Raw genomic sequence first — 69907 nt, forward strand, 5'->3', positions numbered from 1 at the left:
TGAGTTTAAAATTGTCTTAAAAATATGTAATCCCACGTGGATATATTAACACAAATATATACATACAAAAATGTGTTGCGTTATCTATAACATATCTATTTATACTATGTATAAAGGAAGAACATAGAGTTTGGTGTAAACTTTTTTTTTTCTTTGTCACTTCTTAGATTTCCAACTCTATTCTCACAATCACGTAATTATCTATATTATATACCATATACAAAGGGAAAGCATTTGGTTTAGCGTAAATTTTTCTTATCACGTTTTAGATTTTCAACTGTATCCTCGCAATCACTTAATTATACCTTTAGCACCTAATTACATGTTGCGCATCTTGCTAACCAATGTAACTCTAACTAATTTTCACCCATAACAACCCTTTTTCACCTATAACCACCCACAAACATCGTACCAACCAAGTTAATGATTAACATCAATTATTAGTTGAGTAGCTATTCATGCTTTGGTTATAATGGCTAATTTGATATATTAGGGTAGTCTACTTGCTAGAATGGGATGATTTTAATAATATGAAACTACACTTTTACCTTTGAGTAGTAATTTTTCTCTAAGAAAAAGAAATGTAAAAAATAGGGTTTAATTTTATATGTTGAGCCATCTGAAGTAGCGAAAAATTTGCATTAGACTTGTCAAATAAAAGTAATTGTTTTAAGTGTTAGTAAAGGAATGCTCGAAATTATAGCCATTTTTGCTAAAGCATTAAAAGAAAATACAACGAAGTATTCAGCTCGTATTTGCAACTAATTATCTTGATGAATTAGTTACGATGGTAGGAATTGTTGAATTATAAGTTGTTTATGCTGAGCCTATTATTGCGGATTGGTTATAATCTTATATAAAATGTTAACACTGTTATGATGGTTGATATCGTATGCAACAAAACACTTTTCTTATGACACTATCGTTCTACACATGCTATGAAAATGAAAAATCCATTACTTACTCCACATTATTTTCTGTGCTCACTTAAATGACAATTTTTTAGGTTGGTGCAATATTAGTGCAATAACTGTGCAAAATTTTGGTGAAATGCAAGAAAACTTTGAAATATTTATACACGGAAATGCAAAATTTTGATAAAATAATTTATAAGGATGGGTTAAATCCACACTCCTCCATACTAAATCCATATCTTATACATTTATTAGACATTAGTGCCCTTAGTTTTTATAAATTAAACCAAAAATTTTTCTAGAATTTAAATTATCTTTCTACATAATGAAGATAGGAACAATAATATCTTTTTTAAAGCAAAAAATTATATATCCTAGTTTTTATGTTAAATATTTATGTTTCTTTGAAATTGCTTTAAAATTATTTTTTCTTTCCTTTTATGAGCCCAACACCTTTATTTTGTTGAACCATTTTTTATAGTAATTTACACATAATCAAATGAGAGATATATGTATGAAAAAGTTATTAAGATTGCATGTTCCATCTTGAAAACTTTTGAGATTTTAATTTGAAAAACTTGAAATATGTAGACATTGTTATTTGAATGCTTATTTGTAATTGAAAAATCTTGACTATCAAATTAAACTTTAAGATTAAAAATTAATGTTCTTAAGCACTTGTAAAAATGTTTGACAATGTTCTCTTCTAAATAATAACATTTTTTTACCCTTTTATTTGCTTCGTTAACATTTGTAACTTGGAAGTATAAGAAGAATCAAATAAACTTAATAGATGAGGGTATTGTTGTCCAATGAGTACATGAGGTGTGGATTTAGCATGCATGAACGTGAATTAAATTAGCTTTACATCTAAAAGTTCTGTGTTCTGAACATAACATTTTGTATCTACTTCGTGAATCTCCATGTCAACATAGAAAACCTAGAAATTTGGAGAAGAAACCCCAACCCAAAAGCAAATGTGGAAATACAAATTCCATCATCAAACTATTCTACGTTTGAAGCCATGTCCTCCAAGGCCTCATGCAACTGGCTTCCATTCTACAAGCTCTACCATCTTAAAAAAAAAAAAAAAAAAAAAAAGCTCTACCATCTCTGCAATATTCTTAATTTGTGTCCAAACTCTTCCCACGTACTCTGAAAGGAACACCACCATCTTCAGCAGCAAACTTGGTAGGAGGACCTCAAGCAAATTGTATCACTATTCAGGTACTTAATTAGCAGAGCATGAAATATATAACTGGGAATAGTGTGCTATAAAAACCATTAACCTGCAGTTAGTTTTTCCCAGTTTCAACTTTCTTTTACATCAGAGTTGCAAGCATCAATTACTGTGGAATTATCCTCCAAAACCGAACACATGAATCCTTCCAGAGCTGAATACTGTATGCATCAGTGAAAGCCAATCCGTGTACATTATTAAAATAAGCCCTTTATGGTTTATTCTGCCCGTTGCTAGCTTCTTTATTTTTCATATATAATAACACAGGTGTCAAGAGATCCACTAGTAACTATGCCATGCAAATTATACAGGCAGTATGATATATAACACCTTAAGCTTCACCTATAAATGAACAAAAAGCAACAGCCTATACTTTAGATACTATTTGATACAATGAGGGTCTGTTTGTTTCAATGGAAAATATTTTCCCTAATTTCGGTTGTTTGGTTGCCTTAAGATGATGGAAGAGGTTTTTCCACCGAAAATGTTTTAGGGTAGCGGGTTGAAAACAACTTACCGGAGGGGTTATAGAAGTTAATTTCCTTTCAACACGCGTCTATCGCTCTTCCTTTAACATGGCTCAAGAATTCTGACTAGTTCTTCACTATCTTCATGGCAAAGGAAGAGAGCATAAACTACTTGTCAATGCTGATGATCATTAGAAAACAAAATACTATAGGAGAAATCGCTGCAACATGATGCCGACCGTCTTGCTGGTCTGCGGCAAACTTTTCAGATACACACTCCGGCCAACTCATTTTCACTTTCAATTACAGAGTAATGAGTTGGAATTCGGTTCCTTTTTCAAGTTTTTTCTTGCATGAACTGAATTTTATATCAAATGAGAGTCGGGCTTCAAGTGGCAAGATTCCGTTCCATCTCATTCTGAACTCATGTTATTGACCAAACTGGTGTGATATTGTTGTTTTAGATCATTATGATATTGGTTCCATTTAGTAAGATGCCATGAAAACACCAGAAAAATAGGACCAGAGCAAATAATTTCCCAGAAAACAAGACCTTTATGCATGTTTAGGGTTTGGGTAACAGGTGCATGTTGGCACTTGTTAAAAGAAATCTCATGTGTTAATTTTTTTTTTTTTTTTTTTATAAAAGTGAAGTTAATTTGAAAAATTAAATATCTAAGTAGAGATGCAACAAATGTAGAAGTGTTACGTGCAAATCCGGTGCTCTAATGTATGCACAAATTTAAAAAATTCTTACATTTAAAACCAATGAAAGTGGGACTGAAGGTATTGAAAATGGAATCTTTTGGTTTGCAAATAACATTTTCTTATGAAAATAATTGAAAGGAATAGAACTCTAGATTAGAAGACTAATTAATTGTTACTTGTATTAGGCATTTGGTTTTCATTTTTCTTTTCTTTCTTTGGTTTTTTTTTTTTTTTTTAAAAAAAATCTATTATTTTTTGGGTACAAATGGTGTGCTTGTGGGCCATTGCTCTCAATAAGAAATTGTGGAGATCTCAACGTCAATGCAAAACAAACAACTACTTAATCCGTCGTACACTTTGACCAAGGTGCCCTGTGAATGCTATTATAAGTAAACTCCGAAACATACTACTGAAGACCCAATAAACAATCACTTCTCAAGGGGACAATTAACTGCGAGCCCATACTGTGAGGCAACAGAACCAAATTGATTTTCTACTTGGGCTAGTCCAGTACTAGATTGGCTCCAGTCCACATAAAAAAAAAAAATCAACACACTTGTGTGGCTCAACCACTATTCACGGCTGACACAACCAATTGTCAGTCGTATTCTAGAATTATGTACGCGCACAAGCGATGCGCGTGCACGCACACACGAGTCTTGGGGTTTAATTATGATATTTCATACATATTAGGGGAAGAATTGTAATTAATCCGACGTAGATTTTCTTGGTCAAACAAACCAGTTAATCACCGCCACACAACAGAAGCAATTAAACTGCAAAAAGATGGATAATCTTATGGGCCCTAATAATCCAAGTTGCTGGTGAATAACGTCATAACATATGACAACAATCTAGCCGAAATTTGATTTTGGAAGTAGGAAGCTTTAACATGGCATTGCAACAATGGTTTGCGTTCACATTTTTGGCAAGAAGTCCTGCCCAGATGAACGAGGTGAATTTGTTTTTCTTGCGGATAAACTAGAAGAAGAAAAAGAAAAGCATCACTCTATCATCACTGCAGGATGTGGCGGACAATTTGGTGATTTGATCGTGTGATGTGAACTGTAAAGAAAGAGGCAGGCAGGTTCCCCAAGGTTTCTTTTTCCAATGTTACGTCAATCTCCATTCCTAGCCATTTCCACAATATAAAGAGAAGGTTCCGCGTCCATATTGTGCCTCTCGCAATTTTGTTCATATTTCTCATATGGTTCAACGGTCAAAGTTGTTTATGAGCAAACGAAATTCAAGCCGATAATTATTACTAATGAACATGTGTTAAGGGTGTTAAGGATGTTAGTTCTTTTAAGGACTAGAAATAAGTCATGTAACAATAATGTTAAGGTTGTTAGATTTTTTTTTTTTTTTTTTTTGAAAGACTAGTAACAAGCTTGTCACATGTTTTGCACGTGATTATAGGATCATAAAATATAATATCATTTATATGTATGAATATTTTTGTGAAACTCTATTGGTAACATCATAATTTGATATTATCATATTTTTCATCTTCCGAATCAATTGTCCTAAAAAATGTTATTTTTAACTGAAACACCGAAAGTATCCTTTATTTATTAACATTTCTTTGAAAAATTTATTTGAATTTATGGATTTAACATAAGTGCGGCGACCCAACAAAATTTTTTATTTCTTTTCTAATGTGTCAAATGCAATATATATATATACACACACACATACATACATGTTCCAACTATTGCATGCCACAACACACAAAAAAATGCGTCATGCAGTGATTGACATTTTTTTTTAATGAATCTGCTATCCTAACCGTTAGTCACTCAACTAGGAGCTTTTTGATCTCACAAGTATGCCATTTGAGAGAGAGAGAGAGAGAGAGAGAGCTGTTGATCAACGACACCTTGTGAGTATCGAAAAGGCCCTAAACATTGATCATCGGGTAATTAATGGTTGGGATAGATGGTTCGAAAAAATAAAGTGTCATTGTCATTCATCACATGAATGTGTCCTGCAGCAATTGACACTTTTTTTTTTCAAACAAATCTACTATCCTAACTGTTGATTACTCGGCTATGAGTTTTTCGATACTCATAAGGTATCGCTTGAAAAAAAGGGGAGAGAGAGAGCCATTGATCAATGTTCAAAAAAAAAAAAACAGAGAAAAAGCCTTTGATTAGCAACACCTCGTAAGTATCGAAAAGATCCCAACCATTGATCACCCAGCGTGTAATAGTGTCAAGGATGTTAGTTCTTTTAAGGACTAGAAATAAGTCATGTAACAATAATGTTAAGGTTGTTAGATTTTTTTTTTTTTTTTTTTGAAAAGACTAGTAACAAGCTTGTCACATGTTTTGCACGTGATTATAGGATCATAAAATATAATATCTTTTATATATAAAAATATTTTTATGATACTCTATTGGTAACATCATAATTTAATATTATCATATGTTTCATCTTTTGAATCAATTGTCCTAAAAAATGTTATTTTTAAATGGAACACCGAAGGTATCCTTTATTTATTAAGATTTCTTTGAAATTTTTATTTGAATTTATGAATTTAACATTTTGGGAGTTTTTCTCCACTTAAATGTGGTGACCCAACAAAAATTTTTTATTTCTTTTCTAATGTGTCAGATGCAATACATATACATGCATGTTTTAATGATTGCATGCCACAACACAAATAAAAATTTTCTTTTTTGAAGTAGTCAATCGTTGTATTAAATGTGTCATGCCGCGATTGACATATTTTTTTGGTTTTTTTAATGAATATGCTAGCTTAGCAGTCAATCACTCGGCTAGGAATTTTTCGATACTCACAAGCGTGTCATTTGAAAAACAAAAAGAGAGAGAGAACCGTTGATTGACAGGTTGTCGATGCCTGTGTAATAATAAAAATAAATTTAATTACCAATTAAAGTAACAAAAATCCGATTTCAAATACTGGAGCAGGAACTCTAGATGTGTAATAAGTTACTTTTTTTTGGTCAAATACTGGGCCACTTGATTCACCCTATTCCTGAAGAATTTGCTTGATCCGATATACCCGAATAGAATAGTTTTTTCACAAATAATTATTAATTTGTAAACGGGGCAAGTAGGGTCGTATCCTCACGGACTGGAGATATTTGTCTCCTTCGAAATCCAAAATAACACGAGGGGTGTTTTGTATAAACGATGACAATCAAAGAATTTCAAATAAAAATAAATAACTAACTAGAAATTAAATGATAATTCACTAAAATTAGAATAACAATAATTAAAGATCTAGCCAAGAAATAACTTCAGCAATGGTTCACCTACTTGTTCATCGATGCAAAGGCAATTCCAATTATTTACTAATAAATAGGTTATAACTGTCAAACAAGCGATAGCAGTCAATCTCTCCTTACTGTGTCGATGACTAAGATATGCCCGTTAATCACTGCTCTAATTGAGAAATAATTTTAAGTACGTCCGTAAGATTTAATTCCCCAATTGCTTTACGTATTAGAGAGGATCTATTCTAACCAAATAACGCACTACCAGGGTTATTTTTGATTAGCATGCGTTTTCCCCTGACACAAAACTAATCATGCCAGTTGTCATTATTTTGAGACAATTAAACAATTACGGATTTAATACCCTAATTGATAATAGATTATTAAATCAACTTATTATCCGGATCCAAAACAATCAATCAATTAAATAACCATAAGCATTGCAATCAGGGAATATGTAAATACCAATAAATAAGAAAAAAAGATAGAATTAAATCGATCTCACAATTTTTAGGTGAACCAAAGCCTCCGTTATTTTTTTGACTAGAAAAGGGAAATTAGTTCATCCCTGATGCAAAAAACCCACACAAAGCTGATGCAACAAACACGGCCATTGTCTGCGTTTGGGAAAGCCCAATTCGTCCGAACAAATGAAAGGAAAATGAAAGTTACAGGGCATGATCGAATCCCCTAATTGCTCCTGACATCCGAGGAGAAAAGCTACTAAGAACCAAAAGAAGAGTCAAAGCTAAAAACTAAAGGTAATGCTTGTTCTCTGCCCAATTTCTCCTATCTAAATAATGCTTCCCTCTTCTATGCGGCGGCTCCCCTCAAGGAAAAGAAAATCGAGCCGTCCTCTCCTCTAGGTTCTCGGTTTAGCAGTTGCCAAAAAAGGGGAAAAGTTTTCCTTTTCCAAAAATGCTCCTGAAATAAAGGCTGCTACTCGAACTGTCGAATTGGCACTTGTTTTGGATATTGTTGCTCTACTCCTGTAACAAATGCAAATTTTAAAAGTGAGTAGAATCTAATAATTAATCCACATTGGGTCAGGTAATAGGGAAATTAATTATAAAATAAATGATAAACTTGCAATCTATCAATTCTTCCCATACCTAAACCATGCTTGTCTTCAAGTATGAGAACAACAAACAAACACCAATATTTGACAATAGCTATTACTCTATCTACCATATTGTCAAGATACCAAGAAAAGCATAAATCAAGCATCAATGATCAAAATTCAAGAAACATCCCCCTGGTTAGCTTCTTTGATAGATCAACCTATCAGTGAACGACACCTTGTGAGTATCGAAAAGGTCCTAAACATTGATTAATGGTTGGGATAGAAGATTCGGAAAAATAAAGTGTCAATCATCGCATTTGGTAGATATAGTGAGTTGGCGACTAATAATTTACACTTTTTTTTGGTTTATGTCTGTGACATTTAAAAAAAAGATTTCCTATATGCAGTAACTGATTACTTACATTTTTTTTATTATAGTTTAAAAAATTACATCTGACACATTAAAAAAATAAAAAAATTTGTTGGTTCTTTGCATTTGGTAAATACGTATATATATGTGTGTATGTATATATGTATGTGTGTATTTATATTTATATTTTAACTATTGCATGTCACAGCACAAATTTTTTTTAAAGTAGTCAGTCATTGTATTAAATATGTTGTGCAGTGATTGACACTTTGAAAAAAAAAAAAAACAGATATACTATCCTAGCTATCGATCACTCGGCTATGAGCTTTTGGATACTCACGAGGTATCGTTTTCAAAAGAAAAAAAAAAGGAGAGAGAGTCATTGATCAATGGTAAAATAAAAAGAAAAGAAAGAAAGCCTTTGATCATCCACACCTTGTAAGTATCGAAAAGGTTCTAGCCATTGATCGCCCAGTGTGTAACAATGTGAAGGATGTTAGTTTTTTTTAAGGACTAAAAATATGTCATGTAACAATGTTAACATTGTTAGTTTTTTTTTAAGAACCGGTAATAAGTCGTGTGCTTTGCACGTGATTTTTTTATATAAAAGTATTTTTGTGAAATTCTATTGCCAACATCATAATTTAATATTATCATATTTTTCATCTTTTGATTCAATTGTCCCAAAAATAAAAAAATGCAACACTGAAGGTATCCTTTATTTATTAAGATTTCTTTGAAAATTTTATTTGAATTTATGGATTTAATATTTTGGGAGTTTTTTGCCACTTAAATGTGGCAACCCAACAAAATTTTTTAATTTCTTTTCTAATGTGTCAGATGCAATACACACACATGTTCTAACTATTGCATGCCACAACACAAAATTTTTTTTTTTGAAGTTGTCAGACATCTTATTAAATGTGTCATACAGCGATTGAAACCTTTTTTTTTTTTTTTTTTTTTTAAAGAATTTGTTATCTAAACCACCGATCACTCAGCTAGGAGCTTTTGATATTCACAAGGTGCCATTTAATAAACCAAAAGGGAAAGAGAGAGAGAGCCGTTGATCAATGATACATTGTGAGTATAAAAAAGGTCCTAACCATTGACCACCGGGTGATTAATGGTTGGGGTAGAAGATTGGAGAAAAAAAAAGTGTCAGTTATTGCATTTGGTAGATGCGTGATAGACAATTTAAATATTTTTTTAGATTGTGCTAGCGACATTTTAAAAAAATTTTCTACATGCAGCAACTGATTACTTAAATTTTGTTGGTTATAGTTAAAAAAATATTACATTTGACACATTAAAAAAATAAAAAAATTTGTTGGATCGCCACATTTGTAAAATATGCATACATACATATATATAAACATATACATACATAATTTTTTTAAAGTATTCAATCATCGTATTAAATGTGTCATGCGGTGATTGACATTTTTTTTTTTATTTTATAAATCTACTATCCAAGCCGTTGATCATTCGGCTAGGAACTTTTCAATAATCACGAGATGCTGTTTCAAAAAAGAAGAAGAAGAAGAAGAGAGAGAAAGATGTTGATGAATGGTAGAAAAAAATAAAAAAAAAAAGAGAGAGAAAATCCTTGATCACCAACACCTCGTGAGTATTGAAAACCGTTGATCAGCAACACTTCGTGAGTACCGAAGAGGTCCTAACCATGGATCACCCGGTGAGCCATTGGTGATCAATGGCCAGGATAGCATATTCAAAAAAAAGTGTTAATCACTGCATTTGGTAAATACGGCGAGCCGGTGATAGACTACTTAAAATTTTTTTGTTATAGGTAAATAGGTAAAAAAAATATTTTGCATCTGACACATTAGAAAAATAAAAAATTTTTTGTAGGACTGCGGCATTTGATAAATACATCGACCTTAAGTGGAGAAAAACTCCATAAGCACCCAACTTTTACAATTTTTTTCCCACCTAGTGCTATTTTATAGCAGAAATCTGAACGCAAACTCTCAATTAGCTTTAGCCCAGCAAAATTCAGCATACGTCACCGCTCATGTAACGAAATGCCTAACCAAATCTCCATCAATCAAACAGAAAATGGTAGTAAAAACAAACAAAGATTCTTTTTCTGTTAATTCTCTAATTCAGGCGATGCTCTGATACGTGCAACAACAGCCCATGTACAACCCGAAACAAACAAGTCAACAGCTAGAGTACAGACCGGACATGGCAATTCCGGCATTTACTTTATTGGTTAGCAATTGGCAGCGCCCAAAAGAAAACATTAATTCAAAACGAAACATCCTTGACAAAAGCAGTGGAACACGCGCCCTTAATAGACGCGGCTCCAATTTTCGTATTTATTTTCCTGCATCGTAGAATCTCTACATAAGAACCCATCTGCCCAATCGTCCCTCTGAGCAGTCCACACCAATTTCACAGCGTGAAGAAACATCCCATTGACAGAAACAACACATATTATTTTTATCAAGTGTATTAGGCGGATATAATTACTGCTTTGTTGGTTGTATTGTAGGAGAGAGAGCATGAAATGCTGAGATCGATTGGTAAGAATCAAGAATAGCATCGAGAGTTTAGGGGGACAGAGAAACGAAAAAAAGGGGTGTAAGTTGAGTTATATGGGGGGAGGAACGTTTGTGGATGGGGTTAGAAGGTTGTTTCAACGAAGAGGACCTTCTCTATCAGTAACCTCCACTAGTAGTAATACCCATGAGAATCATTTGACCCCTTTTGAACAAAATAAAAAAGAAAGAGAACAGAAGCTTAGGATTGAAGAAGATTTTGATTTATCTGGGCTTAAGCTTATTAAGGTCCCTAAGCGGATTAATTTTGCTGTCTCCTCTTCCTCTTCCTCAATGGATCACCAAAAAAAGGTCCCTCCTTTTTTCTCTTTTCCTAATCTCTTATTCGTTTTGGGTTTTTGTAGATCTGTTTGTTGATTCTGGATTTAAAGAATACGTGGGGTCTGATTAAAAGTTGAATACTTGTTGCTTTTTGGGTATATTGTCTATAATCGGATATGGATGGTTAATATATTCTTTTTGGAAGTGAGCTTTATCTGTCTGCATTTATGCTTTGTTATTGTTTGGTTTTTTTAAGCATGCAAGCTGGATTTTAATAAGCCGAAATCATGTTTGTGGTTTTAGAACGCGTAGCAGCATTTTCGTATGATCTAGCTTGTTAGAGGCCTTAAATGCACCAGCATTCGCTGGAAGCTTTATTTCAAGATTAATGCTTGTTTCTACACTATCTGGGGTATGCATGCCTTTTTTTTTTTTTCCCTTCGAGAGTTTACCTCTCTTTTGAAGGTTCAAGATTGGATTTTTGTGGAATATCTGCACTCCAAGTTTCAAGCTTGATGCTGCCCGGAGATTCCTTCCGTTCTTTGACAGAACTATTTGACTCCACGCATTGTTGGAACATGCCAAAGCTTGATTACATTTTGAAATGCATGTTTTTCCTGCAATAAAGTTTGTTTAAAGTTATCCATTCTGCTATTTGTTACATGCCTTGCAGTATTGCAAATAAGAAGTTTAGAACTTTGAGCTAGGTTGGTGTTTAGTTGGCGATAATCGAACAGGGGCTTGCTGTTATCATTGCTGCATAGCCAAAATACAATTTTTAAAATTTTGAATAAGGTAGGATGTGGAAATGGGTGGCAATCCTTAGTTGGGAAGCAGTATCTGCAGGAAAAGATAAATCTTTTGCTTTCAGGATGGAACTTATATTATTAATCAGGAACTATCAGTTTTATGGGTCTGTTCCTTTTCATTTCTGAAATGGTGACACCTACCTACAATAAGTAGGAATTTGCATGTGCCATGTCCATTGCATAGATTTTATGTCCCATATTTGATTGCTTTGTCAAATTATGTCTTGCAACAGTAGTCTCTTCTGTGACGACATATTCACTGGCTTCTGACGTGACTTTTGTCTTTCAGAATAATCTGGAAACGGAATTCTTCACAGAATATGGAGAAGCAAGCAGATACGAAGTTCAAGAAGTAATAGGAAAAGGTAGTTATGGTGTTGTGGGCTCTGCAATTGATACCCACACTGGTGAAAGAGTTGCAATCAAGAAGATTAATGATGTCTTTGAGCATGTCTCTGATGCCACTAGGATTCTAAGAGAAATAAAGCTCCTTCGCTTGTTGCGCCACCCAGACATTGTAGAAATAAAGCACATTATGCTGCCTCCATCTCGTAGAGAGTTTAAAGATATCTATGTGGTTTTTGAATTGATGGAATCTGACCTTCATCAAGTAATCAAGGCAAATGATGATCTTACTCCTGAGCATTATCAATTTTTCTTGTACCAGCTTCTTCGTGGCCTAAAATACATCCACACTGGTTAGTTGCATGCAATGACTTTTCCCCTTTGTATTTAGTTCAAGTGTTCTTCAGCTTTATACAAACAGTTTCATATTTCTTGCAGCTAATGTCTTTCACCGAGATTTAAAGCCAAAGAATATTCTTGCTAATGCTGACTGTAAGTTGAAGATTTGTGATTTTGGTCTTGCCCGCGTATCATTCAATGATGCTCCATCTGCTATTTTCTGGACTGTATGTCTGATACAACCTTTGAATTTGTTTCTGCTCCTGTCTGAGGCTGTTCTTTGACATCTATATCAATTATTTCTAATAATCTTTTCTTAATTTTATCTTGTGAAGGATTACGTTGCAACTCGATGGTATCGAGCTCCTGAATTATGTGGTTCCTTCTTTTCAAAAGTAAGCCTGTAGTAGTTGATGTCTCGTTCCTTAGCCGATAATCGTTATTGTAACTAGTTTGACATGCTCATGTTGATACATTTATTCACGCTGGTCATAGGGTTTCTTCCTCTCTATCTTTCCCCTCCCTTTGCTGGTTCATCTTCTGCACACAATTCTGCAGATTATGTTCTTCTACTTGGAAAGGAAAGTACTTGCTTTTGGATCTTTCACATGTTACATAATTATTCAATGAGATGATAAGAATGGCATTCAGATACTCATTGAATCGAGCTTTCCTATTTATATGGTGGGCAGTCAATGATAAATTTTCATGATGGGTTGATTTATTTGTCAACCTGTAATATGTCTGAAGAATTTGATGAATGTTTATTGTTTTAGTTGAGACATTCAAGGATGTGAGTTGACTTACCTTTTGCTCATTCGGTATGATAATTGAAGACCTTAATCAGTTGGTTTTAAGGCAAGATATTTAAAGTTGGGTTAGATTGATCCATGAGATGCATAGGAGTTGAGATATTCTGGAAGCTTGTTTGAACATGAAACTGTAAAGAATGTTAAGGTGTCTTAGCCTTAGGTGCTTGGAAAAGTTGGCTTTAGTTTTCATCACATAAGTTTCCAACCTGCTATGTTCTATGGCTAACAGTTTACCGTTTGCAGTATACTCCTGCAATTGATATTTGGAGCATCGGATGCATATTTGCTGAGATGCTTAGTGGGAAGCCACTATTTCCTGGGAAAAATGTGGTACATCAATTAGACCTAATGACGGATCTGCTTGGCACTCCCCCACCTGAATCAATAGCCAGGGTAAGTTTTTATCTTGCAAGATGTCACACTGTTTTTCTTCCCACAGTGAATGCCCTTATTGTTGCCTTGACGTGATGTAATTTTCACACTTTTCTTTTTTATTTTGCAATCATTCTTTACTTGCTAAACTTATGTCATGTTTTATAAATGTGTGGAGTTTTTTCCCCATCTGATATTGTGCTCTCATGGAATGACAGATTAGAAATGAAAAGGCAAGAAGGTATCTCAGTAGCATGCGCAGAAAACAGCCAGTTCCGTTTACACACAAATTTCCCCATGCAGATCCGTTGGCTCTTCACCTATTAGAACGGTTGCTTGCATTTGACCCTAAAGATAGACCAACAGCTGAAGAGGTGATGCTTATAACAAAAAATCCTTTGTAATTAAAGTATCATTTTTAAGGTGTTATGAGAAGAACATTAAGTACAAACTATTAAGCTTTTGATGCTTTACTAGTACAGGCATTGGCTGATCCATACTTCCATGGTTTAGCAAATGTGGACCGTGAACCATCCACTCAACCCATATCTAAGCTTGAATTTGAGTTTGAGAGGAGAAAGCTGGCAAAAGATGATGTTAGGGAGCTAATCTACAGAGAGGTGGGTCTTTTCAGCACAATACCATTTGCATTTGTGATGTATTTTACAACATATGCCAACTATAACCATCTTTCTCATTGTTGTCTTGAGCGAACAGATATTAGAGTACCACCCACAAATGCTTCAAGAGTATCTTCGAGGTGGAGAGCAAACTAGCGGCTTCATGTATCCAAGGTTAGAGCCTTTTCTAATTATATTCGGTATTTTGCCCTCTTTTTGCTGTCTATGCATGGTTACATTTGAGACTTTATTTCCTTCTAATTTCCCTGGAAATGGAACCAGGAAAACCAAAAACATCCTTTCACTCCCATTGAAGTCATTGAACCTTTTTCCCTTGCTTTTGAAGTATTATTTCTGCAGTAAAAAACAAAGCATAGTCACAATTTCTGTCACGTTTAGCCTATAAATTAGCATACGTGTCATTTTTTTTCAACTTTCTTAATGTGGTAAGCCTGTGACATGGTGAATTGTCATAGGAATATATGTAATTTTGATCAATCTGTAATTTGTTGATGCACTTTTGAAGTAAATTGAAGTTCTTGATATGTAATTTCAGTTAATTAAATCCTCATGCGAAGTTTTGTTACTATCGTGTCTGTTTGAATAGTTGCTTAGTTTGTTGAGATCTTATTAGTGCTGACCCTCTGCATATACAGTGTTCAAATGCACTCTACAAAACTATTGCAAAGACCTTTTTCTCTCAATTATGTTGAAATATAAATTGTTACTATGTACTCAGCTCGATATACTTTCTTTTGATGTTCATGAGCTCTCATATATCCTCTCATTCACTGTTAATTTAGCGGTGTTGATCGATTCAAGAGACAATTTGCCCATCTAGAAGAACATTATGGTAAAGGTGAAAGAAGTACTCCACTGCAAAGGCAACATGCTTCTTTACCCAGGTATGCAGTAGATAGATTTGTTGGCTAGTAGCTGCACAATAGGCTGTGCTGATAAATTATGTTTAGAGCAGTCTGGACATTATTTTTTCCATTTATCCTTTAGTCACTTTTGCTGTTGTTTCTATATGTTGAATATCTTGGGCAAATAAGTTTGCACATGCTGTAATGTCTGAGTGTTAACGCCATTATTAATCTTGATATGGTGATTAAAACCAACATGTGTTCGCTTTGCTGATTTTATATATTTCCTGCTTCATGTGTCTTCCTGCTTAGCAGAAATTTTAGATGAAAATAGTAACCATCCTTGGTTCTTAAATATCTTTGTCAAATGCTAGAGGTATCATTTCTTATCATTTTTTCTCAAATGCTTCTGCTTTAGACCACTTGGACTGGTGGAATAAATAAATAATTGTTTGATGACTACATACTTGATAATTGCTATTAAACTGAAATAGTTTTTCAATCAAATTTAAATCAACAATGTTCTAATGCATTACTGCTACTGCAAAAAGTTTTTTGTCTGAATGTGTACATATGAACCTTGCTCATGTTGGATTCAAAAGTTTGTATAACAGCAGTAGTTCATTAAAGTTGATGATCTAAAGATATCTTCAGTTAGTGGGTGCATGCTCTTTTAAATATTTGGTGAAGGTAAAACTGAAAAGCAAAATAGCAATGAGTTTTTCAAGACCGATATTGTTTAAGGCACACGACTAATATAGAAAGTCCTACAAGATTAAGGGGGTGGAGGAATTCTTAATCATGAATACCTGTATTGGATGGGCATTTGAAAGTATTTTGTCTCAATCATGAATACCTGAATTCTTAATTATGAATACCTGTATTTTGTCTTACATTATGCTATTTCTTCGTGTCAGAGAGCGGGTCCCCGTGGCCAAAGATGACACAAATAAGGAGAATGATGATTTGGAAAAGAGATCAGCAGCTTCTGTTGCTACGACACTTCAGAGTCCTCCAAGGCAGTCTGAAGGCTCGGTAAATCCAAACGGAAATGTGCAAAATGGGTCAAATACTGTTGGTCGAAGCTTGTTAAAGAGTGCTAGCATCAGTGCGTCTAAATGTATAGGAGTTAAAGGGAAAAAAGATATAGAGGTAAATTTGAATTCTTGTTTCATGCCTTGTTTCTAATCTCTTTTCTGATAAACAGTAGTTTTCTAATTCACTCTCTTATCATCTTCGGAGGATTTTATTGGTAATGGAGATTTATAACAAGCTTCTCTTTCCAAAACATCAATGTTTCAAGTTAATTGAAATGCATTTTAAGTCATTGCAATTTTAACAGTACTGGGGATAGAAAAGTGGCCAAAAATGTGAGAATCTTTAGCATACCAAATAGTTTCTCACTTGTATACTGCAGATCTTGAGGATAGATGGTGCTTTCTAGAGCAATTATGCTGTTTTCAAGTATTATATTTGATGCATTAATGCTTCTTGATTTATGAAAGTACCCCAAATATAAAACATGCATGTGCTGAATTGCTGTATTTACCACCTGCTGATGTCAACATATCTTGTCGTGTACATGATTTTATTCAGGGAGAGGCAATTGCGGAGCAAAATGAAGAGGTTGAAGAATTATCTGAAAAAGTTGCTGCTCTTCGTTCCTGATGTACATGTCCCACAATTATGTGAAATTAGATGATTCTAGATATATTCTGCCATTTTACACACACTCCCCCTCCCCCACAAACTGCGTGGATCAACAGAGTTTCACATTAACCGTTGTTGAAGAGCTACTGTTTTATTGAGGTAGAGGCTAACAGATGTTATTGTCAGTATTAGGAAGAGAAAATGTTTGTCAACATTCCTACTTCTACCTACTGGAGATGCAGATGCATCTCGGTCTTGTTCATATATTGTTGAATGCAAACTTTCTCAATGAAAGGAAAATGTAGCGTTCTGCTTTTACTTGATGTCCCTAGTTTATTCTGCCAAATTGGTGGTCTTGATGTGCAACAGTAATCCTTTGATTAATTCTCTTATGGTCTCTCTGCCTAATGTGTAACCAACGTCCAGTCAAGCCAGCTCATTCTTGTGAAAAGATTCCATACAAGAAGTTTTGCAATTTGCAGTAGTCTATCTTAGATTGCAATACAAAAACCATTGCTCATTTCAGGATGGTGCTTATTTTCTTGTAGTTTGTAGGTCTGTTTTTGCAAATAACTGGGATTGTATTGTTGGTGTCAAAAATATAGTAGAATGTTTGCAAAAATAAGTCTTAAGGAGTTGTGCAAGGGATGAGATTTTAGGAGTTTCTTCGTACAAAACAAAAATATGGAGTTTCTATAATTTTACGGTTTCACTCGTTTTAATGGTTCGACAAACATGTTAGAAACTCAAATATGACTGTGTCTAATTAAAATAGTTCTGTTGTAACTATTCGACAAGTATTGTCTTTATGTTTTTCCCGAATAAACACCAATAAAGATTTGTTCTGGAAAAGATAGTTAGCAGTTGATTAGTTAAAATAAAAGAAGTAGACGCCTTTTCTATTGGTTTTTCCATTTTCTTTTTTCCTTCCCTTAAATTAAACTTCAAAAGGAACGTAGCATGAGTTTGAAGTGCAAGCAAGAGCGAAACAAGAATAACTGACACAACTTTTAACTATAAAGAATTAGAATAAACGTACTGTTTCTTAGATGTACTTGGTTTATGCCATTGAAAAATTCTTGGTCATTATTTGAGGATATGTGATGCCGACACCTTTTGAAATTGGAAGGTCATTGGTAAATATGATGTCCTGTCTTGCTTTTATTTTTTAGAAACAATTAAGATGCCTCATCCAATGTGATACTTTAATGAAGGAATTGAGCATTGTGCATCAATGCTACAGGAAATGATCATCAAGTGGCGTAATTTTACAAGAACTTCCTATTCCATTCCACCCAAATCAGTCTGCGATACCTCTTTGTGAATGTCCTAGAAACATAACAGAACTCACAAAATTCTCCTAGAAAGAAACCTAGATGTATTGAACAATGTACTTTGAAAGAATAAGAAAAGAAGCAAAGGAAAGGAGAAAAATAAAGGAAATTAAAAACATCAAAGAACAAAAAAACATCTTAGTATGATAAGCAAGGAATAAAAGAGCCAAAGCACTTGACACACACATTAGCATAAGCACCATTTCTGCCTCTCATCCCCAACCATCTCTCCTTTCCTTGGAGCAAAATGGCAAACAAATTCCCCAGCTATTCTGTCTTCACTTCTAGGGTGCAGGAGCCAAAACCTGAGGATCATCTTGGATTGCCATTGGAACCATCCAAACCTGAACATGGTACGCATTCTCAAGTTCCCACTATTAATCTCCTCCGTCATGCATGTGCTTGCCTCATTACTCCTTCATTTATTTAATCTCTACTATCATTTCCTTCTCCTTTCCGTTGTCTTCTCAAGATTTTAGAAAAAGTTTCCACGAACATATTTTTGTAACCATGATTGTTGCATACAGGGCTTACAAAAATACAGCTAGCCATGGAAAATGGCATTTGTATTGCTTGCGCATTTAGCTCATATTCATTTCTGTATGATCTTTGTAGAAGGATGTAAATCAACCTAACATCATGAACTGTGAGCTTCAACGTCATAGCAAGACTTTATAGTTTGACAGAGTTTTTACTGCTGGCAGATTATGGCGTGTACAAGAACCTGTTGCAAGAGTATGCCCAAAAATCTGGATTACCACTTCCGGTATATAACATTGAGAATGAAGGGTTCCCACATGCGCCTAAGTTCAGATCATCTGTCATCATAGATGAAACCAAGTTCACATCTAAGTTTACCTTTCCAGATCGAAGAGCAGCTGAGCAAGATGTTGCAAAGCTTGCATATGAAGCCATAGTTAAAGACAATAAAACCCTAACAGGAGGCCCTCATATTTATCAGGTACATCAAATATTTACATGGCTGCATTTCATTCACCTTTTGTAGAACGTTCACTTTTCGAAATACCAATTTATGTTCATGTCATGTCTATGGAAATTGTGCAATATATCATTTCAGATGACACCTTGTGCTTTCCTTCTCTCACCTGTTTTTTCTTAAGAACCTGAGGTTTTGCAAGTTAATAGTGTATGAATATGCAACCAAGACTGGCCTTGGAGTTCCCGAATACAACACCACCTTAGCAGAAGGGCCACCACGCCCAGTATTCGTCTCTTCTTTCGTTCTTGGTGGCAAAAGTTATACTGGTCAAGTAGGTCGAAGCAAGAAAGAGGCGGAACAGCTGGTGGCACGACTGGCGATCCAATCGCTCCTTGGTACAGTCATAAACTTCTATTCTGTTTTGTCGAATTAAGTTTATACCAGTAATGCTCCTTCAATTTATCCTACTTAGAAACTGCCTCTCAAGGATCGGATTCAGGGAAGCTCACTGAAATTATCAAGAGCAAGGAGAGACTTTTCGCTACTCTAAGTGCTAAAAAGAACTCTGAAAATCAAGGAACTAAAACTCTCTCTGTTCATCAGTCGAGTAATGCAGGTCCGTTATCCATTAATCATACATATGACATAAAACTTAATTCTGGAAACTAATAATTATGGTACTAAAGTTTGTATTATATTCTCATTGTCAGGAAATTTGTCACAACAGCAAGCTAGCATTCAGGTAACAATTCACCCTGTATCTCTAATAAAAATCATACCCTTCAAGGATAAAGGAATAAGTGAACATATATCAAGTTAATATGCTCACATAAGCACAGGGAAGAGGTTGTATAAAAAAAAGCAGCTCATATTTTAAGCCATTATATTTCATATGTTCTCCAGTCCTTTCTTACACCTATTTGAGTGTACCACTCACTTTATTCTTTGTTGCAGACTGGGATTATCAGTTATAACCCTGGTAGTTGCACAGTTACTTGTGCGAAAGGTTGGACAAAGCGCAAGGTTGAGAACAACTGGGAGCAGAAAAAGAAAAAAGGCCGTGTGGGAGCAGCTATCAAACGACCTGGATATAACTTCAGGCCTTGAATACTGCTCTTCAGCCAACAATTGTGCCTAAAACAGAATACAATTTTCTCTTGGTAGTGGTGAGGCTTCTCCTTCAGAGACATTGGCTTATGTGAAGGAGCGGTCTGTTGAAAATAGTTTATGCAGAATACTGCTCCTGCATGCTCTTTTTGGTTGGTATTTGCCGGCGTTTGCAACTGTAAAATGCCTAACATTAACAAGACGTTATTTGGATGGATAGTGTTTTAAAGCAAAAGTTCTTTGGCATGTGTTTTGATGATTGTTGATTACGTCTTAATTCTTAAATTTCACTTTTTGTAAGAAATCATAGGCTTTATCCTGTCTGAAATTAATAGATCTTCCGCTGCTAGAAGACATTCCTCGTATGAATATATGATTCACATTATGAAAATGTCTGAACAATTAACTGTGGTCTATGGGCAAAATGGGCGTCTAAAAGTTTCTTGATTGATCTTCAGATTGAATTGATGTCCACCCCAGACCCCACTTCATCTTTACAAGGCCGTGGACCCGGGATAAATTCTAAAGTTATTATGAAAAAAAAAATTTATTCTACAAAAGGGGTTATCTGTTGGTGCAATTCTAAGATTATGCTGTTCGCATTTGAGGAATGCGAGCTCTTGGAGCTCGCACTCATAGAATGCGAGCTGCGGAAAGAATTGTTTAACAAAGAAAAGCAAAAAATGAGCCGGAAGACCTCGCATAAATAAACCACCTCTGTCGTTCTTTCGCAGACCCAACAACCAACACATTCAACACCCTTCACTGCCGCCGGTAAAAATTGGGAACAGGCAGATGAACCAAAAACTGATGACACTTCGCCAGCGAAATCCTCGCAAAAGCCAATCCCATTGTACTACAGCTGAACTAGAGGGATTTTGGATTGATTTGGCTGTGCCCAAGAGGTCCGAGTTGAAGCTCGCATTTGCGCTACACATCTTGCTGGAAATCTGCAAGACGAGGTCCAAAAGCCAGGGAGGGTGGCATTGCTACAGCTTTATCTTGGACCCATTTGCCACTGTCCAATTTTAAACAGATTTTCTATTTTAATTCGTATATTCACTGATGCAATGCTTCATTTAAATGGTGAAGAAGTTGTTGGACATATTTTCTTCCTTTTGATTTCCGATACTTTTTGAATGTAGATGAATTCATTTGATGCGCGAAGCTGGCAAGTGTGAAATACTTTGTATTTTCTGCATTGTCAATATCAATTGTGAGGTACCAGACCTCGCATTTGTCAAATGCGAAGTTTGGTTTTCCTTTCTTTTTTTTTTTTTGGATTTTGTGGGTTGGACATTTAAAGTGACTTCGCATTCAGCAAATGCGAACTCTTGACCCCATGACAGAATTCTACACTCAAAACGCCTCATTTGCAGAAATTTTTTAAAATTCATCATCATTTTGGAAATTTCTCCAGAAACAAGCCCTTGTCTTTTAATCTGTCGTCAATTTTCTATTTCTAAATTTGTCCAACTTGATCAAAACATTTTGATCTCCTGTCGAAGGAGCTATGAATGATGCCTTCTGGGATATCAAGGACCGATGACTGTTAGATGTACACGCTGCTAAATATGTCACCTGATTTCAAGCATGAATGATGCCTTCTTAAGATATCTTTGTCAAATGCTAGAGGCATCATTTCTTATCATTTTTTCTCAAATGCTCCTGTTTTAGACCACTTGGACTGGTGGAATAAATAAATAATTGTTTGATGACTACATATATACTTGATAATTGCTATTAAACTGAAATAGTTTTCCCAATCAAATTCAAATCGACAATGTTCTAATGCATTATTGCCACTGCGAAGAGTTTTTTTGTCTGAATGTGTATATATGAACCTTGCTCATGTTGGATTCAAAAGTTTGTATAACAGCAGTAGTTCATTAAAGTTGATGATCTAAAGATATCTTCAGTTAGTGGGGGTCGTTTCAAGTTAATGGAGATGTATTTTAAGTCATTGCAATTTTAACAGTACTGGGGATAGAAAAGTGGCCAAAAATGTAAGAATCTTTAGCATACCAAATAGTTTCTCACTTGTATACTGCAGATCTTGTGGATAGATGGTGCTTTCTAGAGCAATTATGCTGTTTTCAAGTATTATATTTGATGCATTAATGCTTCTTGATTTATGAAAGTACCCCAAATATAAAACAAGCATGTGCTGAATTGCTGTGTTTACCACCTACTCATGTCAACATATCTTATCGTGTACATGATTTTTATTCAGGGAGAGGCAATTGCTGAGCAAAATGAAGAGGTTGAAGAATTATCTGAAAAAGTTGCTGCACTTCGTGCCTGATGTACAAGCCCCACAATTATGTGAAATTAGATGATTCTAGCTATATTCTGCCACTTTACACACACCCCTCCTCCCCCACAAACTGCGTGGATCAACAGAGTTTCACATTAACCGTTGTTGAAGATCTACTGTTTTATTGAGGTAGAGGCTAACAGATGTTATTCTGTATTAGGAAGAGAAAATGTTTGTCAACATTCCTACTTCTACTACTTACTGGAGATGCAGATGCATCCCGGTCTTGTTCATATATTGTTGAATGCAAACTTTCCCAAGGAAAGGAAAACATAGCGTTCTGCTCTTACTTGATGTCCCTAGTTTATTCTGCCAAATTGGTGGTCTTGATGTGCAACAGTAATCCTTTGATTAATTCTCTTATGGTCTCTCTGCCTAATGTGTAACCAACGTCCAGTCAAGCCAGCTCATTCTTGTGAAAAGATTCCATACAAGTAGTTTTGCAAGAGTCTATCTTAGATTGCAATACAAAAACCTTTGCTCATTCCAAGATGGTGCTTATTTTCTTGTAGCTTGTAGGTTTTGTTTTTGCAAATAACTCGGATTGTTTTGTTGGTCTCAAAAATATAGTAGAATGTTTGGCAAAAAATAAGTAGATTCCTCTGAAAATAGCAAATCAATGGAGAGCTTTGCACGGCAAGGGATGAGACTCTAGGAGTTTCTTCGAACAAAAAAAAAAAAAATTGTTTCTGTAATTCCACGGGTTCACTCATTTTAATAACTCGACAAAGTATCTTCTTTTTATATGTTAAAAACTCAAATATGACTGTATTTAATTAAAATAGTTCTGTTGTAACTATTCAATAAGTATTGTTTTTATATTTTTCCCCAATCAACACCAATGAAGATTTGTTCTTGAAAAAGATAGTTAGCAGTTGATTAGTAAAAAAAAAAAAAAAATTACATGTTTTTTCTATTGATTTTTGTTTTTTCCTTCCCTTAAATTAAACTTCAAAAGGCACTTAGCATGAATTTGAAGTGCAAGCAAGAGCAAAACAAGAATATTTGACACAACTTTTAACTATAAAGAATAAGAATAAACGGACTCTTTCTTAGAATGCTCGGTTCATGCCATTGAAAAATTCTTAGTCATTATTTGAGGATATGAGATGCCGACACCTTTTGAAATTGGACGGTCGTTGCTAAATATGATGTCCTGTCTTACTTTTATTTTTTAGAATCAATTAAGATGCTTCGTCCAATTTGATGCTTTAATGAAGGAATTGAACTTTGTGCAAAAAGTCACCCTACCGATGCTACAGGAAATGATCACCAGGTGGCGTAATTTTACAAGAACTTCCTATTCCACCCAAATCAGTCTGTGATACGTCCTTGTGAATGTCCTAGAAACATAACAGAACGCACAAAATTCTCCTAGAAAGAAACCAAGATATATTGAACAATGTACTTTGAAAGAATAGGAAAAGAAGCAAAGAAAAGGAGAAAAATAAAAGAAATAAAAAACATGAAAGAACAAAAAAGCATCTTAGCCTGATAAGCAAGGAATAAAAGAACCAAAGCACTTGACACACATTAGCATAAAGCGCCGTTTCTGTTCTCATCCCCAACCATGTTCTTTCCTTGGAGCAAAATGGCTAACAAATTCCCCATCTGTTCTGTCTGCACTTCTTGGGTGCAGGAGCCAAAACCTGAGGATCATCTTGGGTTGCCATTGGAACCATCCAAACCTGAACATGGTTCGCATTCTCACGTTCCCACTATTAATCTCCTCCACTACGCATGTGCTTTCCTCATTACTCCTTCATTTATTTAATCTCTACTACCATTTCCTTCTCCTTTCCATTGACTTCTCAAGATTTTAGATAAGTTTCCACGAACATATTTTTGTAACCATGATTGTTGCATACAGGGCTTACAAAAATAAAGCTAGCCATGGAAAATGGCATTTGTATTGCTTGCGCATATTCATTTCTGTATGATCTTTGTAGAAGGATGTAAATCAACCTAACATCATGAACTGTGAGCTTCAACGTCATAGCAAGACTTTATAGTTTGACAGAGTTTTTACTGCTGGCAGATTATGGTATGTACAAGAAGCTGTTGCACCAGTATGCCCAAAAATCTGGATTACCACTTCCAGTTTATAAAATTGAGAATGAAGGGTTCCCACATGCGCCTAAGTTCAGATCATCTGTCTTCATAGATGAAACCAAGTTCACATCTAAGTTTACCTTTCCAGATCGAAGAGCAGCTGAGCAAGATGTCGCAAAGCTTGCATATGAAACCATAGTTAAAGACAATAAAACCCTAACAGGAGGCCCTCATATTTATCAGGTGCATCAAATATTTACATGGCTGCATTTCATTCACCTTTTGTAGAACGTTCACTTTTCAAAATACCAATTTATGTTTATGTCATGTCTACGGAAATTGTGCAATATATCATTTTCAGATGACACCTTGTGCTTTCCTTCTCTCACCTGTTTTTTTCTTAAGAACCTAAGGTTTTGCAAGTTAATACTGTCTGAATATGCAACCAAGACTGGCCTTGGAGTTCCCGAATACAACACCACCTTAGCAGAAGGGACACCACACCCAGTATTCGTCTCTTCTTTTGTTCTTGGTGGCAAAAGTTATACTGGTCAAGTAGGTCGAAGCAGGAAAGAGGCGGAACAGCTGGTGGCACAACTGGCCATCCAATCGCTCCTTGGTACAGTCATAAACTTCTATTCTGCTTTGTCGAATTAAGTTTCTACCAGTAATGCTCCTTCAATTTATCCTACTTCGAAACTGCCTCTCAAGGATCGGATTCGGGGAAGCTCACTGAAATTATCAAGAGCAAAGAGAGACTTTTCGCTACTGTAGATGCTAAAAAGAACTCTGGAACTCTGGAAATTACTGTCGAGTAATGCAGGTCTGTTATCCGTTAATCATACATGTGACATAAAACTTAATTCTGGAAACTAATAATTATGGTACTAAAGTTTGTATTATATTCTCATTGTCAGGAAATTTGTCACAACAGCAAGCTAGCATTCTGGTAACAATTCACCTTGTATCTCTAATAAAAATCATACCCTTCAAGGATGATGGAATAAGTGAACATATATCAAGTTAATATGCTCACATAAACACAGGGAAGAGGTTGTATAGAAAAAAGCAGCTCATATTTTAAGCCATTACATTTCATATGTTCTCCAGTCCTTTCTTACACCTATTTGAGTGGACCACTCACTTTATTCTTTGTTGCAGACTGGGATTATCAGTTATAACCCTGATAGTTGCACAGTTACTTGTGCGAAAGGTTGGACAAAGCGCAAGGTTGAGAACAACTGGGAGCAGAAAAAGAAAAAAGGCCGTGTGGGAGTAGCTATCAAACTACCTGGATATAACTTCAGGCCTTGAATACTGCTCTTCAGCCAACAATTGTGCCTAATACAGAATACAATTTTCACTTGGTAGTGGTGAGGCTTCTCCTTCAGACACATTGGCGTGTGTGAAGGAGAGGTCTATTGAAAATAGTTTATGCAGAATACTGCTCCTGCATGCTCTTTTTGGTTGGTATTTGCTACGTTTGCAACTGTAAAATGCCTAACATTAACAAGACGTTATTCGGATGGATGGTGTTTTTAAGCAAAAGTTCTTTGGCATGTGTTTTGTTGATTGTTGATTACGTCTTAATTCTTAAATTTCACTTTTTGCGATAAATCATGGGCTTTATCCTGTCTGAAAATAATAGATCTTCCACTGCTGCTAGAAGACATTCCTCGTATGAATATATTATTCACATTGTGAAAAAGTCTGAACAATTAACTATGGTCTATGGGCAAAATGGGTGTCTAAAAGTTTCTTGATTGATCTTCAGATTGAATTGATGTCCACCCCTAACCCCACTTCATCTTTACAAGTCCGTGGACCCGTGTGTGTGTGGGTGGGGTTGGGGGGGGGGGAGTTCAGAAACAAGCCCTTGTCTTTTGATCTGTCGTCAATTTTCTTTTTCTAAATTTGTCCAACTTGATCAAAACATTTTGATCTCCTGTCGAAGGAGCTATGAATGATGCCTTCTGGGATATCAAGGAACAATGACTGCTAGTTGTTGAGAAGAAAAATTGAAGTTTGAGAAACAGATTCAGGTACTCTTCTTACTCGAATTATCAAGTCCAAGGACGAACCTTACGCTACTTTAAATGCTAAAGGGAAACCTGGATGTGAAGTAATGTCATAGCAGCCGACATTCAACCAGGTACTGTTTCAGCGTCATAAAACTAAAGAGCAAATTAACTTCGGGAAACTAAAAATACTTGCTACTGTTTCAGCGTCATAAAACTTAAGTTTGGAAAGGCTAGGAAGCATTGCGGTAAAAAACCCACCCTTTTGCCAACAGAGTTATTTAATGATGAATTACGGGGAAGCTAAGTAAATACCGTAACCTATTGTATCTGTGGTTACAATTTGCAGGAACAGAATTGCCGTTGCAGATAATCAGTTTTTGGCGCTGCATGCAGCAGTCTTTAATCCTAGAAATAAGGGAAAGATGAAAGTGGAAATCAACTGAGAAATAACATTTTGCTGGGTGTTCAGATCCTACAGCTTCAAGATTGTCTATGGCGAGGAAGCCAATGGCATTAATGTTTTTAAGCCTTACTAGTAGCTGCTATCCCAGTATTAGGCTACTGCTTTTCTTTGATCCTTATGCCTTGATGCTATTGCTTTTACTGGCGAGAGTTTGTAGAGTGTAATAGCCCGTCTAGTAGTACTTGACAGGGTTCAAATTTCATTAGCAATTCCATAGATAAAGGTGTACATTTACTGGATTCAAGACTTACCCGCTACCGCACACTAATTTCTTATGGCTTAAACTTATCGAGTGTCTTACCAAGTTAATATACAAAAATGACAAAAATGCATGACAAAAATGTGGAAATTGACAAATATTGAGAACGATGACATATAACAGACCATTCACCCCTTGTGGTTAACAAAAACTATATTTCACATATTAACAAAAACTAACATACCAAAATTCGGTACACCATGAGGGGCTGAGGTTACAGCTTCACACCAGTATGCGCCTATGCAGGCAAAAAATGTTCCCAGAATCAATGCATGCAAAATCATCAATCCTACACTCCATTCCTGGGAGGAAAGTGCACATGGAATCTAAGATCAATGGAGCATTCTCCTCCTTTAATTAGATTTGTAATCTGAGAGTCCAATTCAACAATCATGCTTAGTTTCAATGTGCCCAGCAACGCTGATGCTGGTTCACCTTCACCCTTCCAGCCCATTATCCAACAAGGCTGCAATTCTGTTTGAGCATGGTCGAGCCGGTTGGAAGAAATCTCCACCCAAGCAGCATGAAGTTGACCACTGCTGCAGCCTGGAGATCGTGGGCATGGGCCCATATTCCAAGATTCTACATTCTGATCATCTCCTTATTAAGGAGTCCACTCCATATGTCTTCACACAAGAAATCAGCACTAAAAGTATTTGACCACAGATGATGCAACTAACAAATTGGGAAAGCAACAATCTAGCTTGCTGTCCCAAAAGTACTGAAAAATTGATGCCTGGAGCCCTGATATTCAAACTGCCAGTCTGAACAGCGGTAGGCCGAGGGAAGATGATAGGGCTTTCAAGTCTGTGCTAATTTAGAAATCTTTACACCTACCAGTAGTCCCCACAAGTGCACACACCACCGCCGAAGTGGTGAAAGCGGTTAGAATCGCGCACAATTATCAATCTTCCAACAATTTTGGATATGTACTTGATAGCAGTATGGCAATCCTCACATACCCGCAAGTTCTTAATCACACGTATTGGCCTCCCTGTTGGAATATTTAGAATTGCAAATGCGACAGCTAATTTCTCACTGTGATATCTGAGCATATGCTCCTTTTCCTCCTCTTCCACGTCATGTAAGACCAATTTAGTGGAAGAGACATAACCCTCATGCTTCATCCGTAAATCTAACTCTTCTAAGAATGCATAAATTCTGTGACTTTCTGGATGGGTTGAATCACCAACTGAGAATGTGTGAATTTTATTTTGCACTTCAACCCAGCTATACCCTGGTACTTTCTTGACACCAGTATCTCGCATTTTCAATCTCATTTTACCAACATCAGGCCATCTTCCTGACGAAGCATATAAATTTGAAAGGAGGACGTACATACCAGCATTCCAAGGTTCAAGTGCAAAAATCATTTCGGCTGCCTTTTCTCCCAAAGCAGCATTACCATGCATTCTGCTTGCCCCCAGGAGAGCACCCCATGTTGCAGCATCTGCTTCAAAAGGCATGTCTTTCATAAGCTTTTGAGCATCATCCAAGCGTCCTGCTCTACCCAGGAGATCAATCATGCAGGTATAGTGCTTTGAATTTGCAATTATGCCATAATCTTGAGTCATTGAATCAAAGTAGGCTGTGCCTGTGTCTATTAAGCCAGTGTGACTACAAGCCGACAGAACACCAACCTACGCGAGCATAGCAGAACAAGTCAAAAGGAAAATCCCCAAGATTGATATACATATGCACAAAAAAACATAAACTTTGAACAAGGAAACAAGTGGGCCAACTTTATTATGGTTCTATCGGTGGATCCTAGGATGCATATTTGAGTGAAAAATCTGGAGTTATTCTACAATTTGGCAAACTGGAACTTTTAGGGCAAATGAACTTTGGGAGTTCAGTTGTCATACAGTGATAGCCCTACCCGTCAGAATTCACAAATTCAGAATAGTTGAGGGATCATAATCCTTTTGGGTATGACCATTTAATCTTCCAACAGAAGTGAGAAAGCCTTTGATGTTAAGCACCCAAGTAAAAGTCAGGACCAAAGGCATGATGAATTGTGACATAGCCATTAAAACTCAACATAACAAAGGATTTGCCAAGCAGTTGATGTGGAGCTTCTTCTCCAGATTAATGAACAAGTAAACTAGCCAGGCATCTCATAATGCAATGCAAAGTTAGCTCAAAATTTACCATGGTAACATCATCAGGTCTGATGCCAGCTCTCTCCATTGCCTCAAAAAGTTGAAGAGCCTCAAAGCCAAACCCATGCCTTGCATATCCATTAATCATTGTGTTCCAAGAGATGAGATCCTTCTCCTCTATTTCCTTAAACACATCATATGCCTCTTCAATGCATCCACATTTACAATACATTGCAAGAAGAGCATTTCCCACATAACATCCAGATTCAAAACCTGCCTTGACAACTCGTCCATGTATTTGCTTCCCCAACTCCAGAGATGCTATATCAGCACACGTGCTTAAAACGCAAGTAAATGATGACCTATTCATCCTCTCGCCGTCTCTTTTCATTTCCACAAACATACGTAATGCCTCCTCGCTATCACCATTCTGTGCATAACCTCCAATAATTGCTGCCCAAGATATACAATCACGATGAGGCATCCTGTCAAACAAACTCCGAGCACGTGAAACATCACCATTTTGAGCATAGCACGTTATCATAGTATTCCAAGAACTAATATTTCTACAAGGCATTGCTTCAAATAGTTCCCTTGCCAAGTCCACCCTCTTACATTGGACATACCCAGCAATCATTGCATTCCACGAAACAGCATTCTTTTCAGGCATCTTATCAAAAACTCTCCTGGCCTCATCCAACATACCGTTCTGCACGTACCCTGATACCATTGCAGTCCATGTAAACACATCCCGCACTGGTGACTCATCAAACAGTTTCCTTGCAGCCTGCATTTCCCCGTTCTGTGCATAACAAGAAATCATTGTATTCCATGACACCTTGTCCCTCACTGGCATTGTATTAAAAACACACCTCGCCTCCACATACCTCCTCTTCTTCAAATACCCACCCATCAAGCAATTCCAAGAAACCACTGGCCAGCTCCCTTTCGACTCAAACAACCTACTCGCCTCCTCCAGCCTCCCATTCTGCACATATGCCGCCAAAATCCCATTCCATGAAATCTCATTCCTCACTGGCATCTCATAAAAAATCCTCCTTGCCTCATCAACATATCCATTCTGCGCATACCCTGATAATATCGCATTCCATGACACCACATCTCTTTCAGGCATTTGATCAAACAACATTTTCGCAGCCCCAAGATTTTTATTCTTGATGTACCCGCTAATCATAACATTCCAGGAGACTAGGTCTCTCTGCGGCATCTTATCAAACACTTTCTTGGCAAGCTCAAATTGGTCATTCGACAGGTACCCTGAAATCATAGTGTTCCAGGTGACCGAGGTCTTTCGTGCCATGGAATTGAAAAGCTGCAATGCGGCATCGAATTGGCCATTGCGCATGTATTTGGTGATGGCAATGTTGCATTTGACAATGTCCGAGTCTGAATTAACTCTGTGCTCAGCCTTTTGCTTTTTGATGGACTTTTTCCTGACGGGTTTGGATAAATTGCGGTTATTGCACTGTTTAATCTGGACATTTATGGATGATGAAGATAGTTTTCGAGCTCGAAATGGGCATGAAATGGCGCTCTGTAATTGTCTGAAACGCATAGTTTTGAAGCTTCATTCGCAAACGTTTGCGCGGTAGAATTCGGTTAAGTTACCGTTACAACAGTTATCGCCTCTTTCTCTTTTTCTTTTTTGCCCCACTGCAAGAAATCCTTTTAGAAGTTAACCTTTTTATTTATTTATTGTTTAGCCCTTGTAAACAATAAATATCATCATGTATCTTCATAAAAGATATATTTCTGCGGTAGTTCAATTACTTTCTCTTTTTGCTTTTTTTTTTTTTTTTTTTTTGCATAGAAAAACATATTTGCGTTTTGGTAGATCAACATAAATGTTCTGGAAAATGCAAAGGAAAGAAGAAAAAAGATATATCGAAAGTATATAAAATGGAGGGACGCGGGGCTGGAGCGGTTGTCAGAACAACCGCTCCGGAAGTTGTAACACCATTTGTACATGGTGTAACATCATCTGTACAAGGTGTAACAATAGAACAACAGCGAGTAACATTAGAACAACATTTTTGTAGGTCCCACACGACGTGAAAATCAAGTTACAAGACGTGATCTGAGCCGCACAAATTTTTGAGACCTCATCCAGACCGTGAACTGCCTGGGATGGTTGTCTCTGACAACCGTCCAGGCCCCTCGTCCAAAATGGAGGGGTATTCTTTCATGCTATTTATTTATATATATATTTTTTATTTTTTTGGGTCAAGTTCAGTGCCCCAATAAAAGAGACACCTTGAGTTCGATATATGGGCCAATATCCCAAGGTTAATGAAGCTTAGAACGTGCGGTCCATTACCTTCTTGGGCCACATTTCAAGTGGGATAAAAAAACCAACCAAGCTAATGTGTGCATGATACCAAGCTGAAGTGGTGCCAATTTGGAATTTATTTTAGTCAAAAAATGTACTGATATTTAACAAAATTATTAGTATCCTTTCCTTATACTATATAAGAATGAGTTATGGTCAAAGGAGAGTTTGAATTTCAACCACATAGATAGGGGCTTTTGGGAAATGTGAAATGTTGTGTAATTTTTTTAAAGTTTTTGGTACAACTGAGGGCAGCATGTGTTTAGGTATATTTACCGAAATGCCTTTATTTTGGTACATTTAAAGTTTTGATTTATGCAAACATCTGGGTATTTCTGAAATATGAAATTATTTTACAACCGTTTTTGCATTGAGTACAACTCATATAAGTTTATGTGTTGGTGTAATTACTGAAATGATGTTATAGATACATTTAATTGAAGTGTGGCTTTTGTTATGCAATTAACACATAAACATATTAACACGTTGTGCAATTAACAAGTTACTATAACTATCCGTTGGAAGATATTCCTTTGTCTGAAACAACATGCGTCTGCTTTTGAGCGATTTTCAACTAACATCGGTAGGGGTCTTTTACGAATGGTAAAATTGTAAAAGCATTGATAAAATAAAATGCACAAGTGTGTGCTGCAATTAGAATATATTATTATTAATTTTGTCATATTTGATGGCTATTTCTTTCCAAAATGTACTATTATTTGTTCAATGAAAAATCCTCTTTAACAGCATGCACCAAACACTCCCGCGATACGCGGGCACTCTCCCTTATTTTTAAAAGAACATTCATTAGGGCATTGTGGACAATTCATGCATTTTGATTCTGACATTTCATCCCATCCAATCGACAAGGGAGGTCAGTGTAATTTTCATAATCAGAAGGGTGTTATGTGATATTGTCAGAAATTTTACGAAGATTTCTAAAATTAATTTTTTAAAAATGACATTGACCACAATCATGCAAAAAATTATAATTTGACATTCATGCAATAATATCATGATTTTGTTGATGCACGGAGGGGAGCTTTAGATAATCCTTTAATTAAACAAAACATCACATGAACACAAATCTTATGCAACACTTTGACGGTCTAGCAAATTGAAAAGCTTTACTTGTAGTCTTGTCTTTGGCTGTTTTCCCGATTCCTTAATAAGACCGAAGCGATAAGGTGCTCTTTGTTATTCCTTCCTCCGATACATCCATTTTCTTCCTACCAAGCAAAATTCCTGCACCAACTTTCGAGATGAGGTCTTATGTGCCTTGACTAAATTAGATTTTTGTATGGTGATTCTTTTGGTAGGCCAATATCATTTTTATTGGGAATATTCACTGGTACTTGTCCTTTACCAATCACCACGTGCATGAAGAAAACAGCAGGTCATGATAATGTTTACTATATGATTTTTAATTATTCCTGGACCGGGCTGTATTGGTTAATAACATCCTTATGAACGATTGCAATTGAAGACGTTTTTTTTTTTTTTTTTTAATTCCAAAAACAGCTCAATCACTTGCAGGCATCCAAATCTAGCACACAATGATTTGCTTTGTTATCTCACCAGGATGGCATTCAATAGAATAGGGTTTGTGAGTCGAATATTTTTAAGGTTTTTCTCGTAATAATTCATGAGCCATCCTCTTTGGAGTCTGGACAAGTGTAAGGTAATGTCTTAGAATCAACATATGTTACTTCTTTTCTCAAAGTTCATGAGTAAACTGCTCTTATATTCTTGTGAGTTAGCTATACAGCAAAGTCTTAAGCATGGTCGATGATGCATGGTTGGAACTAGGAAGCAGGAGAAGTACTGCTTATTCTTGAGTTAGGGATTTCATTGTCATTTTTTAAAGGTAAGATGCTTACTTTAGGTTTTGCTTTCATCAAGCCCTTGTAGGCTGTTTCTGTATTACTGACGCTTCGATCAAAGGGTGGTATACCCTTTCACTTGTGTACGTATCACTTTCTTGAATATCAAGTCAGCAAAGTTGCCCCCAAAAAAGAACCAAAAAAAGAAGCTAATCCGTGTCTCTTTCAGAAGTCTTGATCAAAATCGGGGCGCTAACGTTATGCACAGCCTCATTTGCCCAAGTGGTGTTCCAAGCTCCCGGCCGGCGGCCACGAGTTGAGGGTGGGTGGGGGAACCAAATCTATAAGTACAGTATCTTGTATTTATCACTAATTTGGAAATCAACTATTTCCAACCACCCTAAAAGTGATGGCTTGATAGAATACAAAGATATCATCCAGTTATGGAGCATTTTCGTCAACATTTGGTGCAGGGAATTTTTTCGCGGTTCTCCCTCGATCCTCACCTTGTATCCGTCACCTTTAGTCTATTATTGTGGCGGAAGTGATGATTTTGGTAGGTTCGTTTTTGTGAGAATTAAGCCAAACTGAATTCATGATCATTGACCATGGGACAAGGCTCCCAGCTACTCCCATTCTCCTGTCCATATGGAGAAAAAAAAAATGGACCAAAGGCTGTCTGGATTGAAAATCATCCGAAAAATTTTTCAAAATAATATTATAGCACCATTTTGTGATGTGATGTATGTAAAGTAAAAAAAAAAAGTTAAAAATATGAAAAGATAATTTAAAAACGTGGTTATAATGCAGCAAATTTTTTTTTCCAACTAATTTTCAATCTAAAGACTCTATATATGGTGAAACATCTCGATTCGTGTCAATCCAACAACTCAAGTTGGAAGCTTTTGTTCATAAGAAACTCTGGGGGTCAGATATTTTAGACTTCAAATTTCAAATGTTGTTCGTCTTAATGACTCGATGATCGACTACTTATGACGCTAAAGCAACTTTAATAATCTACTTAGATGTGGTTGGGGTCCTTAAATCTCTACAAGCGAAGATCATAGAATCTGATAAGTAATTAATAAAAGCACTTGTGTTGAAGACCGAAGGGCATCACAGAGTGGTAGTTAGACAATTTCCTGATCACTATTAGTTGATGTGATAAATGTTTCGTTTATGGCATCTTCTAATATTATATATATGCCTTTTTTTACATTATGCATGAATGAATTTGACAAAACAAGATCAGTAACAAAAACTTAAGACAAGTGAGGATATTGAGATCATAAAAACAAACGTTTTATGTAGTTTTCTGCCCACCAAAGTGGAGTAAAATTTGGGAGGTCTCCTTCATCAACTATCACTTGGCGGCACAGCAATTTATCATTTGGATTTAGTTTTTGGAATGTGCAAGATCACCTCTAGTAAAACACGTAAATTCGAGTTCAGGATTAATATCTCACATTTGCTTGTACAATTATATATCTTGGGTTCATATCAATGTTCAATCTGTGCTTCTGTAGAGCGAAGGTGAACAGTTGGAGGGTGCAGTTTGTTTCTTTTTCTTGATCTCACCAGCCGTGTACATAAATCCCAATCTTGAAATTCATTTCTCTCCCTCAAGGATGGAGGAATTATCAAAATGTTTGAACTTCTGAGCTTCTGCTTTATGAAATAACAATTTAATCGTAAGCAGATTCTTTTTGACGATGTGGTCTGTTATAAATTAAACTTCTTTGGGTGCCAAGAATTTAGTAAAGCAAAACAGAAGCAGCACAATTTCTAAACGATCATGCAAAACTTCGTCTAGCATACTAACAGAGACAAATAACGTTACAATAAGCCCGAAAACTAGGCAGAATAAATTGTTGTTACCAAAACGAAAACCCCTCATCGCCTTAGTTTAATAGTAGTATATAAAAGCACCAGCATAAACATTAGCGTAGTAAACTGTAAGTAAATGATGTAGTTGAATGAGATGCTGTAAAAACTGTAATTGATATCTATTACTACTGTATTGAAAGTATGATGAGTGTTGAGATTATAAGTTGTAAGCACTTTTTAATTTTAGTTTTTGTTATGATCATATTACCTTCAATTAGAGTATTCTAGTATACGAAGTTGTAAGCACTTTTTTTCAAAAAAAATTTTTTTTTTTGTGAATTTGAATTGAACTTTGGTGAAACATAACCGCATTAAGAATTATTTATCAAAATTGAATCCATAATTTAACAAAAAGTTCAAAATAAATTAAAAAAGAGAAAGCTCCAAAATAAATTTAAAAATCACTAAATCAAAGAGTTCGTATTTAGATAGTCTTTGTAACGACAATTGATTAAAAAAATTGGAAATATAAAATATTCTATTATCAGGTAAACAATCAAATTTCACCAAAAAAAAATTTATATCTAAGAAATGCTATATTTGAATTATTATAATTACGTGCAAAAAATATGTACTATTACTAGTAGCATTAAATTCATGATCCCTGTCTATATGGGGAAAAATGTTTCAGTTCTTTCTTGGTGAAATACCTTCATTCGTGTGAATCGAATAACTCAAGTTCGAATCTTTTATTCACAAGGGACTCCGTGGTCAGATATTTAGGTAACTTAAAGTTAAACCATTGTCTTGTCTTAAATCAGCACTAACTTTTACCATCTTGTCTTCGATGATGACTTGATATAAGCATTCATGGTGGAAAAGCAAGCCATAAAATCTACTTAGATGTGGTGGTTTTTTGCTAAGAAGATTGCTGGGATCATAGAATCTCTTCTGATTAGTAAGTAGCAAAACAAGCACCCTGTCTTGAAGCCTAAATGACTATTGATTGATGTGACATATGCTTAGTTGATGGCATCTTCTAATATTATTATGTCTTTTTTCATTGTGCATGAATGAAGTTGACAAAACAAGATTCCTAATTTGACACTCTTAACTAGTAACAACAACTTAGTAAGACAAATGAGGATATTGGGATCATAAAAACACAAGTTTTTATGCAGTATTCTGCCCACTAAAGTAAAATTTTGGAGGTCTCCCCCCACTCATCATCAACTCTCACTTGGCGGCACGGCAATTGATCATTTGGTTTTAGTTTTGGAATGTGCAAAGATCTGCTTTAGTAAAACACGTACGTAATTCCGCTGCAATGGTGGAAAACTGCCATTTACCATCTACACTTTGCTTGTACAACCATCTTGCAATTTTGGGCTAACATGAATCAATCTGTAGATGAACAATTGGAGGGTTAGTTGCCCTTTTCTTGATCTCACCAGCCATGTAAAAATTCCAATTGCAAGGCAACATGAAAGTTGATTATAAACACCAGATCATGATATGTGCAACGAATATTATTTCTCCTTCAGGGATGCAGGAATTCTCAATGTTTGAAGCTTTGAGCGTTTAACCACTTGCATACGCAGAGATATGTTACATTATTTTACTATACGGTCTGTCATTATACTTTTTTTTGGTGTTAAGAATAATATGGTCATAGGCCACATTTTATTTTTTACAATAGTTTTTGTTAAAATGACAAATTACACGTTATAAGTCCAAATTGCATTGGACTTGAGGAGGACAAACTTGGCATCTTGTGCAAATATTGATATAGAAATAAAATCTGAGCTGTGGCACTAAGAACATTAAAGAACAAACACAATACAACGATCAGAGCAATACGAAAATTTATGGACGATACCAACTAATAATCATCTATCTATCTATATCTGTCCGCATCTATCTATCTATATCTATATCTATATTCCTTATAAAAGTATGGTAGATCTAGAAAGAATAGTGTGTGAGCAGGATATGTCTTAGTTTTACATTATGCCAAGAATACCCTTCTCCCTAATAATTAGATTTGTTGTGTACTAATAATAGCCAATAATATTATACCACTTATGAAGGCAAACTACTAAAAACTTAATTAAATGTGAACTATGAAGACAATAAACAAAGCAAAACACCCCAATCTAATCTGTCTCTTTGCATTCCATGAAAAAGAAAAGAAAAATCTCAATTATCTGGATAAATGAAATTTCAATTATCAAAAATGAGTAGTCAACATAAAACCTTTATATCTGGTTGATCATTTACACTCCATTAGTAATAAAAACAACACATAAAGGACTGCAAAGAGTTCAATTTCAAAGAATATGCATCTCTTTATTTTTCAAGAACTGTGCATATCACTTCATATTGAACAATTTCATCAAAATACTAACAAATTTAACTCACGAATAATAAAAAATAATAATGGTAGAGTATGCAAACATTAATATTTATGCAAACAATTATCTTTTGATTGGCAAGTTTAAAAAAAAGTTCACAATAAATTCAAAGAAATTCCCTAGAGAAAACATAACAAATGAGAGATACCACCAATTAATTTAAAATAAAGTTTTGAGGATAATTAATTAAAGAAAATAAAAAATATGCAAATATTAAATTACAATGTTAACAATAGAATTTTACCAAAAAATTAGTGTATAAGAAATATCATATATCATGATACGATAGTCGATCACGTGCAAACCCATTACTAGTTGTTACAATAATCCAAAAATATATGGAATAACTTGTTGCCAGAGCTCTCTCTTGACCTTAGCTTAATTTAAAAAGGAAAAAAAAAAGAAGAAGAAGAACAGCCTATACCAACCGTACTTTTATATAAGCGAAAATCTGCAATTCAGTTTGCTAAGTTATCCCCTAATTGTTAGAAAACTTCCTCGTGAAAATTTAACTCTTTGTAGTCGGTGAATGAGATGCTATAAACATTTTCTAGCCGATTGGACGGTTTGAGTCCTGAATTTTCTTAGCAAAGACGAGGTCACAAGCAAGAAGAGAATATGGATGGCACGACCCAGTTGAGAGGTGAGAAGAGACCTAAGAGAGTTTCAACTCATTACAAGGATGGAGTCACGAACGACCAAACCCAATTTGACCTTGTCCTCTACAGTTCCAATCATGTCGATCCCCAACAAAAAGTACTCTTAAAGCATGGTCAAAGACACACAATTTAAGTGGCAAGAGCTTGATGTGATGACACATTTTGTTTGTTGTTCGATCCCGTGCTAGTCGACTGATTAAATTATCATTGTGGGATCTGGATAGGAAAATGTTCGGGGCAAAAGGTTTGAAACCCCTTTTTCCCCCTTTTGCTGATTACGAACTTAATTAGCCATCAAATGGCACAAGTGAAACCTGAAAAATAAGAGTGCAAGCTAATCCAAACGATTCTAAAAGTAATCAACAGATCTTTAACGTCTTGTAAATAGAATGTTTATTGCTAGCTTGTAAAGCTTTGTTATGTTAATAAGTTACATTATTGAATTACGAGGTGCAATGGGATTGATAATTAGTGTTCATTAAATGCTGACCACGTAGTGATATTAGTATCCAAACTTGATTAGACAAAAACTTGTTTAATTCAACTTGGAAACAACGATCAACATGAACCTATATTTCACATTTGTCATAGATCAGACCAAAATCTGGTATCCCAGTTCCAAATAAATTGGAGAAAACATGGGGCAAGACTTATTTTAGGAGACGTACGTCAGTTAATGGCAGCAGCTCCAAGTTAGAGATCTTGTTATGCAGGATTGTTCAAGAGTCACCACTTCAACATTACAGGCCTTCTTCTTTACTTCAGGTCTCTCCATGTACTAAAGGGAAAGAAAAAGCAAAAAAAAAAAAAAAAAAAAGAATAGAGAAGGGTTCATTCATTTCCCCCAACCCCCATGTTGAGGAAGCAAATGGAATCTCTAGACACATGTAATGATTCTATATTGGATAAATTAAGAAAACCTGTATTTGTCAAATGATGCCAACTTTTTTGGTTGGTGAATCGTGCAAGTTGTAGAACATTTATAAAATTTCTAAAAAATCTTGCTGCACAAAAATCTAAAAAAAATAAATCTCTAAAATTAAAAATTCAATCTGCCATAAACCATGTTATCTCTACCCACCCCACGAATCAGATAAAAGTAGCCTACTGCATAGTTTGAGGCAAGAAATCGATATTGATGAATAGAAATTGGGAAATGTTACTTGAACTCTTATAAATATTTTTTTTTAATCACACTCCCATTATCATTTTAATCATATATTTTTTATTTATTGGATATATATGATAAAACAAATTGTGGGAGTGAAACAAAAAAAGAAGAAGAAGAAGAAGCATATATAAATAACATTTTCTATAAAAATTTGTCCTAATTTTATTCCTACACCAACCACCAGCCCCCTCCCCCACATCAAAAAAAAAAAAAAAGATGCCACATGCAGGAACTACAAGAAGTCCACTGGCGCATCAGCTGACAAAAGAGTCAATTGAAGCTGACAAAGTTAAAAGTTTATATTATTACAAATTTGTGACTTTTCAGTTTTTCATTGCTGGATTGAACATGCTTGATCCCATAATGTTCTCCCCCAGGTCTCGTTTATTTGGCGGTATAAAGGACATGCATACTGTAGCAGCCAAGCTTTGAGACAAATTTCAATGAAGCAGGATAACATAATTTTACTTTCTGCAAGTCCTTACCTACCTGTCTATAGTTCATCACCCTCGTAATTCGCCCCTTCAAGACAAAATTCCAGAAAATGTAGGAATCTAATTTCCAATATCTCATACATGCCTAGGACAAATTGATGACTGTCGTCATCACTAAAGAAAAAAAGAAATGACAAATTTCATGTAGCAATAACTATTTAGTACGAAAGAATTCACACTATAAATAGGTGTACTAGTGTTTCTTTTGCTCGTGAGTCCAATTAGTTGAGCAAAGAATTCCACCTTAAGGTGCCTGTGATCACTTGTGAGTTGTGAAGGAATCTACATATATTAATGGGGAGTTTTTATCATCAAATTTTTGTTACACTTGTTCTTCTTCTAAGCATATTTCTACCATGTTCATTGTCATCAACCACCAGGCGTTTTGAATTTAATGTATGTGTCTTAAACTCTCTTTTACTTCACAAAACACAGATAAAAAAAAACATGAAAACAATTCAAGGTGTTTATTTGTCGATTTGGTTTTATTTCAGGTCAAGTGGAAGAATGTAAAGCGTCTGTGCAACACAAGGCCGGTACTTACTGTTAACGGGGAATATCCAGGACCAACCATTAGTGTTCATGAAGGCGATAATGTTGAAGTAAAGGTTACTAATCGAGTTGATATGAACACCACTCTCCATTGGTAAGTATAGAGTAGTTCTTCGTTTATTATTGCATTTGGTCTGTCGTGCATACAGGGTGCACTTGATAAAATTGAAATTTGAATTGGTTGATTTGTTAAATTGTAAATATCGAAATCTTAACTTTTGAGTGCATTTTGTATTAAGTGATAAGTGAATAGTTTTTTTTTTTGAGTGAATTTTGCGTGCACAATTTAGACCCACTTAGTTAATTAAAATGTTCTATTTTTTGTTATCAAGTATATTGTGAACATATTAAGATCTAATTTCATTAAATTTAAGTGTTAAATTAGATTATCAAACAGGGTGATATTTTGATTCAATATTGTTTACTTCGTACTCAATCGTGGTAGAGTGATTTTGACAATGATTGATTCTATGAATTTTTTGGGCTTTGGAATGCAAAATCTAATTTTTATCCATGTATTTACGCAGACAAACATAGGCTTGTTCTCGTTTTAAATTTTAAAAATTTTGATTATAAAATTGACTGCTTTTTGGATGATCATAGATTTTAACTTTTTTTTAATCATTAAAAAAATCTATAGTCAGAATATAAAAGCAATTTAGAACATCACAAAAATAAAATTAATTATCTAAAATTAGAATTTATAATTAGTTAAAGTAATCAATCGAAAACCATTTAATATTATAAATTAGTAAGAAGTTAATTTATCCCTATTGCAATTGGAAACCAGATTTTCAGAAATCACAATAGAAGTGCTTGATGCCAAACTAGTAAAAAGAAAACTGCGGAGTGAACTTCAGCTTGTAATTGTGCAGGAAAAGAGTTAGACAGTTTTTGTTTTTGGGTTTTTCTACGTCCCGCTTAGTCTGTTAAAATTTCTTTCTAATTAGCTCCCTTCAGATTAAAACCAATTAAACTTATTTACACATCAGGCCGACTTTAATCAGCAATTGATGTATAGTAATTACCCTAGACAAGAAAAATACTCAAGCATCTCAAACAATAACGTTCCACATCTAAGCGAGCCAAAACTAACCCAAACTGCAGGTTCTATAAATCGTATATTCCCTTCCATCATATTATCGGACATAATAAACTGCAGCGCATACACTATCACCGTTTGATTCATGATATGTACGCAAAATTCAAATTCAAATTTTACGGAGTTATCAGTCATCTAACGTTGACAGTGTATACACTATCAGCGTAGAAAATATTAATCCATACATTATTTATCAGAAGATTATTCTATTACACATAATATGTTGTGATGACACTTGATAATTAATCGGTGTTTATCCATGCACTAATTTAATCATAATAGTGTCAGGCTTTGACAAATCTTGACCGGATCATCCTAATCTTTTAGTAAATGCTGTTGTCAAGAAGCTTATTTGCAGGGGATCAATTTAACTACTAAAAAATTTCTTGCTGAATTCACACTATTATAGGCATGGAATAAGGCAATTAAGGACAGGATGGGCAGACGGTCCAGCCTATGTTACACAATGCCCAATTGGAACTGGAAAATCTTACACTTACAGGTTCACCGTAGTCGATCAGAGGGGAACTCTTTGGTGGCATGCCCATCTCTCATGGCAACGTTCCACTGTTAATGGAGCTTTTATCATCTACCCTCGCATGCCTTATCCTTTCTCAGTTCCAATTCAAGAGGAGATTCCCATCACTTTTGGTAATTTTCTTCAAAACATTTATAAAATTCATCCTTCTTGCACGTAATTTTTGTTTATAAGAGTAGACAAGAGGGTTTCAGTATCGTTGAAGAACTTAACATTTCTAAATTGAATCCTTGAAATTTTTTATTACAGGTGAGTGGTTCAATTCAGATGTGATGGCAATAGAAAAGGATATGATGCTAACCGGGGTTGGACCTAATGCTTCAGATGCTTACACGATCAATGGCTTGCCAGGGCCCTTGTATAATTGCTCTCTTAAAGGTAAACTTAAAAAGAATATTGGTTTTGCTAAACTCTGCTTTAGTACACAAAACCCAATTTGACCCTTCCTTTGTTCTTTTTGTTGTATTTAATCTTGGATTTTTGTTGAATTCCTTTTACAAGATCGATAGGAACTCGCTTATTGAAGATGCTGAAACATAAACCATTTCATAGGCAGATTAGAGCACACATTTTTGGCATAAAAAAAATGACATTACCAGTGTTGAGATTTTTTTTAATCCAATTTTTTGTCACTAAAAATGTCCTATTCGATCATTCCAGTAATACCCAAGAGGGATTTGACTAAAAGGAAATTCTGAATCCAAGTTATTGTTTCCTTTCGCTGACAACCAAGAATTGAACCATTCATTTTGTCCCCTTTCAAGGTCTGAGATGCTTGTCAGTTGACACCTCCTAAATGATCGTATTATTTTTTTTCTGAACTTTTGCCAAGAGGGATTTGGAATTGATTTTTGTTACATTAATAATTTACAGATACTTTCATCAAGACAGTCGAACATGGCAAAACATACTTGCTAAGGATCATCAATGCCGCCCTCAATGATGAGCTCTTCTTTGCTGTGGCTGACCATACTTTAACAGTTGTAGAAATCGATGCAGTTTACACAAAACCCTTTACAACAAAAGCTATCATGATCGCCCCCGGACAGACCACCAATGTGCTGCTCACTGCAAATCAAAAGCCAGATTCCACCGGCATGTTTGTCTTGGCAGCAAGACCTTATCTAACTTCAATTTTCCCCTTCGACAATTCCACCACAATTGGTTTCCTGAAGTACAAAACCACAAAGTCAAAAGAAACAGTTGAGCTCCCATTGCCACCTTACACTTTACCAAGCAACCTCCCTGCATTGCAAGATACTGAATTTGCAACGGAATTCGCCAAGCAGCTTCGAAGCCTCGGATCTGCTCAGTACCCTTGTAAAGTGCCCAAGAAAGTCCATAAGCAAGTGATCACAACCATAGGTCTCAATCTTCAAGAGTGCACTCCTAATAAAACTTGCAAAGGATTTAGAAACCAGAGGTTCTTAGCATCGATGAACAACCAATCATTCATTCGCCCTCCCATATCCATCCTGGAATGCCATTACAAGAACCTCAGTATGGCTAACCTGTTCTCCAATTTCCCCGAAAAGCCACCCGTTCCTTTTAACTACACTGGAGTTAACCCTTTAACTGAAAACATGAATGCTGAATTTGGCAGTAAGCTGGTGGTGGTACCATATGGCACGAGGCTAGAAATTGTGCTGCAAGATACCAATTTCTTGAACCCGGAGAACCATCCAATCCATGTTCATGGGCACAACTTTTTCATCGTGGGACGCGGATTTGGAAATTTCGATGCTGAAAAAGATCCATTGCATTACAATCTTGTGGATCCTCCGGAGAGGAACACGGTGGCTGTTCCAATAGGAGGATGGGCAGCAATCAGAATCCATGCAGATAATCCAGGGGTATGGTTCATACATTGCCATCTCGAGGAACATACGACATGGGGTCTAGCCATGGGTCTTGTTGTACAAGAGGGTAAAAACCCTTCACAATGTTTGATTCCTCCACCTGATGACCTTCCTCCCTGCTGAGTTTTTTCCCGGCTTTATGGAAGATTTTGCAGTTTGCTCTAGCCTTGACCACCTTCCAGAGTTTGTAAAAGATGTAGCATTGCAACTCATCTCAGTCTCTCTGTCTGTGTGTGTGTGTTTAAATAAATTTAGAGTTTGGGTTGGGTTGGGTTGGGTAGGGAGTTTGAGCTTAATTGGGCAATCTATGTGCTATAAAGTGATTATACAAGAGGTCTTGTCCTAGTGTATAGAGTAATGGATCAAAGGAGTTCAAGCTTGTCAATCTAATGTATGCAATTTATAGAAACATGGGGTTTTTGTAGCAATTATTTGTTAGCCTAAGCTATCACAAATTCATCATGGTCTTCCAAGGTGATGTTTCGGAGTTAATAGACCAACATACCATGAAGGTGTCCAAAGAATGAAATATTCGATGAGACTAGCATGCAAAATAAAAGAATTCAACAGAAAGGCGGAATTTGATGCTATTTACTAATTTAAAGGAACTGAAACAAAGTTAAAATTACAAAAAGAAAAAAAAAGATTAAAATGGTTGAAAGCAAAATAAAGTTGTCTCGTAATAATAGGGAGACTATCTGGCCTAGAGTGGAAGAATGAAGGTCATTTTGAATTTTGCTGAATTTTTGGGCTAACAATTCCTTTGAGAACAGCGAACAAAGCTTAAAAATATTGGGCCATTGTAAATGCCACTGATTAGGGAATAACTGGCCCAAATATTGGATCTTGCAATTTGACCCAAGATAGAAGTCACAAGGAAGGATTGGATATTTCATCCGCCGCCATGGAAATGATTGGAGTCTGCGTATTAATTTTTGAGTAACGTTTATGTGCCCTGTCGGTCGATGTATAGATTATTATGGTTGGATGGATAATATATGAGTAAAATTTAAATTTTAAAATTTATCCATGCATTATATATCATTTAATGATGATAGCGTATACACTGACAATATATATAAAATTAATTCTTAATTTTTTTCAATATAAAAAAAAACTTTTATTTGCAACTCCGGTACAATAACACTCTTGGAGGATGCAAATTTATACATGCTTTTATTTTTTCTTCTCAAAATAAAAACCTCGATTTATTGCCATGATAAGTGCTAAAGCCTAAGTAAAAACTAAAGAACAAGAAAATAGGGAAGTAAGAAAATAGTTAAGTCCATTAGTCAAGTTTTTCATTTTTGTGCAGGTCCTTTACTTACAGTCAGCTGGCCCTCCACATGATGTAAACAGGTCTTACCAGCGGGAGCATGCGACCTGAATTTCTGCAAGATCCGATAAAAAGTGTGGACCAATATTTTTGGACTATATATTGGACCAATATTTTTGGACTATCACTTTCTACATTTGCCGATAAAATCATCATCTGCGTTGAAAAATCAGAGGGTTCTTCATTTATGACTTCTTCATTGGATGCATGACTTTCACTATCCTGCTGCATCCCCATCAAAGAAAACACAACAATCTACTGCCTGAGAAAGATCAAAGATGGGAAGCAATTTATGGCTGCAACAACTTCACATTAACTGCAACTACTAATGTTCTGTCATGAAATTCATTCATGGCCATGTAGTATTACATAGCAAGAAAAGAAAGAAAGAAAGAGGGTCTACTGTCTACATGATTAAAGGGCTCTTGGCTTTTCATTTGCTCGCAGCTTTAAACAAAGAAAGCGTGCGAACCCTAGGCTCGACTTCCTAAGCATGTACTACTATCATTCTGTGTATCCTTTTTTTAAGAGATCATTTGTGTTTTGTCACATACTTATAGCTTGCAAATTGTTAGCACGGCTACTTAATAATAAGGATGCATGGTTCCATTATCTCATAATGACCGTTTGGATTTCTCTGTTTTTCAAAAGTAAGTTTTTCAAATACAATGTTATATTGATATACAAACAAAAACAACTAAAAAAAATCTCGTACAAAAGTTTTTCATATACGCTGATACAGTAAAATTTTAAAAAAACAGCTAATTCAAAGGGATTATGATAAGAAAATATATTACGAGCTGTTGGATATACAGATGAATTATATGATGGAGGATTTGAATTGAATATGCATGTGGTTGATATTTGATGTTATCCAATTTTTGGAAGCATTGAGACTCAAGTGGCTGTCCTGTCCCATGAGCAAGCTGTTTGAAAGAGCCTAGTTTTGTGTTCCTCCTGTTCTTGTCACGTTCTCTAGTGTGATCAGGTCTGCACATGCCATGTCTTATAATATTCAGTGACATAACAGACTGCCTCTTGTGCATTTGCTGCTTCAATTTGTCGAAAAGCCTTAATCAATCTACTCTTCATGTTCCATCTTTATAGTTTATACTGCCTGTTAGACTGAACATTGGCCTAACTAGATATGATTAACGGTTTATTAAGCAAAAATAAAAAAAAACGTTGGCCTCAACAAAAAAAAAAAAAAAAATTCAGTTATAGAACATTCTGACCAGTGTGTGAACGTATTTTTGATCAATCAATCCTTAATTCGTATCCCATTATGATGAAATTTCATTAGTTGCCTTGAAAAAGTGTAACAAATTTTTTTTTTTTTTTTTTTTTTTTTTGTATTTTAATGCAAACTTCCAACCAAATCTTTTATCTAGCTGAGTAGTGAAAAATGTTCCAATCTATGTTTAGCTGAAATTGCAGGTGGATAGTAAATTTCTGCTGTTCTTTTTGGTCAGCAAATGAATATTTAACATTTGTGAAGAAACATTCACCGCTTGAAAAGGGTCAAATTCTGGTTTACTTTGTTGTTTACTTTGTTGACAGTATTAATTAAGTCAACATTCTTTGGAATCCCTAAACTTCCAGCAGCTTAAAGGAAAATTCTTGGTGTGGTAGAAGAGATTCTCGATTCCCAACAGCATAACTTATCGTTATCTTCCTTAAAAAACGAAAAAGAATGACAATAGAATTTTCTCATCTTGATTTCATGCGAATATTTTCTCAGTGAATCCCGAGTGCCATAGCGATGAAACTAATTGCAAACAATCAATATATAAATACATGCAGATGAAGGACGACTTTCCTCTGACGAAAAAATTGCGAGTGGAGCGAGTTCTTGAAATCTAACCTTAAATTTCTGATATAACAGATTTGATGTAAAGTTATGAGTAAAATTTTTTTTTTTTGAAGGCAAGTTATGAGTAATTTTCAACTAAAATTCTTTTATCATCAGGCAAACAACTCATTAATCTAGAGGTCCCGAGTTCAAGTTAACAAAGGAAAAAGTAGGAAATCACTATTGATCCTCTTAAAAAAACTGATAATAATTCACGCGCTTTGCACGTGAATATGCTTTCTCCAATATATATAAAACCTTTAATGTACTGAATTTCTATGTAAAACTTTGATTGTTGGCATAATATTGACTAAGAAACTGTACAATGAATAAAATTAAACAATTGCTAGTTGTACAAAGCGTTTATTGTATGCAAAGCAATAAAAAAATTTATTGTGCATTCTACAATTACAAAAACTCTGAAGATGGAAAATTATCATATTTCAACTAAGTTGTTGGCATAATATTGAATAAGAAACTATATATCATGAACAAAATAAAGCAATTGCTAGTTATACAAATTGTTTATTATATACAAAGCAATTAAAAGTTTGTTGTGCATTCTACGATTACAAAAACTATGAAAATAGAAAAATATCATATCTAAAGTCAGTTGTTGCATATTTTACTTGGATTGTGATAATAAGAAGAGAAAATTTTCTATAATGTGCATATAACAAAAGTTGAGCAAATATATGCTAAAACATTCTCATTCGGATATAACAAGATTTTATTAATTTCAATAGTTGTATACCTTGTGTGTTAGTATTTTTTTTTTTTATAATTATCAATATTTTTTTGAAGTTTTCTTAATCTTTTAATTTTTATTTACCCTCCCACCTCTCCCCACACCTTTCCCATCCCCAAGAATATAGTGAATTTAATCAATATAACATAATATGGTGAATTTAATCATCAATTTAACCATTTGTCTTCTCGTTAATCGCGATTTTCATCTAAACCAATATGTATATAAAATATAGTTAACTTTAATTATCACTGCATAACAATAAAATAATTAGAGATAATTTTGACAAATACAATAATTGAAGACGAGGGAAATGATTGGTGAATATAGTTGTAAATGGGCAGTCTTTTATTTTAATTACCAATAATTTTGAGATGTAATTTATTAAAACTTTTCATTTTTTTTATTTGTGGCATGATTCAAATGTAATAACTCCAATTAAAAGGCATGAGGGTAATTTAAACATAATAAAAACTAAAATCAAAATGCAGTTACACTCCCATTGTCAAAACTCATCATACTTGTTATATATATATATATATATATATATATATATATATAGTAATGATAATGAAAACAAAAAGGTCATTAGGCGTCCTTAAGGTTGCAAAACAAAGTATCCATACAAAGTCATAATATGATGATTAATATATAGCCAGCCAACTAAGTGTTAGTTTCAAGTCCCTTTCGAAGCACCAATTCTCTCCGGGAAGTAATGATTTTTTTTTTTCTTCCCTTTGTAGATGTGAACTAGACTCCACTACCGTAAGGTATAAACTAACAATATTAATGACACCAGGAGGAGTATCTACATACCTAGAAGTTATATAAATAGTAGTATCTTCCATTTCCTCTGCACTTCATTCAATGGGGAGTCAGAAATGGAAGAGGACGCAGCAGATATATCTTGAGTTGAGCTGAGGAAAATCAAATGAAGTGAAGAAGACATATTACTGTAAAAGACAGGTCATGCAAGGAAGTAACAGCAAAAGATTTACGATAAAAGTGAAGAGATAAAAGTGAAGCAACACCAAGAAACATTGGAATGAATATGTCCCCATCACGTCCTTTATCTGCAAAACCAGGCCCAGGCAACATATGTATATATATATATACAAGTATATGTCCAAATTATGCATGAAGAATGCAACTTCAGCAGCCAAATTATTCTGCAGGAATAGCAGAGTGTGTTTTGTCAGAATGCAAGAAGGGCACATGATGTAATGCAAAACCCACCACTAAATCCAATTCTCTATCATTCTTTACTTAAAAATCATTGGAATGCCACGCAAGATTTATGTCAAGAACACCTGCAACTCAGCAGCTACGTACCCAAAAGGCTATCGTAACATGTACTACTAGCACTCTTCTTGAACCCATTCCATTTTCTGAGCATGAAACTTGAATCCCCATTTTCTCAAGGTGCTAGTAGCCCTGCACCATGATTTGCTCATCATACCAGTAGTACATGAAAATCCCCATTCTGTTCGAGATTTTTAGGCCCCCAGATATTAGGCTAGTAGTGCCACTCCACTCAACCTAAGGGCAGACAAAACTTTCATCAATGATCGAACTCTTTACCCCACGCTATCCTCTGTCTTTATACTAGTCCTTCAGAATCAGCCCCCCTTGCTCAATTGCATCTACATTCTCAATACGGCCTTTTTTTAAAAAAAATAATAAATAAAGAGAAAAAAGACTAATTAATGATAGAAAAACAAATCAAAGATGTGTATTTGCAGCACCAGTAAATTCTGATATCATATGATTATTATTAAGATAAAAATAAAAATTGTTTGTGAGTCCTAAACCTTGAAGGTGGGGGGTGGCAGGGTGGTGGGTTCTTTTAGGCCAACAGTTCTCTCTTCTCATAATTAAAGGCACCCACCCCTTAGTCCTCAGTACTGAAGAAGCGAAGAAAAGCAACACCCCATTTGCCCACTACAGCTCTCAAAGCAATGTTCCGAAGCTGCTTTCTCCTCTTCTTCACATTCCTCTTCTTATCCATCTATCCACCCCAATTCCCCGCTCTGCCCCAATTACCCAACCCCGACCCGGCTCCAGTCCAAACCCAACCTTTGGCTCTCCCCACCCCATCTCCTCCCGCCACAATTCCAGCCTTCCCAGAAGAGTCCAACGTCGACGGGTGCCCGTTGGACCTCCCAGACGACCTCTTCTCCGGGGTAAAATCGGCATGCGGATCCGGGGCAAACCACCACCACGCCATGGCCGACCCGAATTCCTACTCGGGTCAGCTCCACCGGACGAGGTGCTGCCCGGTTCTTGCGGCCTGGCTCTACGCAGCTTACTCCGCGACAGCACTTCAGAGGGCCACCGGCATTGACAAGACCACCACCCCTCAGACGGCGTCGGCCCGTGAGGTTGATATGCCACTGCTCCCGGACGACTCAGAAACCTGCGTGGACAGCCTTGAAAAGGCATTGGGGAACAAAGGGGTAAATTTGGCAAAGCCTAATGAGACCTGCGATTTTGTCTACTGTTATTGTGGAATCAGGCTGCATCCCTTGAGCTGCCCCGAGGCTTTTTATGTAAATTCGCTTGGGAAGCTAGTTGGCGGTGAAAGTGTGAAGAAGCTGGAAGAAGATTGTTCAAGCAGCAGTAGTCTTAACGGCTATGCTGGGATTGCTGGCTGCTCAAAGTGCTTAAACACTCTTTATCTGGTACGCCGTCTAATTTCCCACCCTGCTCCTAGTATGTGTTTTTCAGTGTGTTTCTTTGAGGGACGATATGATTTTTCAGCTTTGCCTTTTTTTTTCACTGCACCGTGGGTTTTCGGAGAAATTGGGAAAGTTTGTTTGTTTGGGGGGATTTGCTTTTGCTTGCGCATGCCGTTTCCTGAGGACTGTGGTTGAATTTGAATCATGAATCTAGTTGCATTGCATTGCATGCATAGAAGCGCTTGTTTTCACGCGCTTGTGGTGGCCGGAGCCGCCGCTTACCAATTTTAGTGCACGATCAGTTTGACCAATTATTGTACACGACCAATGTGTATATGAACGTCAAAAAATGTACTTCTAATAGGATGTCTTCTCCGATGTAGAGTAGACAAAAGCGGATCACAAAATGTGAATTTTAATAGAAGCGGATTACAAAGGTGTTTTTTTTTATTGTGATCTTGGGTACATGAGCAAATTGCCATTTATATTTCAAAACTTCAAAAGAGGTTTATTATAACTCAATGGGGAGGTATTTAGCAAAAACTATTTTTCTGATGTTCTAATTTCCTTAATTCTCTTCCTCTTTCTAATTATGGAACTATATAGCGTCAAAATAGTAATTGTTATGATGGTTTGGTTTTAATGCCACTCTAGCCGCCTATACCTACTCCAATAAGTTCCCTTTGCTAACAAATAATACTAATGCTACTTCAAATTTCTCACCTACCCACTTCTTTAAGAGCCACATATTTCCCGAACCCTCATTATATCCTTAATTACACTAAGCAATCTATTGAGGTTTCCTAACTTGTTACATCTCTAGTAATTATATCCATTTGTATGTTAGTTAATTATTGCTCTTGCTATTCTCGCAATAGAGTAATTCATCTATAGTCTAGCAAGTTTTTTTAGATGGAAGGGCATTGACATATGGTTTTGTATTGACTTGCATTGGTAGCGCCATATGGTTTTGTATTGACTTGCATGAAGATCCAATAACTAAGTGATCTGATAGCAGAACTATTATATGGATACGAGAGAAATCTCCTCTGAGGAGCGGCTATGGTTTCAGTTCTTGAATTACTCAGAAAAATTAGTGCACTATCTTATTTTAAGAGCAAATGCGCTGACTGATCATATTCATGGCCAGGCACGGATTGATGAACTGATCTTGGGAGCTATAGATCCCACAAAATTCTGATTGATGAACTTGTGTTTGCTCAACGCAATATTAAATTCAAAAATAGCATTTCTCCAAAGTCAATAATGTGTTTGGTTATTGATGGCTTACCAATTGCAAATTGCACCATGTGCTAGTATAAATGTCAACGGCGTACACTGTGGAATCTGCTTCTGGGTTGTCTTTGTGATGTGCCAAAGTTTTGCTGGTCCTTCACTCGCACTGTTGTTGCATTACAAAATCTAATCTTCCTGCTTGAATGTTTATACAGCTTCTTGAATGCATTGAAGCATATCAAGGGTATCTTGTATTTCTTTATTATCAAGTGTTTACGTGCTGGTTTTTGTGCTGACTACTTAGTATCATTCAGTGCCTGATTAACTATTATACTGTCTGAATAAGTGCAGCTGAACGAAGACAAAGTCGGAAACGCAAGCGCGTTGGAAGACAGGACAAGCAAGATGCACAGCAAGGATTGCGAGCTTATGGGTCTCACATGGCTTCTCCACAAGAACAGAGCTGCTTACCTCCATACAGTTTCTGCTGTTTTGAGAGCCCTCATGTTGAGCACCGAGGGGACTTATCCACAATCCTGCACTCTCAACAGCGACGGCATGCCTCTTGCTGTTGATTCTTCGGAAATCAATGATCAATCTTCGTCGACACTTCTGCATAAATCCTTGTGCCTGTTCTTCCTGCTACTCTCTTTGTTATCCATCATGGTTGTTATGTGAGTCTCATCAGAAAGTATTAGTTAGTCTGCAGTCGCTGTCTGTACCTAAAATTGTACTCCTCGTTGAGTATATCTTCTGTACCAAATGTGCCAAATTCTTTGTACGGATGAGTGTAGTTTAGTGAAATTGTAGTTCTGGGGCAGTTTAACAAATGGTAAATAGGCAATTAAAAGTTGAAGAGATAATTAATCCTCTTTTGACCGTCTCTGGGTTCCTGCTGTTGCTGTACTACTCTCGTTAACCGGAGCAAAGTCTCATTTATTTGATCACGTTGTTTTGCAAGCCATGGGATGAAGTTTTGAACGTCTACATCTTGATATCTGAGGGTAGATTTTCAGTAGATTGATTTTCATCCATGGTAAACGGAAATTCTCCTCATGATCATTCACGTACCTCCATTTTTCGAGGGCAAAAGAAAGACGTCAATGCTCTACTTAAATAAGCATATCTATGAAATAAAATAGGTAGTTGAATGTGTTTTCTAAACACAAATGTTTCCGTTTCGATTGGCTTATTTTTCAAAAATAATTTTTTTCAGATACAATGTTATAATAATACACAAACAAAAACAACTAAAAAAACATCACATTCATACAATATATCAAATATTTCTAAAACATTCATAGTAAAAGTTTTTCGTATACACTGACTGTTACAATAAAATATTTCAAAAACAGCTAATCCAAACAAAGAAAACTTTGATCTACTAGAGGCGCGGAGCATTCCAAATATTAATAGTGTGTGAAAAAAAATGGATATAATGCTTGTTGAAGTACATCGTTATGAACAATTAGGCTCAAATTTTTTTCCGCTTAAGGAAAGCATTTTATGCATAATCAGCTGGAAATAAAAGGACAACACTTTCTTAAGCGCATAGTAGATAGTACAATTTGGAAAAAAAAAAAAAAACCTGGAAGCCTTTTCACCCGAAAAAGAAAAGAAAAAGGCTACCACAAGTACATGGGCCTTGAGTTCACATTTTTACAGCAAATGATGATGGTAAACGCAAGCCCAATTTGCTTGTGGATGAGTAAGCCCAAAGTTGGAATAGTCATTCGGAGCAAGGTGGGCAATTTCACAACCCAACAAAGCTAGCAATTTTTCTTGGTCAAACCCAAAAAAAAAAAATAAAAAAATCATTTTCATGTACAAGAAATCATTTAATTGGTGATGTGGTTTAGATGTTTGTGCCATGAGTGAGCATGTCTCTTTGCTTTGATGACCAAAAAAAAAGAATGTCACCAATTGCTCTGATGTCAAGCTATATATCTCTTGCTGCTTTTATCTCTCTAGTCATGATCGTCGGTGGAGAACTTGAGCAATTCTACACTTTGGTTAACATCTCCCTATGAGGGACTTACAAAATTAAATTATTTTTTAGCGTTGTGGTGCTTTTATTTTTATTTTTTTCTTTTTTCCATCTTTCAACTTTTAATCATTTTGTTTTATTACCCCTAGGCTAATTTCATCCATTTTGAACATTTTTCCCCATCATACTTTGTGCATCTCAGGATTGTAACTGGCATTCTTGGTGGCAGCACTACTCCTCAAGGTAAAACTTTGCAAATATCTAATCTTAATAGCACGAGTTAAACATGATAAAAGCATCTGGACCTGTCAATTAAAAAATGGAGAAAAATTTTTCAGCACCCATGCATGCATGCAACAGGTCAATAGCCATAGATTATCTCTTGTTTTTTTGTTTTTTCCCAATCTTTGCTTGTTTAATTTGAAGTTTTCACAAGATCATTCTTGATCTAGAGGAAAAATGGCTTTACCGCCACCCTTAATTTCTTGATCATGTTCATCCATTTCGTCCATGCATCACGTAACAAGTTAAGGAGGAAAGCAAAAATAACCTACGCATGCACTTGCACACACACACAGACTGATTCTTTAAAATATAGGTCGGAAGTGTGCCTCTTGTGCATTTCTCCCAAACTCCAATACCCTAAGAACTGATTTATATGTTTCCAAAAGGGCAACCGAGCTAATTAATTGTCACATCCCATTTTGCATGGACGTCAGAAAACTTCTGAAACAGGAACCGTAACCTCACTAAACCCTCAGCAATTAATCACTGATTAAATGTTTAGGATTTTGTTTACATCTTGGTCTTGTAAATTAGCCAAGTACATGAACCTGGAAAATAAGGAAAGGTGATGAAAGAGGCATTGGAGGTCAGTTATAGTACTTCATGTCTTCCGAGGATGGACACTTATCATCTAGAGCCACTTGTCAAATATACTTGAGATTACATTAAATTGTTAATTTTCCTTTCTTTAAAATTATACCAAAAAAATTGTTGCAATTAGAAGCGCAACACACGTGCATCCCATACTAATGTAGTAACATTTGGGAAAGTAATTAAATGTTGTTCATAATTAGGAATTGCTGAACGTTGGAATTAGGTAGAGTTAATTAATTGTACAGCATAATAATGACAAGTGTTTATTTTGCATATTTTTTGTTAATATTTTTGCATGTTTTTGTTTATTTTAGTCATTTTAAGAGTCGAAAACTAAGATTTTAGTTGAATTTTGCATTATGTGACTTGAGTGAGAAAAATCGCATTTCTATAGACCTAGGCTATTAAAACATCATGTTTTGTAGGTTTTAATGACTCAATCATCAATTGGAATGAAATGAGAACTATTTGGATGATTCTTGAATCTTGATGATATAAGATTGCAAAAAATTTTGACACAGACTTGATTTCCGAATATAGTTATTGACATGCCATTCAACTCATTGAAAGAAGCATTGGCGTCTCTATTATCTATAACAATCTTTTCTCTTTTTTTTTTATTTTTATTTTTTGCTTGTGAATTATGGGTTTTCTCCATTGATATGTGTATGTTGTTATTAGGATCACTTGAACATTTACCTCGTTGCCACTTTCAGAAGATACATCCAATCCATACAATGCTCGAAGGAAACGAAAATCAAGTAGGTTGATCTGTAGTAATAGTAAGAAATAATTAATTCCCACTGTCGATGGAGATTAAATAAACACAGTAATGGTATTAAATTCAATATTATAGATTAAATACATGTTCAAAAAACAAAAACAATCATTGTCTACTAATGGACAGAGTAGATAAATTCAATTAAGGGCGATTTAATTAGTATGCTTAATATTTTGAACGGGTTATATATATGAGTTGGACAGGTACATCACTTTAAAGTGCAAAAACTAACTTGAGAGAATATTGGGTCCTAGTCGTGATTGTCGTCTATAATCGTTTGCCAAGATGGAATGGCGATAAATTGAAAAGGATCGAATAACATTTGCGCAAGCAAAAACAGCTTTAGGTGAAGGAATAAGGAGTAGCAAGAATTTGCTAATTGTCATAGCGTTCACGGCTTCTGCGCAGTCAAGGGCTAATTCCTAAACCAAAATTCAAAATTGTATATAATTCCACGTATTAGTTATTAAATGGAAACAAGGGGATTCTGCCAGCTAATGCAAACATCAAGGCTAGGTGTTCACAAGGTAATCCCTCATGTAAATGCTGTGATGTCCTCTCAGAGACGACTGAACATATGTTGTTCCTATGTGTAGTCATGCAGAAGCTATTTGGAAAATGGCTCCAATTCAATGGGATGGGTTGGAAAGCTTGAGAGTAGAGGTGTCAAAATGGACGGGATGGGCGGGATTTGCTTGGGTTTGAGATGGAACCGAGTCATATGGGTTTGGGTCCAACCTTACCCATATGTGTTTTGGGACTAACTTGGGCGGGATCATTTTGGGATGGGTTTAGATTCATCCCGCCCAATACCCAAATTCATTTTCTACATATTTTTTTTTCCTTTAATTCATTTTTTATTTTTTATATAATTTTAATATTTTTGATTTATTAAATTTCTTTTAGTTTTATTAAATAAACATGCAAGTGCTTTATACTCAAGATTCCCACCAAAAATTGGATTAACAAATAAAGGAAAAGATAGATATACAGCCATATTCCAACATATATCAAGATGGCCAAGGTCCTTAGGATGTTGAATATTTATCCTCATCATTGTCCAAGGATGACAGGTCTAAACTAACTGAAATGCTGGAAATTCTTGTGGATAATGACTAGGAAGACTACTAGATTATATTCGCTGGTATGACTATAAAAATTGTTAAAGATAATTTTTGAATCTAAGACTCCGTTTGGATTGACTATTTTTTAAAAAAATAAGTTTTTCAAATACAATGTTACAGTAATATACAATAACTCAAGAAACATCCCATCCATATTAGTATATCAAATATTTCAAAAAAATTTTATAGTAAAAATTTTTCATATACACGGCTACAATAAAATATTTCAAAAACACCTACCAAAAACAGCTAATCCAAACGGAGCCCTTGCCATTTGAGCCCAATGGGTACCCAAGTATTTCCCATCCTTTCCCATTCATTAATGGGTATAGTTGGGATGTGTCCCAACTTAAACCCAATACCAAATTATAATACCCATCCCGCCCAAAGTTCCTTTGGGCATGGGTAGTCCATTGGGACTTGGGACAAATTGCCAGCTCTACTTGAGAGGAAAGTTTTGGTTGTGGTGGTCTGAGTTGGTGGAGGCAATAGTCAGGGAGAAGGGGGAGGAGCATATTACCTTCACAGTTAATCTACTATGGCAAATCTGGAAGGATAGGAATGAGATAAACTTCAAAGGGAAGGGTAGAGATCCGAGGGTAGTAGTACAGAGAGCTTTAACAGAATGGCTAGAGTATCAAGAGATTCAGGGTGTAGGAAGGAAGGAAGAGATGGAGATAAGGAAAAAAGAAGGGAAACAAGAAAGTTGGGTAGCCCCCGAGGAAGGATGGTCAAATTGAATACTGATGCTGCCTTGAATCAGCAGACAAAGAAAGCTGGTTGGGGTATTGTGGCTAGAGATTGGAAGGGGAAGCCGGTGGCTACTTGGGCCTATCCTTCCTTTACATGTTCAGCACCAATACTCGAGGAGGCATTGGCAATCAGATCTGCAATGGTTAAAGCTGCATTGGAAGGCTGGGAAAGAATTATCATAGAGTCAGATTGTAAGGCGGTCATAGATAAAATACAGAAGGATTCGGATGATGTGGTTATATCCACAATTTTGCAGGATATTAAGCTGCTAAAACATAACTTTGAGGAATGTTGTTTTTCCTTTGTTCGAAGGGAGTTCAACTCTGTTAGCCATAAGTTAGCTAAATTGGCTCTAAGTGTAGAGTCTGTTGTTGATTGGAAAACTTTTTTTCCAGTTTGGTTGCTTGACAGTGCGCAAGCAGACGTTGAGGAGCAGTTGCTCCAGGATGTGTAACTTGGTTTGTTGAATGAAATGTTGCCGTTTGGAAAAAAAAAAAAATGGAAACAAAGACAGGAAAAGTATGGTGTGCTTAACATGTCCCAATTAATCCTGAAAGCCAACGTTTATTTGTATATAATTAATTTCTATGCTCACTCCACGGTGAGCAAGTCAAATATGCACTTGAGCAATTTATTGCCCTCATTTAGGATAGGGACGTACAATTGAATGTCTCTAGTATTATGGATGGCGTGAATGGATTATGATTATGCGACATTCCTACCAGAAATGGTGCTCAACTTGCGTGGCTCTCTAGTAAAGCACAGGATATACTGTTTTGAAGGGGGGAAAAAAATCAGAAGTTCCACTAGAATGCTATTTACAATTACAATATAAGAAACCTTTATATTATGGATGTAATCGAGTCGAGTCGAACTCGAATAGTGCACTACTCGAGCTCGATTCGAGTTAAAAATCTTGAACTCGAATTCGTCGAACTCTTGAAAGTCAAACTCGAGCTCGAATTCGATTTTATTTTGCATTATTCAAGTTTGAACTCGATCTCATGCTTATTATAATCGAGTTTAAGAAATATAAGCTTATATTTTATATAATTTTAAACAAGGAACAAAATAGGCATTTTATATTAAAAAATTTTAAAAAACCATATATATGTGAAGTTCGATTAAACTTGATAAGGTTTCGAACTACACATATTAATCTCGAGCTTGACTCATCAAATAGCTCGAGCAACACGATCTCGATCAATGTAAGTTTGAACTCGAATTTTGACCAAACAAACTCGTGAGCTACTCGATTAAGCTTCACTCGTTTGCGCGCCTACTTGTTTTAGTCTGACCATGCAAAAGGTATCCAAGAGGACAATGCCATAAATTAAACAAAAGATTAACTTTTTTTCACATTTATTAAAGGAAGCGCCATTTCGCTTCCTATCTTTAGCTCCCTTAAGAAATCCCCTTACTAAACCTCACCCCAAAATTATGACATGTGTCACAATTCAGGATCTCACTTAAACTACCCAAAGTCTAAAACACTACTTGTCTCTTATCTCGGAGATTACAAAACAACTAACGAGAAATCACATGAAACAAAAATCTATAAACCATAAATCGAAAATTATTCCTTCTTAGCATGACTTGTCACAACTAATTATATTATCATTACAAAACTTCACTACAAGTCCAAAATTCCACTTCCAAACTTCTACTAACCCTAAATCATTTGTTTGGATATACTATATCACAAACTATAGTAGATTATTGAACAATCCTTAAAGGAAGTTATTGAAGCATCCCCGAGGAAGATAACAAGTAGCATGACCAATAATATGAATACCAATTATATTTACCTTGTACGTTTCATTTAAAAAAAAAACCCTTAATTGAAATTCTTTACTAAACAGTTATGTTCTTGAATTACATGAAGATTGCTAATCAACGTAATATACCACTTTTGAATGATAACAAAATGGAAATACATGAAATAAACATGTTTTATTAGTCAAAAATTTAAAAATTTTGTTAAAGAGAGAATCCATAGCACAATGGCTAAGAGGTAGGAATAGTGGTTGGGGCAGGGGATAGGGTAAGGCAAGAGGTGAGAGAGTATACTCTTGTCCCATCCTCCGCCCCGCCATCTATTAAAAAAATCATATATATATATATATATATGTATGCATGTATATATAATTTAATTAATTATAAACTTATAATAATGATATTATTAGTTATAAGTATTATATAATGTATATTAGTATATATAATATAATTAATTTTATCAATTATACTAATAATTCTACATGCATATTACTAGAAATTATTAATTAATTATGCTGAATTTACTAATACATTTATACATTTACACTTAACACTTTTATTAGCCCTCATGGGGGAAGCGAGGTCGGATGGAAGGAGTGGGGTGCAGGGAGCACGGTGGGGTGGGGGAGGGTATAATGGGCAGCAAGTCCGGAAAGATACTTGAACTTGACTCGACATGCAGGAAAGATACTTGAATTCGAGCTCGATGCATTGCTCACAAAACTCGAGCTCGACTTGCATAAACTCGAGTCAATGTGAGTTTTATCGAGTTTGAGTCAGAGAGATTTGCGAATTTCATTTTTCTTAACAATTTTTGAGCAAAAAAAATTGTTGCCCTTTGAAAAATTTCATATAATCTGAACATTTCGTAAATTCAACCAATCTTTTGGACACAAAGGTAATTTCATAGTAATAATATATTAAAGAATTAAAATTAAAAAAAACTCAATAAGGCTCCACGAGCTTTCAATCCTTACTATTGAATACTCAAACTCGACTTGCTAGACTTATTGAGCTACTAGAACTCGACTCGAATTCAGTTAACTCGAGTCCGAGTCGAGTTTTTGACTCTGTTCACGAGTAGTTCAATTCAATTACAACCCTACTTTATATTTCATATTGCACAAAATTATGACACAATTATAACATCACATATTCAACAAAAATATATATATTATTTAACTAATCATGTCCCTAACGATTTGAGATCAAACTGTTCGTTAAGAACTCGGTTCGTTTACAATCCAAATCATCACAGGCTCTCATTTGTCGGAAAGATCTTTTTATTTCACTAGTTTCAGTGGGCGAATCATCTCATTATCTTCATGATCAAGAATCTGCAAAAACAAATACCCAATATCACAAAAGACCCAGGGAAAGAAATTATATTAAACGACCATAGAAATAGCTACTGGTCAAATGATTAAATCATGCTAGTAGATCAAAGTTGATCGCAGACTTACATGGCAATGGTACAGATAATTGGGTTCTACAGTGGCATCAAAAGGATAAGGTGTGTCATTTTCCACCAGATTAAACTTAACCACCACCGTAGTTTGGTAGCCAGGTTCAATCTTGACCACATTTTTCCATGTTTTCTCATACGCTGGAATATCCAGCAAACTTCCTGTGGCATGGGATGTCACATTGCAGGCAATAGCATCATTTTTCACCTTCATGCATGTTGTAAATCCAGCCAAATCCACCAATTGCTGTACCTTAATTGCTTGAAACTCAGCCAAATGAAGATGCAGAGGATGATTATCCCCAGTCAAGTTTATCACCTCCCACACCTCAGTACTTCCAGATTTTGGTGTTTCTGTCGCAGGGTCTACTAATCTCTTGCCATTTATTAATAGGTGTGTAGGGTTCCCTGTGGAGCTCTGGTACTCATACATGACTATGTACCTCTTAGTTGTTGCTTCAGTGATTGAACTGGTAGCATAAGTTTTTAGACCTTGTGGAACACTTGATTTATCATAAGGAGCTGGAGCCTCTGGCTTGATAATAAACTTCATAACCTTGCTAGTAAGTTGATCCGGAGAAGTACCGTTGGGATAGGGGTAAGGAGCATCATTAGTCAACATGATTTCGCTAGCCTTTGCCAATGAAAAGTCAACCACAACATCAAAAATCTCAGCTGGTGCTATGAGAATGTTCGATGAGGTCACGGGAGATGGAAGATATGACGTATCGGAGCCGACAATGATAAATGCGAGGCCATTTGTCAAGGAGAGACTGAGATATCTGGCATTGGAGGCGTTGATTATCCGAAATCTATACTTTCTCGGTTGTACCTTGAGGCACGGCCATGCCTTACCATTAACAATCATTGCATCACCAAAGTATTCTGGTTGCCACTGGGGATGGATTGTGGGATTGTCACCAGTGTAATTCATGTACAATGATCCATCCATGTAGAAGCTACGATCGAAGATCATGAGATGTCGGTCGAATTCAGGGCCGGAAGGGAGGTTTAATTTAGCTTCTAAGGCCGGATCCTTGATAACAAACGGTGCAATTAGGCCGGCAAGGAGGTTAACACGAGTTAAACCAAGGGCATGATCATGGTACCATAAATTTCCAGCATGTTGTACGTTAGGGTACATGTATGTTGATTGGGTCCATTTGGGTCCGTTCTCGCGAAAATTGGCCGTGAACCATGCTAGAGCGTTGCCGTCGCTTTGCGGTGGGTGGATTCCTCCGTGAAGATGGACCACGGTCGGGACACCTCCATTTTTGGGTATGGCAGTCGCGATCGTAGGATCCCATGGAAGTATGTGATGATCAGGTAGGTAATTTAGCCAGGTAACATAAGTTGGTACTCCTTGGATGGCCTCTATCTGTGGACCTGGAACCGTTGCTGTTGCTGCCGATGTTCCATAAGCAAAGACAGTTGTTGGAGGAAAATCACGATGAAATTTCTGCAAAAGGAACCATATAGTATAATATTTGAGAAAGTTATCAAACATATGGTAGAGTTAACTGATGCAACATAAGAGCACAAAAATATTGTCATCGACTTTGTTTCCAAATATGGTTTCTTGATAGTTGACCTATTACTCAATTCAAAAGGGTAGTTATCTTTCGAAAAGGTACAAACTTTGTGTAAATAGATGGTTGTCGTCTTGATAAAATACATAGTTATAGACACAAGAAATGCATCTTGAGATTACTATGATGCTTGGTGCGTTAGTGAATTTAGCAAAGACTTGTTTTAGTTCTTGAGATGTACTAGCTATTAGAGATGAAAAGTTCACGTACCCAACTGGTTTTGTACATTCCAATAGTCAGTTTTCCTGGTTTTGGTGCACCGTAGCTAGGGGTGTAGCCCAGTAGCTTAGGAATTTGTGGAAGTTCATCCACGTACATTTGCAAAGAAGCAGCTATCTGATGAAGCGTTGCTTCCGTTACTGGTGGAGGTCGTGCTTCTGCGGCACCGATGATACTCAAGACCATAAACAAGCTTAATACACTGATCACTTTTGGAGGAATTAAAACCTTCGAGGAGCCCATTGAAGATCCTGTGACAAATCATGAAATTTCACATATTAGTGAAACAACAGCTTAAAAAAATTCTTAACTATAAGTAGAGAGCCGACTATGCCAAAGTTTTTCCTTCACAAAGGGATAAACTTCAAGAAAAAGGCAGTTCTCTTTTACGAAATCACCTTACTTTTCCAACAAATAATGACCAGCTTTCGCTATTCGAAAACAGCATTAAGTTGAGTGATTAATCAGTCTAAACACCAAATACCTACACCTTGGATGATAATCATTGTCACGACGACAATGGTCAAAAATTTGATCACCATTTCAGACTACAAGAGGGATTTCATCATCATCAACTTACCTCGATGAACAAATAGAAAAGGACAGAAAATGAAGGGTTGATGAAATAAAGAGTGTGGAGAGCACAAGTTCGAATGACTAATTGGTCTACAAATGCACTCATCATCTTCCCCCATATATACACAAGTCAAGCAAAGGCACAAAGTCCACACACACACGTTAAAATTTTTTTTTTTTTTTTTAAAAAGGTTGCTTGTGCTCAAAACGCGTTGCATATTGAATCTAAGGAAAATCGAAATTTGGTTAGTCAAAACCTGGCTATTTCAGCTTTGAGTATTAAAATTAGTTTCTGGTTTTGGAATTAACCCTCCGCAGATATGTCCAATTGTAGGCTAACTAATCAAGATCACGATCTAAGTTTTGTCTACTTTTTTTTTATTTTTTTTTGATGAGATGGATCACATTAATTCGATTTTAAATATTAGCCAGGATTATGACGTCCATTAAGTTGGATGGAACCTTCCATTATTATTGAAAAGGGCTTGTAAATATAGCGACCGGCACTTGGAAAAAGAAAAGAAAGGAAACAAATTTTCCAAAATTTTTATGTCTAGATTGTGGTTTTTTACAACAAAATTTTTATGGACACATCTTTCAATTATTTTTTTACCTCACGAATATCTAATTGATCTAATCGTTACAGTACATTTTTTTTTTTTTTACAAAACTCCTAAAAATAGCAATTTAATTGGGCAAATATAGTTGACATGAATAGGGCAACTAAAAAGTAATTGGATTTATTAGGTTTCAAATATAGTTCATGACAACGGGGCAAGAAACTTTCTCGACTTCTTTTTTTAATCCATGCCTCCATTTTCCTCCAAAAGGTTGACAATTAATCGGAGACAGAGTCTCATGCCTCTTTTAAGGGTCCACAAGTAGGAAAGACGAGGTCGTCGGAAATGCACCGAATCCGGGCAAACCATGGAGTATGTGACAATTATTGGCAAACTTTGGTCTTTAATGATTTGAAGTTTTACCCCAAAAAAAAAAAAGTTTTAAATAATCAACTGGTAAGTTCCAATAGTATACATTATAAATCATTCAATCATTTTCTTCTATTCTTTTACCAAAGAGATTAGGTATAAAAAACAACACATGGTGAGAATTAATGCTCAGATTGATTGATTGACTGCCTGCAATTTTGATAAGTATTGTAAAAAAAAATTGTGAAGGTATATATAGTGTAGAAAGTACAATTTGAAATAAAAAACAGAAGTCTTTTCATTTAAAAAAAAAAAGAAAGAAAGAAAAAGAAAGGCTACCATGGCAACTGATCTGAATAGTAACAAACATGACAATAGCATTGAAACTTCCATAAGGGTATTTTCATACAAATGAATAAATAAATGCAAAAGTTTTAGATCATATATTCAATAAACGTAAGAAGTTTTAGATAAAGAAACAGTTTCAAATCTAAAGAGAAATTTAGATCTATGAAATCTCTTATATCTCACAAAATAAATGACAAAAAAAAAAAAGCTTCTCACAACGTCGTCCATGTTCATTATAAAATCCAAAAACAAATTCCAAGGACTATGAAGTTTTCGAGATTATGAACATGAAATTATGCCTGATCAACATGATCGAAATGGACATTTTCCCAAGGTGGCTAGAATCTGAACAGTTATTGGTGATAGAGGTAGGGATGCCGGCCGGGGTGCAGGATAACTCTCTTAATTAGTTGAAGATTAAGGACATTTAATTTGAATTAAAACTGGGCCAAAATCCATTTTAAAAGGGACGAATAGAGAGGAGGTATCTATTTATCAGTAGTTGATTTTATTTAATTTCTGGTTGTAATTTTTTTTTCTTTTTTAATATAGAGGATCGACCAGCTCATATATACACAATTGAACACATAAAATTTGAAGCGTTAGTCCTGCGTACGTACACAATCTTTTTATACGAATTGCCTGAGCACAACTTTTGGGTCCTGCCTGATTACATTAGTACTCGCACTTGTATAATCATGGCTTGCTCAAACTTTAATGTGTGAAGAAAATATAACTGATTCCTGAAATTAAATGCTAAATGTATAGCTCCACATATTTTCTGATGTCAAGCCATCTCTTGCTGCTTCTGCTCCTCTAGTCACCATCGGTGGAGAACCTGGTAAATTCTACACTTTGGTAAACATCTCCCTTCACTCTATAACGTTGTCTTTATACTTTGTCAATATTTTTGTAGGACTTTCGATCATCAGCCTTCTTCTTCTTTTTTTTTTCTGTTTTTTGTTTGTTTTTTTTTTCTCTTAAGAAACCCCTTTTTGGCGGATGATCCATACAAATGCGGGTTTCTTATGTCTAGATCAAATGCATGCTGCTTTTCTTTTGTTGAGATTATTATTAAATCTTCCGTAAATTTTATTGGTCCAGGTGATGATAGATCCCGATGACCCTAGTCCAAGCGAGCCAACCCCGAGAGAGTGGGCGCACTGGTAAGTAAAACTTAAGAGGGATTTACAAAATTCAATTCTTTTTTAGCGTTTTGGTTTTTTTTCCTGTTTTCCATCTTTTAGCTTTTGATCATTTTGTAATTTATTACTCCTAGCCTAATTTCATCGATTTTTTGAAATTTTTTTCCATCACAGGATTGTAACTGACATCCCAGGCGGCAGTATTGCTTCTCAAGGTGAAACTCTGCAATATCTAGTCTTAGTAGCACAACCTATACATGATAAATGCATCTGAACCTGTCAATTAAAAGAGGGAGAAATATCTTTCACCACCCCGTGCGTGCATGCAAGAGATCAATAGCCATAGATTATCTTTTGTGAATTTTTCCTAATCTTTTCTCGTTTAATTGGAAGTTATCACAAGATCACTCTTGATCTAGAGGAAAAATGGCTTTACTGCCACCCTTGATTTCTTGATCATGATCATCAGTTTCGCCCATCACGTAACATGTTAGGGAGCAAAGAAAACATATATACGCACTCGCCCGCGCACGTACTATCCCTCTCGTGCATTTCTCCCAAACCCTAAGGACCGATATGTATATTTCAAAAAGAGCAACGGAGCCAATTGTCACATCCCATTTTGCATGGACGCAAGAAAACTTCTGAAACAGGAACCGAAACCTTTTACTGAACCCTTAGCGATCACTAATTAAATTTTTAGGATTTTGTGTGCATCTTGATTTTGTAAATCACCCAAGTACATGAACGGGGCTCCTATATCTTGCATTTCCATGTTTGCTTTTGCATCAAAACTTAATTAGTATCACGGATGATCGACATGAATTCTACCGAGTATATTTTGTCCCACCATACTTTTACATGAACTGAATTATCTTATGCTATAATATAATAGTTATTTCTAATACATAAGAAGTAGCTGAGGTTACATATTAATGTTTAACAGAATTATTTTGAAGACATCAAAATGACTAGCTACGCGAGGGTCTCACTTGATTGCATATGTGCTTGATTTTGCATGCATGTTTAAATGGCCAATTCCTCTAGGTTGATGTTTGAGCCGTCTACTTTATTGCACTAGTATGTCATTGAGTTTCAAGGTTTTTTTTTTTTTTCGGTTGGAAGTTTAATATTAATCGTGCTTTTTATATATGCAGGCAAAGAAATTCTGAGTTACATGCCTCCTCATCCACAAGTGGGCATCCATCGCTATGTAGTGACCCTGTATCGGCTGGAGGCACCACTAGGTTTTCTGGCACCGCCAAACGCCCGTGCGTGCTTCTCAACCAGTGTGTTTGCCAGAGCAACAATCTCGGGCCGCCGGCCGGTTTCAATAGTGTACTTCAATGCCCACCGTGAGCCCTGCGGCAGGAAGCGTTCACGGAATCAGTGAAATTAATGTTAGAACTTGTATGCGTGTTTGAAAGCTAGCCCTCCCTCTGAGAGAGGGTTTTCGACCTTTGGTCCTTGATGATGTCGTGTTAATTTGAACTGTGTCAGTTGAACTTTTTCTTGGTTTGCATGCGCCTTTGTGGCTTCTCGGTTATGTAAAATAATATTTTCTTTTCTATTTCTTGCTTGTGAATTATGGGTTTTATCCGTTGATATATTTATTCTGTTATTAGCATCATTTGAACATTTTACCTCGTTGCCTCTTTCAGAAGATATATCCTTATCGTTCTCGAAGGAAATGAAAATCAAGTAGGTTTTGGGACGGGCTTCTACCAAAGTTGTTGGGGCATCATCAAAGAGGATCTCGTGCTTGCAGTACAGAACTTTTTCAAGGGAATGCAACAGCCACGAGGTTGGACGAGATCACTCCTGATTCTCGTCCCAAAGACTGAGGGAGCATCACACTAGAGGGAATTCTGGCCCATCAGTCTGTGCAATGTGAGCTCGAAGATTGTCTCTAAGATACTCGCTAACAGGATCAATCGGTTGCTGCCCAACCCGATCTCGCCGTTCCAGGAAGGGGGATCGTACACAATATTTTGCTTGCACAGAAAATGATGCGAGAGCTTGATAGGAGACTAGCAGACCCAAACGTGATTCTTAAGTTAGATATGGAGAAGGCCTATGATCGGGTAGACTGGTCCTTTCTGTTATTCATGCTCCGTCAGTTTGGATTTGAGGAAGGTGTGGTGGACCTTCTATTTCGGACGTTCTCCAATTCGTGATTTTCGGTATTGGTGAATGGGGAGCGGTCTGGTCTCTTCAAGTCCTCTCAAGGGGTTCGGCAGGGGGATCCATTATCTCCTGCGCTTTTCTTGTTTGTGGCCGAATTTCTGGATAGGGGTATCCAGCAGTTGTTTGAAGCTAAAAAGAGCCGCTACTTTGCGACTGCGGGGCCGAATGTTCCGTATCTAGCCTTTGCGGATGACACAATTATCTTCACTCGCTGCTCCCACGACACATTGGCAGCAGTCCAGGATTTATTACGCTTATATCAAGCATATTCGGGGCAGGTCGTAAATATAAGTAAGAGTTCATTTGCATCATCCTCGAGGCTGTTAGAGTCACACCGAGGGATTATAAGGGCAATTCTTGGCTTTAAAGAACAGCAACCCCTCTTTATCTACCTGGGGATCCCTTGATCCGGGGCAGGGTTACGGGTGCGATCTTTGATGGACTATTGTCTAGAATGCGACAGAGGTTATTTCACTGGAGTTCAAAGATGCTGTCAATGGGGGGCAAAATCATCCTCATCCGTCACGTATCGGGTTCTATACCATTATATTGGCTTCAGGCTCTGCAATCCCCGGGGGCAGTGCTAGTAGCGATGGGTCGGCTCTGCAACGCCTTCTTATGGGATAACCCAGACTCTCGACAAATTCACTGGGCGGCATGGGAGAAGGTGTGCTACCCGGTCGAGGAAGGGGGGTTAGGATTTCGTTCGTTTGAGACGCTGGGGCAGGCGTTTGCATGCAAGCTGTGGTGGAAATTAAGAGCAAATGAGTCGCAGTGGTCAAATTTCATGCATTGCAAGTATGTGAAAGGAGTGCATCCGGGCTTGGTCTCAATTCAGCGACCTTCGCCCGTGTGGCGGCGACTGCTGGAGGTGCGGAAGGTTGCTGAAGAAAACATCCGATGGTGCCTTGGTGAGGGTTTGATAGATTTTTGACAGGACAGATGGTGCACGGATGTCCCCCTCGCCCAGTTGGTCTCTGGCCATAGTCATTCGCATCTTCTGGTAGGGGAACTCTTCATGGACACGGGATGGGATGCTCAGCGCCTACGGCAGTTGCTGCCGGGAGCCATGGTGGAAAAGGTCCTGGCCCTATGCGTGTTCCCGGGTATGCGGGACAGGATGATCTGGGCGGCGTCCTAGTCGGGGGAATTCTCCATTACCTCAGCGTGGGAGCAGCTTCGGGGAAAAAGAAACATTTTCATGGTGGATGATAGGGATATAATTATGCATTTTATTTGTGGTTATTTGGTCTTAATTTTGGCAGTATAGTATGCAAAGTATTGGATTTCTGCTCATAATTAGTATAGATGTTAATTACAGGCAATTAGTGTTGAAAGTGACAAAAGGGAGGCAAAAATCCAGAAGACTCTTGCTTCTCTGGCGTGCCCACGCCAGACGACACAGAGTTGCGTGAAAAAGCCGGATCGCGGGCCCAAACCCTGGAACAACCATTCTGATTGGAAGATACCTTTTTACCATGCGTGAGATCATGAAACCTTAAAAGCAAGAAGTCTTTTGGCAACAAACAAATAAGAAAGTAAGAAAAAGGAATCCTTTTGGGAAACACAGGAGAATTGGAAACCAATTGGAATTGGAAAGCAAGTGCTGCGAAAACCTTTAAGTAGCAGAGGAAATAGAATTCGAAGAGGACTTTTGGCAACAATCCGATGAGGGAAATAAGGAAACAATCCTTGTGGGAAACAAATTCCAATTCAACAAGCAAAGGGAAGCGGCAGCAACACTATAAATAAAAAGGCAGCAATAGACTAAGGGATCTTCTGTCTTGGACTTGTCTCTTTGTTTTTTTTCTTCTTTTTCTTTTTGAACGCAAGTAGCAAATAGCAGCCGACATCTTTTACTACTTCCTCAATCGACAAAAACTCCATGAAAACTCTGAATTGCTTCATGATTATGCGGCAAAGCTAGTTCTTTTATCTAGTTGAGAAATAAATCAAGGATTGGAGCACCATAACTGTGAGATCGTTTTAATTGTTTTATTTTTAATTTATATGTTCATGGGTATTTGATTATTCTCTATTTTTCCCTGATTTATTATTGTTTAGATTTATTGGATAATTAGGCCTGTTATTCGATTGTCTAAATAATTGATAGCCAATTAGGATGTTGGCGCGTAGCCTTTAAACATCTTGATTAGTGGCAAACGAGACAACTTCACCGCCTCGCAAGCGGTCTAATTTGGATCGTGGGGATAATTAATCTAGCCTAAATAAACGCGCATGTGTGTTTGTCA

The 69907-nt window shown here is 36.0% G+C and overlaps 9 protein-coding genes across 15 annotated transcripts; 7 read left to right on the forward strand and 2 right to left on the reverse strand.

Moving 5' to 3' along the window:
- Positions 1-10142: 10142 nt before the first annotated feature.
- On the forward strand, positions 10143-22497 carry LOC140005183 (mitogen-activated protein kinase 9-like). 2 transcript variants are annotated; one of them, XM_072045664.1, is made up of 11 exons: positions 10143-10880; positions 11949-12357; positions 12443-12570; positions 12679-12738; positions 13399-13548; positions 13746-13901; positions 14010-14147; positions 14245-14321; positions 14951-15052; positions 15931-16165; positions 22278-22497. In XM_072045664.1, the coding sequence occupies exons 1-11, from the start codon at positions 10626-10628 to the stop codon at positions 22347-22349; spliced, it is 1782 nt and encodes a 593-aa protein (XP_071901765.1). In that variant the 5' UTR covers positions 10143-10625; the 3' UTR covers positions 22350-22497. The 2 variants fall into 2 exon arrangements, with proteins under 2 accessions (XP_071901765.1, XP_071901764.1); XM_072045663.1 differs by lacking the exon at positions 22278-22497 and adding an exon at positions 16610-16981 and having other exon boundaries at positions 10146-10880.
- Positions 18062-20290, forward strand: LOC140005184 (double-stranded RNA-binding protein 4-like). Of its 3 annotated transcripts, none has more exons than XM_072045667.1 (6): positions 18062-18350; positions 18702-18958; positions 19164-19332; positions 19410-19553; positions 19648-19679; positions 19892-20290. In XM_072045667.1, the coding sequence occupies exons 1-6, from the start codon at positions 18245-18247 to the stop codon at positions 20042-20044; spliced, it is 861 nt and encodes a 286-aa protein (XP_071901768.1). In that variant the 5' UTR covers positions 18062-18244; the 3' UTR covers positions 20045-20290. The 3 variants fall into 3 exon arrangements, with proteins under 3 accessions (XP_071901768.1, XP_071901766.1, XP_071901767.1); XM_072045665.1 differs by having other exon boundaries at positions 18064-18350; positions 19119-19332; XM_072045666.1 differs by having other exon boundaries at positions 18065-18350; positions 19119-19332; positions 19425-19553.
- Positions 22498-23855: 1358 nt separating the features above from the next.
- Positions 23856-25972, forward strand: LOC140003894 (double-stranded RNA-binding protein 4-like). Of its 4 annotated transcripts, none has more exons than XM_072045671.1 (6): positions 23857-24058; positions 24311-24656; positions 24819-25032; positions 25125-25236; positions 25331-25362; positions 25575-25972. In XM_072045671.1, exons 2-4 carry the CDS (start codon positions 24408-24410, stop codon positions 25229-25231), a joined length of 570 nt encoding a protein of 189 aa, XP_071901772.1. In that variant the 5' UTR covers positions 23857-24058; positions 24311-24407; the 3' UTR covers positions 25232-25236; positions 25331-25362; positions 25575-25972. The 4 variants fall into 4 exon arrangements, with proteins under 4 accessions (XP_071901771.1, XP_071901772.1, XP_071901770.1 ...); XM_072045668.1 differs by having other exon boundaries at positions 23862-24058; positions 24400-24656; XM_072045669.1 differs by lacking the exon at positions 25331-25362 and having other exon boundaries at positions 24400-24656.
- A 1253-nt stretch (positions 25973-27225) lies between these two features.
- LOC113742276 (uncharacterized) lies at positions 27226-30940 on the reverse strand. The gene is made up of 2 exons (XM_027270081.2): positions 29308-30940; positions 27226-28796 (listed from the first exon to the last, which is right to left on the reverse strand). Exons 1-2 carry the CDS (start codon positions 30832-30834, stop codon positions 27990-27992), a joined length of 2334 nt encoding a protein of 777 aa, XP_027125882.2. The 5' UTR covers positions 30835-30940; the 3' UTR covers positions 27226-27989.
- Positions 30941-40182: 9242 nt separating this feature from the next.
- Positions 40183-44259, forward strand: LOC140004886 (laccase-1-like). The gene is made up of 5 exons (XM_072045038.1): positions 40183-40392; positions 40491-40642; positions 42060-42301; positions 42438-42566; positions 43062-44259. The coding sequence occupies exons 1-5, from the start codon at positions 40291-40293 to the stop codon at positions 44168-44170; spliced, it is 1734 nt and encodes a 577-aa protein (XP_071901139.1). The 5' UTR covers positions 40183-40290; the 3' UTR covers positions 44171-44259.
- A 5565-nt stretch (positions 44260-49824) lies between these two features.
- On the forward strand, positions 49825-52769 carry LOC140005185 (uncharacterized GPI-anchored protein At4g28100-like). The gene is made up of 2 exons (XM_072045672.1): positions 49825-50664; positions 52249-52769. Exons 1-2 carry the CDS (start codon positions 49942-49944, stop codon positions 52573-52575), a joined length of 1050 nt encoding a protein of 349 aa, XP_071901773.1. The 5' UTR covers positions 49825-49941; the 3' UTR covers positions 52576-52769.
- A 4524-nt stretch (positions 52770-57293) lies between these two features.
- LOC140005037 (uncharacterized) lies at positions 57294-57875 on the forward strand. The gene has a single exon (XM_072045109.1). The coding sequence runs from the start codon at positions 57294-57296 to the stop codon at positions 57873-57875; it is 582 nt and encodes a 193-aa protein (XP_071901210.1).
- Positions 57876-60160: 2285 nt separating this feature from the next.
- LOC113742073 (multicopper oxidase LPR1 homolog 1-like) lies at positions 60161-63117 on the reverse strand. The gene is made up of 4 exons (XM_027269775.2): positions 63051-63117; positions 62462-62721; positions 60661-62121; positions 60161-60534 (listed from the first exon to the last, which is right to left on the reverse strand). The coding sequence occupies exons 2-4, from the start codon at positions 62711-62713 to the stop codon at positions 60481-60483; spliced, it is 1767 nt and encodes a 588-aa protein (XP_027125576.2). The 5' UTR covers positions 62714-62721; positions 63051-63117; the 3' UTR covers positions 60161-60480.
- A 1198-nt stretch (positions 63118-64315) lies between these two features.
- Positions 64316-66861, forward strand: LOC140005038 (protein MOTHER of FT and TFL1-like). The gene is made up of 5 exons (XM_072045110.1): positions 64316-64372; positions 65092-65181; positions 65428-65489; positions 65643-65683; positions 66626-66861. Exons 1-5 carry the CDS (start codon positions 64316-64318, stop codon positions 66859-66861), a joined length of 486 nt encoding a protein of 161 aa, XP_071901211.1.
- Positions 66862-69907: the final 3046 nt, after the last annotated feature.

The sequence above is a fragment of the Coffea arabica genome, chromosome 4c (genome assembly GCF_036785885.1).
Source record: "Coffea arabica cultivar ET-39 chromosome 4c, Coffea Arabica ET-39 HiFi, whole genome shotgun sequence".
NCBI lineage: Eukaryota > Viridiplantae > Streptophyta > Magnoliopsida > Gentianales > Rubiaceae > Coffea > Coffea arabica.

Bases quoted from the DNA above. Each gene is read 5' to 3' on its own strand.
- LOC140005183 (XM_072045664.1), top strand. From the start codon at position 10,626: ATGGGGGGAGGAACGTTTGTGGATGGGGTTAGAAGGTTGTTTCAACGA. The intron at 12,739-13,398 runs GTAAGCCTGTAG...TACCGTTTGCAG, and splicing joins GTGGTTCCTTCTTTTCAAAA to TATACTCCTGCAATTGATAT. The intron at 14,148-14,244 runs GTGGGTCTTTTC...TTGAGCGAACAG, and splicing joins GGGAGCTAATCTACAGAGAG to ATATTAGAGTACCACCCACA.
- LOC140005184 (XM_072045665.1), top strand. From the start codon at position 18,245: ATGGCAAACAAATTCCCCAGCTATTCTGTCTTCACTTCTAGGGTGCAG. The intron at 18,351-18,701 runs GTACGCATTCTC...TACTGCTGGCAG, and splicing joins ACCATCCAAACCTGAACATG to ATTATGGCGTGTACAAGAAC. The intron at 18,959-19,118 runs GTACATCAAATA...TTTTTTCTTAAG, and splicing joins GAGGCCCTCATATTTATCAG to AACCTGAGGTTTTGCAAGTT.
- LOC140003894 (XM_072045670.1), top strand. From the start codon at position 23,932: ATGTTCTTTCCTTGGAGCAAAATGGCTAACAAATTCCCCATCTGTTCT. The intron at 24,657-24,818 runs GTGCATCAAATA...TTTTTTCTTAAG, and splicing joins GAGGCCCTCATATTTATCAG to AACCTAAGGTTTTGCAAGTT. The intron at 25,033-25,124 runs GTACAGTCATAA...CTGCCTCTCAAG, and splicing joins GGCCATCCAATCGCTCCTTG to GATCGGATTCGGGGAAGCTC.
- LOC113742276 (XM_027270081.2), bottom strand. From the start codon at position 30,834: ATGCGTTTCAGACAATTACAGAGCGCCATTTCATGCCCATTTCGAGCT. The intron at 28,797-29,307 runs GTAAATTTTGAG...ATGCTCGCGTAG, and splicing joins GACCTGATGATGTTACCATG to GTTGGTGTTCTGTCGGCTTG.
- LOC140004886 (XM_072045038.1), top strand. From the start codon at position 40,291: ATGGGGAGTTTTTATCATCAAATTTTTGTTACACTTGTTCTTCTTCTA. The intron at 40,643-42,059 runs GTAAGTATAGAG...ACACTATTATAG, and splicing joins ATGAACACCACTCTCCATTG to GCATGGAATAAGGCAATTAA. The intron at 42,567-43,061 runs GTAAACTTAAAA...AATAATTTACAG, and splicing joins GTATAATTGCTCTCTTAAAG to ATACTTTCATCAAGACAGTC.
- LOC140005185 (XM_072045672.1), top strand. From the start codon at position 49,942: ATGTTCCGAAGCTGCTTTCTCCTCTTCTTCACATTCCTCTTCTTATCC. The intron at 50,665-52,248 runs GTACGCCGTCTA...GAATAAGTGCAG, and splicing joins GCTTAAACACTCTTTATCTG to CTGAACGAAGACAAAGTCGG.
- LOC140005037 (XM_072045109.1), top strand. From the start codon at position 57,294: ATGGCTAGAGTATCAAGAGATTCAGGGTGTAGGAAGGAAGGAAGAGAT.
- LOC113742073 (XM_027269775.2), bottom strand. From the start codon at position 62,713: ATGGGCTCCTCGAAGGTTTTAATTCCTCCAAAAGTGATCAGTGTATTA. The intron at 62,122-62,461 runs GTACGTGAACTT...TTCCTTTTGCAG, and splicing joins GAATGTACAAAACCAGTTGG to AAATTTCATCGTGATTTTCC. The intron at 60,535-60,660 runs GTAAGTCTGCGA...TTGTTTTTGCAG, and splicing joins ATTATCTGTACCATTGCCAT to ATTCTTGATCATGAAGATAA.
- LOC140005038 (XM_072045110.1), top strand. From the start codon at position 64,316: ATGGCAACTGATCTGAATAGTAACAAACATGACAATAGCATTGAAACT. The intron at 64,373-65,091 runs GTATTTTCATAC...CTAAATGTATAG, and splicing joins GCATTGAAACTTCCATAAGG to CTCCACATATTTTCTGATGT. The intron at 65,490-65,642 runs GTAAGTAAAACT...TTTCCATCACAG, and splicing joins CCGAGAGAGTGGGCGCACTG to GATTGTAACTGACATCCCAG.